A 72,089-nucleotide genomic window follows, 5' to 3' on the forward strand; every position below is an offset into this window, starting at 1 on the left:
GGTTGCCAACCTCATTTCCCAACTTTACCGCAAAGTTCAATAGGCTGTGGTCTGGTCACTGGCTGCTGGAGTGCGTCTGTGTTGTATCTTGGGTCACTCTACTCGTGTTTCCTTAGGTCTGGGCGGGTTGGGTGACCTAGTCAGCCAGGACGCTCACCCTCGGGACCTCTATAAGCTAAAGGTGAGGTGTTGTTGGTACTGCGTAATTACTGGTTGGCTACAGGTGGTCCATTACATGTACTATCAAGCTTCAAAGTATCGCAAGATTCTGTTCACAGAGTATATGTAATGTTATGAAATCCTCTGACATTTCTGCATGTTAGTACATTTTTTTGGATTTACATTTGTTTTATGCATTTGACCCATTCTTTACAACAGCTGGACTCTACTTGATTTTTTCTTGGTTTCAACTTTTTTCTTAACATCCTGTGGCCAAACTTATTCCACGTGTTTGCTGGAATTTGACTGAATTGAATAATTTAGGCTACGTTTATATGATGACGGTCTGAACAGAAGAAGCGTTTAGATGAGCGTTTTTGGGAGGAAATCTGGAGTGTATTTGAAAATACAAGTACAAACGATGGGAAAGATGAATATTTTAGATCGACATATAATCCTTACATAATTTTTCATTTATGTTGATTGTAAACTGTGAAATTTATCTGATTTGTAAGGATTTAAAGGTTCTATATTACAGAAAACTGACTCTTGTGTGCTTTGAGCTATGTGATAATATTAGGTTTCGACGGTCTGAACAGAAGATAAAAAAGTGCCATTGCAACTTCATTTTTTATTCTGCGTTTAGATGAGCATTTTCGGAAGGAAATCTGCATGTATACGGTGACGCAAAAGTGTGTGGAATTCGATTGGGTATGCATGCTGGGCGCCTAGGTGGTGACACAATTTGGTGATGTATGCAACATAAACGCATACAGAGTTTTGCGTCTTGGACAGTGTAGACGGAAACGCTACAGCGAAGCGTATTCAACTTTTCCACTCTGGAGGGTGGTTTCAGATTTTTGCATTTTTAAGCCCCAAAAACGCCATCAACGTCTAAACGAAAGGTCGTTTTTACCTGCAAGTGTCCTCGTGTAAACAGACACTTAACTGTATAATATAATTTAATGTAACATCTTTATTTTCTAAAATCATTATTTAAAAGTCCTGTATTACCTATTTTATTTTTTGTTTAGTAGAGACAGAGATTCCTGGGCTGAAATTATCCAAATGAGTCTAGTGAAGATGTATGGGGTTTAAAAACATAGTAGAACATTTCCTGTATTGCCACATGACATCACAAGTTGGGACAAAGTGTTTGCCGTTTGAGAGAAGAACTCAGCCTAAATAAGCAGGGAAACAAATTACAACTCCAGGTATGTTTGTTATGAGGAAACAACATTATAACACTGATCAGAAAATAGCGTAACATGGGCCCTTTAAAGGTTGTATAGAGGATTTTCCAAGGAACGAGAAATCCAGCGACTGTTTGTCCTTTTTCAAATGTTGCGCATGCGTGAAACCACCCCCCCTCCCCTACAGCTCCCTACGTAGAAACGCCTCCTCCCTCCTCCTCCTTACGCCAGAAAGTACTCATCGCTGCACATGACTTGTAAACAACTAACTACAGTGTTGGTTAGGCAAGGCGGAGAAGTGAGGAGCGGGGGGAGGGGTGCGCGGAAAAAAAGTGAGGAGCAGGGAGAAGAGCGGAACGGGGAGCGGAGAGAGGAGAGGGGAGCGGTGCGCGGAGATTCCGTGCACAGAAAAGATGTGATGAGCAGGGAGAAGAGTGGAACTGGGAGCGGGGAGAGGAGCAGTAAGATTCCGTGCGAATGAAGCTACTACTACAACACGCAGCAGCAAGTGGACTCTTTCTTTGCATTGAAAATTACGTTTTCAGACGTTTGACTAGCTCTTGGAAATAAAAAAAAAAGTATGTTTTCATAATAAGCAGAAGTGATCTGTCCAGAAATAATTTGGCGACCAGTGCATCAGTCTTTAGACCCTGCGTCTACTTCAGTCGCGCTATCGCTGGAATGAATCTCCAAGAATCACCTTAGTTTGGCTTCGCTGCTTTTCCCCTTGTCTTCTTCTTTCAGCGACCTCAAAAAACGGACTTTCTTTTGCGGCTAACTGCTCCTGGATTCTTGTCTGCCATTGCAACAAACTTTGTGCTAACTGCGAGGAAGATATAGGTCAAAAAAGCCGCTAAGAACTGTTGCGTTGGTGGAGTAAACAGCGTCTGTGCGTCTGTGGACTGCGTGACAGGCGTACGTAAACCACGTAACGGCAGCGCGCAGGCAAGTCAGTTACGCTAGAAACGTAGGGAGTTTGATTGACAGCCTGTCAGCTAACAGATAACGAGGCAGTGTCGTTATCTATTGGCAAATGTTTAGCCCCACCACGTCCAGAGTTGATGAATTTTTATTGTCTTTTTTTTGGTCATCATAATTACAAGGCTACTGCACCTCTATAATGCTATCATTGACAATTTGAAACAAAAAAAAATCCTCCATACAACCTTTAAGCTCTAAATTATTCCATGCGGCTGTATCTTTTCATTAAATTTTTTAATATAATTACTATCAGAAAAATTTGCTCCTTATGCACAAATTGTTTCTGCATTTTGTGTACTAATCATCGCAAATTTCTATAATTTTTTTGTCATCCTTTCTTCACAAAACTACAATCAGTATTTACCTCAGCAACTAACCCACCAAACAAAGTCATATACACTTAAAATGTGACGACATGTTCCTAGTGAACCTTTTCTATTCATTGCAGCCAGTTTGAAAGCAAAGTATTTGAATGAGAACAGGGCCGAGGTTGTAGCAGCTTGTATTCAGACTCATCTGGAGCAGGAGAATTTAACCCCCCACCTGTGACTCATTATACCCAAGCCGTGGTCTATGCTTTCTGCTCATTTTGATCCTCCTCCATGTGGTTTATACCTGAAAGAGAACAGCCCGTGTGTGTGTGTGTGTGTGTGTGTGCATGTGTGTGTGCATGTGTGTGTTAGGCCTACAGACACTTCCTCTGTCTACAAACAGAGTGGAGAAGATTAGAGACAGATTGGAGTTCAAAACCCGAAGACTTTTGACGGGAATGTGCTAATTTAATACACTTTTACTGTTGGTTTTACAGTCCACGCACAGAATCAACTAAAACTGTGAAGTAGCAGAACTGTTTTACACTGAGCTGTGATGTAAAACATGTTTCTATAAAAGCAGAGTTTAAGCCGTGTTGAAATCATGAGAAAACTGAAACATTGACCCAATTTTGCTGTAATATACTGTAAAGAACGGTCTCACCAATAAAAAAAAAAAAAAACTAACAAAAAAAGGATGTATATATATTTTAACGCCGTATAATGTATGTATTTCATCCATCAACATTTACTTTGACATTTTGGAAGTTGTATTTTAGTAGTTTATGTATAGTGGCTCAAATTAGAATAAATGATTAAGGGGCTCAGAAGTCCCGCCCACTTTGAAGTCCCCTTTGGTTCCCGAAAGTGCATTTTTCCTTCATTTTTCCCATTCAAACTTTTCAAAAAATCCAAATATCAAGAATTCATTGCAGAGGCTAACCAGCTATGTGGTAACTAGTATCCAAAATGCACATTTAAACACAAGACTCTGCAAAATGTTTTAGTATTTATATGGGTGTAACGATATCCAAGTCTCACGATAAAATATCGTCATGGTATCAACCTCACGGTACGATATTTATTGAGATATCATGGGAAAGCTCACAATAAGGGATGGAATAATTTAATAATTGGTATTGGTAATTGGTAATAATTACCAGTTCTCTTGGTATGATATTTTCATGATATACATCTCACTTTTTCCTCTTAAAATGCCTCGATAAGACTTAATCCAAATAACAAAGATTTAAAAGTGTTTAGAACTGTTATTTCTTCTTTTAGTCTGCACTGAAATGGAGCAAAGGATCATGGTCTATGTAGTTCCCTCTGTCTTTTTTTTTAGCTATTGTTGCACCATAACTTTTAATTTAAGCAAAAAGACTTGTAATTCGATATATTGTGATGGTCCACGATATTATTGTGCGAACTCTGATGATACGATATCACGATATTTCAGTTATTGTTACATCCCTAGTATTTCAGCAGTTTATAAAGTTTCAGAAACAGAGTTTAAATAAAATTATAGGTATCATTAATCACCACATAGATGATCGTGCTTGGGCAAGCTTTCAAACTTTTAATATATTTTTTGGAAAGTCTTTGGGAAAATGAATGAGAAATGTAATTCTGGAAGCGGGTTGTGAACGGTCACTGCTGAGCTCCATAAATAGAAAACAATAATACATGACAGATACTTGCAATAGCCTGTAGTGCAGTTAACATTTACAGTTAAAAATCAAGCTAACTTTTGATTACATTTTTCTAGCATATTCTTTGTGGAAAAGCGGTATGTTACAAATTTATGGAGACCCACAGTGGGGTTTCGGGTTTGGCTTTCCATGTCTGAGAGCTATAATGCTGACAACTTGGCACCAGAGTCCGGGCTGCAGTCCAGCTAAACCCATTACAAAAAAAAGTCAATTCTCGCTTTGGACACAACATTTAAAAAGCCAACTACAGCCCCTAGAGTCAATTGATTCATTTCATTACATTTGTTAATTGAGACATTTAGGAAGTTTTCTAAAATATAGCATTTTCTCACACGTTTTACCTGTAAGCTAAACCAGTACAATTCTTTATTCTGGCCAGTATCCAACCTCCTCACGGCAAGTCAATGTTTCTTCAGGTTTTGAGTCCAGCCAATCATATGTGTTCATGTTCACTGCATGATAAAATACAGACTACATCTCCTCTCAAATATCCCTGGATCATTCAGAGCAAACTTGACAACGTGTCTCACATTTTCAGCAGATCAGGGACGAGTGATCAAGTTTGAGAGATTTCTCTGTGTGTTTCAAGATTGAAGGTTTTACATTAAATTACAGAGGTGTCCAAACTTTTTTTTTCCAAGGGCCACATATAGAAACTTATTCATAATGGAGGGCCACAGACAGATGGTCAATACGGTGGGACCTTCAGATAGATGTATTTTATAAGTTAAGCAACAACACTATTAAAAAAGTTTTGGAACACATATTTTAGGTCTGTCACAATGGAATGCAATGAGATGCAATCACAGGGCATGTTATTGAATTTGCAGTTATAGAAATAGTTGAATTGAAGTAAAAACTACTGCCTATGTTTATTTGGACCAACTCAGCAGGAAGCTGAGGGCCAACAGAACTTGGTCTGAGGGCTGGCTTTGGACCGTGATCAATAGTTTTGTCACCCCGGGTTTAAAGTATCAAACAAACACTGCATAGGTTTGATGTAAAGTGAAGTACAAAAGGAGCAAGACCTCGTCCAATAATCTCACAAATAACCCCAGTGTAAACTAGGGCCCGACCAATATGGATTTTTTTTGCATCCGATATGATACCGATAAAATGGGAGTTGGAGGTGCCGATAGCCGATATATTTAGTGATGTAAAAATTCCCTGTAAATCTTCACTTGATTATAAAACTTAGGTCTGGCTCTACTGGATTTTAAATCAGGTTTATTTAGGCAACATTTATTGTTATTCTGACTCTTTACGTTATATTTAAAGACAGTAGGTTGACTTAATGGCAGTTTTGCATGACATTCTAGCCAGTAAAGTAGGTAAACTACTGCTATTAGTCTTTAGTGGTAAATGCCTGCTCCTCATGATAATTAATTATATACATAAATACTGATGATTCACACCTCTATTCACAGCTCATCTACATATCTATGCATGTCCAGTAACATGTATACAGCCACTATAGTCACTTTACACTAGGGCAATGTAAGAAAACAGACTTTTTATGTGTGGCAGCTTCAAAACCGACACATTTGCAACACTCACCACTCACACAGGCACCTCTCAGATCACAAGTTTTCACTAATAAGTGTCCTTTTAATCCTGACTCAAAATGATCGCACATAAAAAGAATATGATGCACCATGTTGGCAGCAGCTGCGTGTGTAAACAAACCCACATGCGTGACATGACTCTAGGGGTGCGTTCAGGAACAGTACGGTATCACAGGCAGAAAAATTACTCCTCTGATTAATACTGATGCAGTGCCATATCTTAGGACATTTAGGACAGTCTGTAAATTGGATAACATGGACATAATATCTAATGTAATGTCTAATCTAATGTCTAAGTTTTATAGCGAGGTATAACATGCCAATGTGGATACATCGGCCCATAATAGCAAGTGTAAGAGAATTTAAGTAATTTATCTTCCATGTACATCTCAGTTTAACATTGACTCACAAAAGCTATATTTACACCATGATCTTCTCTTGGCATACCATTGGCATACCACTATGTAAATTGTGGCATATTGCTGTCTAACCGATGCCTACTGGCCTTGATAGTCTCAACACACTTGCTTTATAAACCTCCTCCTTTGGAGCAGAGTCAAGGGGTTTGAACGCTCGAAGATCATACTATGTTCACTTTGAAATCATACTATGTTGACTTTTCAAGTACCTCCGGATAAATAAACTTCTTCTGCTTAAGACATCCAGTTGGTCTCCAGCCTTTTACTTCCACCCTTTCTTGGACAAACTGAAAATTTCTACAACAGCAAGATTCAGGCTGATGGCCGATATGTCTCCAAGGGCCCATATCAGCCGATAATATCAGCCAACCGATATATAGGTCAAGCCATAGTGTAAACATGATCACAATAAAGACATTAAGTGTAGGACAGATGTAATAAACAGTCTTAGCAGCAGCATTAAAGTACATCACAGAGACATACAGTCAGATACGTGGAGTTTTGTTGTCATTATGCAACAATACAAAGTCCAGTTCAAAGTTACTGTATTGGTGGATTATCCGTGGGAGGGGGGGCACTGTTTGGTCAGTCTGGTTGAATATACTTGCCATGTTTGTTTTGACACAGCACAGACAGCTGCTTTTCTCTGATTGGTTAATCCTCTTGTCAACCCCACCCATCGGAAAATGTGGAGGTGTTGAACGAATGACCCAGACTCACTGTAAAGATTAAGAAAAGAGTTTTGGCATGTCAGGCTGGAGATTATTTTGTACCGACGCTAATCTCAGCTGCTGTTAGTGCTTCCAAAATAAACTGCAACAGGTGTGTTTATCATAGCGTATATTCTTATCTGAACAGTAAATAGCTATTCACCTCTTTACGCAAAATTAGCTCTGGACCACAATTGATTTACAAAGTGGTAATTTAGGTCTAAACCGGTGCTTGGTGGGTGTGTTTTTGTCTCTCATCAGCACAATTAGACTCATTTATTTGCGATTGTATTTAGCTAAGCGGACATTTTCTTTCAGAGAGGCAATTTCATTTGTGTATGAGTACGTGGTTTCCTTGGTCCTAATAAATAGACAGAGAGCAAAACCCATTCGATAATATGTTTCTTTTGCTTTGGAAGGTCAGTCCAATACAAGAGGGAAAACGCGGCGCTTTCATTGTCAGGAAGTACAATTGCGGATTATTCAGTGCTGTACTGTAGGACCAGAGCTACTCACAGTGAAAGAAGAATTATACATATATTTTTACAATAATAGAACGTACAGGGTTTTCAAATTCTATTGAAAATTCAAATGAGTCGTTGAGGGTCACAGAACATTGCCATAGCCTGTATCTAAACTCAAATGTTTCTGAGGGTTTCATTTTGTATTGAGTGCACTTGTCTCGTGAATAGACCCAATGCTGCCCTGAGTTAAAGCATTATAGATATAGTCAGAAAATAATGGTAAATGGTCAAATTTTTCTATAGCACTTTTCCACCTTCAAGGCACTCAAAGCACTTTACAACCACTCACCCATTCACACACACCAGTGTACGCAGACACTGTGGGTTAAGTGTCTTGCCCAAGGACACAACAGCAGCATTCATCTGTGGGAGCTGGAATCACACCAGCCAACCTGTGGGTCAGTGGATCTGACCGCTCAACCTGTGATGTTTATGTTGAGAGCTGGATTCGAACCACCAACCTTCAGATCAGTGGGCAAATGCTCTACCAACTGAGCTACTGCCGCCCAATAATAAAGAACCTATTGTCATGTACTTTCATATATTGTAGAAACATTGCTCTTAACAATCTAATTTTATTTCAGATGCCCTTCCTGATTCGACTGACTGTAAAGTGGGTTTTTGGTTATTTTATGGAGGGAAAACACATTGCATTGCCATTTTTTGCACCTGTTGTGATTGTGTTATGTTATAATTCACTATAAATAACTAATAATTTGCATTTTTGTTACTTTTTTTTTTTGCTGTGTTTTTTTTTTGTTCGATTTGATTAATATAATTTTGTGGTAATAGTATAGTACTGAGTCTTATTGGTACTCAGCAAGTACCAAGTGTACAGTTGTACCTTATCTTCAGAGGTAAGTAGAGTATTCCAAAATTACTCATGTAAGTAATATTACTCAAGTGGTAGTATAGTATAGTAGAGTATAGTATAGTATAGTATAGTATAGTATAGTATAGTATAGTAAAGTATAGTAGAGTACAGTAGAGTACAGTAGAGGTCCAAGAATTTAATTTAAAAAGTACTTTGGGTGTAACTATCAGTACATAAAAGTTGTATTTAAAGTTAATGTAACAGAAATGACAAAACATAAAATCATGCACAAAATCTGCTATTTTCAAAGAATAGACACACAAATGAATCAAAATCAAATTATATTTGATGGAAACTCAAATGTTCAAATTATTTAATAATGTCAATATAAAGTAATTGACTATCTCATCTTAGTCTAAAAATGTTTGTGTTTGTTTGATATATTTGGACAGTTAAAATATAAATCAAAAATATAGATTTTTACAACCAAACTGAGCAAATATTTTTATCTTACAAGCACAAAGTACTATACTACTATGAATTACCAGTACAACTTTTAGGCCTACTTTTTGGTCTTGAAACTTCTGTCTACACCACCTTCCCTTTCCAACAAAACAACTCAACAATCTGTTTACTTCTCTGAGCCACCTGCCCAGAGCGCTGAAGCTGCTGACACTCACTTGTTACTCTGAACTAATACCCCACAGCCCCCACAGCCCCTGGCCCCAGTCCCCAGGCTCTGCTCTGTTTGTCCGAATGTGTCCGTGGGTGAGGGGTCTGCGAGGGGTCCTGCGCGGTACGACAGGTGGGCTCGGGCTGGAAGAGGCCTGGTTATCAGAGCATCATTGTTCTGCTCTATCTGAAACGTACTCTGCTTTGATACAGTTTCCTGGAGGAGTCCGTCCACCTGGAGCAGCATATGGTCCCAGCATGCATCTCTTCATGTGAGACATCGCTCTGCCAAATCCTTTCTTCTCTGGCTCTGAACCAACTTCCATAACACTTGGACGACTTCTGCTGGTTTTAAACACGAGGATTCAGCTGCAACTGTCCAAAATCACATACCTGAGTACAGTAGGCTACAGTCATATAGTGAAGTTGGTGCAGTGTCTTGATCAAGAGCACAAGGGCATAATGCTTTGTAATAGTTAAAATGTTATCTAAGAAATCAAAATTTTGTTGTTTAAAATAATTCATTATAGATTTGTGTCATATTCTTACTTAATAAAACTAAATGACTAAATTACAACTATCAGTATTACAACTATGAATACTACCACTATCAGTACTACAACTACCAGTACTACCACTACCACTACTACCAGTTAAAAGTTGTACACACTTTAGCATTCAGTGTTTTTTGACTACTCTTTACATTTTAGATGCATACAAAAGACACCAAATATATGAAATTATACAGTAAGGAAAAAATGTGAAATAGCTTAACTTAATATATTTTTATTATCTATATTCCAATTAGTCAAATTAGCCACCATTTGCTTTGTTGACAGAGCTGTAAACCCTTGGCCTTCTTTCACTAAGCTTCATGAAGAAGTCTCCTGAAATGGTTTTAACTTCCCAGCTGGGGCCTTGTCAGGGTCAAGAAATACCAATTGTCAAAAACAGTGATCAAAGCCAGGAGTAGCTGTTTTCGAAAATCTAAAATCCAAAACAGGTTTGGAGTTATTTTGAGTTTATTTATTGTTTGTTACATTCCATGTGTGTTCATTCATAGTTTTTATGCCTCCAGAGAGAATCCACAATCTTATATTCATTAAATCACAGCATTGTATTAAGACTGCTGGTATCCATTCTCTTCGGTGCTCTGTGTTGCCCCTCTGTCACATGCCTGGCACACTGCAGATGCCCATCTGTGCCCCTGTTCACACACATGTCCCCTGACCCCACAATGACCCCGCCCAGACCCCTTTTGTGACCCTTCATGAATCATGTATTCTAACAGCATCTTCATCCAACTGTTCTGGTCATAGAGTAAGATACACTTTTCACAAATTTACTATATTTACTTCTTATATCTAGTTATTTACTTTGTCAAACTGCAGTTCAGTAGATGCTTTGCTGTTTCTGTGTCACTGGGCAACCTCCTGTCAGGTTCATTTGGTCTGCCAATCATTTATTCCAACAGATTATTTTTCAGACCAATGTTTAGCTTGTTTTCTTACCTAACAGTTTCGACTGTTCACTCAGTCTTCCTCAGAGTGGTCATGTGATCACTGTCAGGAATGAAAACAAACTACATGTTGGTATAAATTGGGCAAGACAACTGAACCATCTGTATGAATGTTGGTGTATCTTGTGCTAGTGTTTTGATGGGAGCTGATTTAATAATGGACAAACTAAAGAAATTTTGAGTGCAGAAGAAGCACTTTTTAAAATTTGTATTACTTGTCCATCAAAACTAGCGAATCACCAATCCAACCTTTTCAGTTCTGATCTCGATATGATACGATAAGTGTCTGTCAATTTCCAATATCAACCGATACCAGTGAGAGACATTATATAAAACATTATAGAGACTTTAACAAACAGTAAGAGACTTTCTGGGCCCATTATCCCCAGTAAATGCTTTCATTACATCCATTTACATGCAAAATTAGAATATGGGCTGAACCAATATTCGGATATCCTATTCAGATCATTTTTCAATAACAACACCTAAATCAGGATCACTAATCAAAACTATTAGATTTTTTAATTTAAAGACTTTGCTGTTTTTGTAGAGAAGTTTTTGTTTCGACTGCAGCGCAATGCCCGGGGGACCCATCTCCATTTCTTGATCAGCCTTGAGTACCAAACTGTGGGATGATATAATGTGCATGATTTGAATTGTGAATTTCAATATTGGCTTTCTTGAAGCTATTACAAACAGATTATTGTCAAACATGTGGCACTTCAAAGCACTATCTTCATTTGCAACCCTTAATCACCCCTAACCAAAACATGTATTAACAGTTGAGGAGGGTCTAATCACTTCTCCAGGCGCGCTCAGCGAGCACACACTAGGTAGCTGTACACTGTGATTATAGCGGGGATGATAGATTGGTCTGTGCCTGTGAGTGACAGACAGGATATGGGCTAAGGTTACTCAGGCCAAACCCTGTGAGACCAGCCTGAAGAAGAACAGAAGCCTGAAGAAGAACAGAACCAGGCAGAGAGATGGATAAGAGCTGATGTTCTGACCACAGACGAATATGATACGCCACAGATGGACATTAGACATATTAAACTAATTGAATTCATGGACGTTTAAGTAATTCTTTTTGGTTACTTTTGATTAGAACTTTTTCAGAGCTTGAATTTTTCCCAAAACGTACTACCGTATGGCCACAGACTGTAAAGAACTGGAGTAAGGGAGTGTGGTGTCACCCACAGAACTCGACTGCAGTCAAACAAAAATACAGGGTCGAATGTGGAGTCAAGTCCATATTAGGAACAGGAATTTATTTACGGACATAATAACGAAATTAAACCACCGGGATCATGCAGAGTGGGTTAATACAAACATTTTAAGATCAACTCACTACAGCAGTTACAATAATCCAATATAAGTAAATTGTAGTCAGGGTCAGAAGCGCTCCCATGAACACTTCCTATCTAGATCATCAACTATTTCCATTTATATATACAGTCTATGAGTGTGGCCAAAGGGGTTACAGTGTATTCATTTAATTTATAACTTGTTTTAGTGTTCAGTTGATCTGAAACGTGATATTATTCTAACTCTTGTGCAGATTAAGGATGTGTTGCTTCATAGACTTATATCATTTGTCAGGTGACTTACTTTCTGAAAAGTTGACTCACAGGTTTTGTCCAGTAACGTGCTCCGATGAGTTTTTGGGTCAAGGGTACAGTACAGTTCTAAAAATGCAAAATAAACATAACAATTTCCAAGTATATTTTGCCAATAAAATTGCAAGTAGTTGAATAAACGAAAAAAGATACAAAAGCAGTGACAACAATGAAACCCTTGAATTTGCAGAACATGGCCCTGATCTCATGAAAGAGGCTAACATTTACACTTCTCAAATTCTCAGTTCATATTTGGTACATAGCGACCTCTTGTACGTTTTAGCACTGTACCTCCCTTTGGTCTTCTGTTTAATTTAGGACTTAATCGACTCTCATTCATCACAGAAGAATGGAGGCGTTATGTAACTAACCAAAGACACATTATCGCATTGCTCAGTAAAAGCTGTTTTGTGGTTCACTGTCAAAAGAGTCTTTAAAGGCATTTTCTTTGAAGCCATCTTTTATTAGAACATTACAGATGGAGCTCACACGGGCTGGGACTCTGCGGGGCTGGGCGGGGAGTAGTGAGCGACGGGGTCAAAGTTCAGGCCTACAGATGGGAACAGTGTGGACTACAAATGCACACACCTGTTGCACACGGCACGCTGCACACTGCCCGACCTCTGTCAAGCGGACGACTGCACCTCCCATCACGGTTTACACTAGACACTGGACAAGGGCTGGAGAGAGGGAGAAAGCATGGGTGACTTTGAGAGAGTTTTAAAGGATCTTTTTTGATCAGAAACTATCAGTTTGAAGCGTGTGGTCAGAGCGGCAGAGAAGATCACTGGATGTGACTTTACACCCATCAGTGACATTTATGAGGAGCGTTGTAGAAGACGGGCCTCCAGGATCATGGGGGACCCCTCGCACCCCTCCCACCATCTGTTTGTTCGTCTGCCCTCTGGGAGGAGGCTGAGGAGCATTAAAGCCAGAACATCTCGGCTGAAGTTCAGCTTCTTTCCTGAGGCTGTCAGACTTTGGAACAGTGCACACTGACTTCCTGCTTGGGCTGCCTCTCTATCTTGCCATGTTTTTTTTTACTTGTACTTGTTAATTGGAAGTGCGAAATGTTGTTGTATTGATGTATTTACTTTTTAACATTGCTTATTTATTATTGTTTTTATCACTTTCTGGATCACTGGGCCTCGGGGAGCACATTTCGTTCTGTCATGTGTTTCTCTCACATGCTTGAATGACAAATAAAGAACCTTGAACCTTGAAGTGTACCTGTGTTTTACTTTGAAATACGGAGGTGCCCTGTGTAACTCTTCTTGTAGGGGCTCCGTCACAAGCTTGTTCCATGAAGATTTTATTGCTTTACCTGAATAGCTTCACACTATGGCATTTACTGTTGCATTTATTCAATTACGAGTGTTTTTCTGCTCAAAAAGTCTGTGAAAATCATGCATTCCTACAGTGAATGAGCTTGCCTTGACCTGGAGGCATTACAGGCTTGTCTCTATAGAAATAGATGAGTTTATCCATCTGCCCATCCTCTATCAACTGGTCCTGAAAAAAATCTTGTTATTGTACCTGTCATCATTTAGTCTGAAAACTCTGAAAGTCTAGTGTGTGACATGATCCATCATATTACTGTAAGTCTGTAAGTCTATAAACACTCATACCTATCACTCATCAGCCCCATCATAACAGCTCCGAGCCTGGACTGTACTTGACCTATGAGGAGCTCTTCTGGATCTGGCAACAGCATGTTCTGAGCCCATCCTTTAAGGCCTGGAGCTGACATGGGGCTGTTGATACTTTGAAGCAGATGTCATCATTCCCTTGGGGTGTGACACTAACTGTAGGCACTGCTCTGTCTGGGACTAATTAGACCTTAATCTGAGTTTTATTTAAACACAATCTGACCAGAAAGAGAGGTTTAAATTGGGATTACCACATGTGAGCTCATTTGTGCTGTTAAACAAGTTTCTCTCAAATGAATTTACATGGTAGCTAGTGTTAGGAACAGTTTTTCAGTTCATCACTCTCATGTTTTTGATTGAAAAAACAAACAAACAAAAGCCTCCTAAACGGGACCATGAACACTCGTATTAATCAATCACATGTTAAAACTTTTTGACAGTGTTGCTAATGTGTATATTATAAGTAAGTTTTTATTTATAAAGCGCTTTTCACAGACGTCTGTCACAAAGAGGCTTTACAGATCATTATTCATTCACTCCATACCCAGTGCTGGTAAACTACAATTGTAGCCACAGCTCCCCTGGGGAAGACTGACAGAAGCGCGGCTGCCAAACTGCACCATCTGCCCCTGTGAACACCACCAACACTCACGCACACAGACCTTTCATACTAGGCAATGTGTGTGAAGTGTCTTGCCTAAGGACACAACAACAGTTTTTGCAACTGGCGCTCCACTGTAGCACCTGATTTTCCCAGTGGTCTCCCATCAAATACTACGCAGCCCTGGCCTTGCTTAGCTTTTCAGATCTGACGGGATCAGACTCTGACAAGCCGGTATGGCCACAGCTGGTTAAGTCACCATTGCACCTTCTGTACATTTCAACATAGCGATACATGCAACACCCCCAGCATTATTTCTTAATTGTTCTTAGTAGGGATGGGCATGATTAGTCGTTTAATCGATAATTGATCATTAAGAATTTCATCGATTACGTTCATTTTAATCGACAAACCGAATGTAGGTTGCTGTGACCAAACAGGGGTCTGTACATGTAGCTCTCTGCACTCAGAAGGAGCGAGCAGACACAAACAGTCGATGAGCCTGTAACGTGCCGAAGCACAAATGCGTATTTAACGATGTCGATGATGAGTCCCCACCTCCCACCTCCTGTACGGTGTCCTGGTTTTGACAAACGCAAATATGGTCACACTAACCTGTATTCCACTGAGTCATGCTGCATCAGCGCACAAGAGCTGTTTTTTTTCTTCGCTTAATTTATGCTGATTAGCCATGCGGTTTTAAGTTTCGTTTCTGTGAGACTTGAGCAGATCTGCATTAAACACATTATAATCTCAAACGGGCCGATGCGGCTCTAGAGTGGTTACGGTTTATATGCCGTAAAGTTGAATTTATTTATGCAGATTAGTAGTACAGATAGTAATAATAATGATGATACATTTTAATATAAAAAAAAGTTAATGATTAAACGATAATCAATCGTTAATTCTCTGGACAATCGATGAAGAAAATTTAATTGAATGCCCATCAATTAAAGGAGGCGAGGGACTTAGGAGGTCATTGGTTCTGCTGCTGCGATAGAATTTCAAGTTACACTTTGCAAATAATGCCCTATTCTCTGTACTATGTGAATGCAACCTTTTGTAAATCCAAATCCATGTACGTTCATTCAATACACAGTGTTTCTTTGCATCGGCCTTTTGATAAACTGCTCGTGTTATTTTGTGTTTACTCACTGACTGCCTCTGTAAAGTCACTGTTGGCTTGTTGCTGTGCTGTGCTGAATCGGCATTCTCTCGTCTGCTGCTGTTTTTGGCCCTATCTCTGTGTAACAAATGGATGTCTCTAGATTTCACTTTTTGCTGTTTACTGCACCATGATGTTCCTTACTATCTCTTTAACTGTCCATGCCGACGTTGGAGATGGCTTGTTAACACTGTTCTCATCCATATATGTGAAAATATGGTGGCAACATATGACAATGGATATTGAATAAAACATTTTGGTGATTCTGCATGAAAGCAGCTGGCACACAGTGTGAATAATGCACAGAGTTCTATGGAAAAGGTCATTGCATATTACCTTTCATTTTGAGCAATAATATGTGTGTGCGTGTGTTTTTGTGTGTGTGTGAGTGTGCGCGTTTGTGCGTATCTTTAAGGTGGTTTCTTTCAGAGGTACCAGAGCAGAACAGACTTAGAGGAATATAAAGAGATGACTTGCTTGCAAATAAAGGAGAGACCAAACTTTTATTTAGACGTTTCAATGAAAATGAATTACTTTGGGTATATGACAATGGTTAAATATGCTAAAAACAAGTGCGGTGATGATTTATGGACTTAAAAACTAAAAAAAAAAAAAGAAGACATGCAGATTCTGACCTATGATGTAAAAATCCAGGGAGAATTGAAATTAAATCATTAGTAATTCACTCCATATTCTGTTTGGTTTATTTGAATAGTATGAACAGCTGCCCAAAGGTAGACTGATAGAAGTGAGGTTGACAATCTTCAGGTAAGGTATGTGAAGGGTCTTGCTTAAGGACACAATGACAGGCCTTGCTCAGGTTGGAGTTTGAACCTTTGACCTTTATCATTGAATTGCTATTATTAGTTTTAAGTTATGTTTTAAGTTTTCTGATCTATGTTATAAAGTTGCTTCTTCATCAGAACAAACAGACCTGGAGTTTTGCTTTATTCACACAGGCTTAATACACAGTTCTTCTCTCTAACAGAAAACACTCTGTTCAGCCTTGTGATGCCATGTGGTAATATAGAAAGTGTTCCACTGTGTTTTTAAACTCCACATACTTTCACTAGAATCATTTGGATAATTTCAGAGCATTTTGAGCTTTGAAGATGTAGATAGACTAATAATAAATGATTATTCAAATGTGTGAATGAAACAAAACACAACTGCAGGTATGTTTTTGAGAAGGTAACACTTTCTAACCTGGTTTACAGTCAATTTTGCGTAATATATGACCTTTAAATACCAACTTCCTCCTTTTACAGTTTGAAGATGCCCCAGCTTGAATTCTTTTAACCTAAAAATACTGCTAGATCCCCGAGCTGTCAAACTCCCAGACATCCTAACTAATTCCTTTTTTTAAGTGTTACATCAAACACCAAAACCACTAAAACACACCTTCACTAGAATCATTTATCAAGTAAAACTTAAGCTGTCCACTCGAGAACTACCGCTTCATGACATTACAAGGTGGAACAGAGCATTTTGAGCTTTGGAGATGTAGACAGATAAATTAAAGGATTACTCAAACATGTGTGAATGAAAAAAAAACATCTGAAGAAGACTTGACCCAAAACATGACATTGTGGTGTCTTTAAAAAAAAAAAAAAAAAAGTTTTGAGGAACTGGAGCACGGATTTCTTTCTTCTTTTACACAATTTTTGTCTTTGGATCCACACACAGTTGCAATTTTTTTTGGATGTGCATGTCTCTGTCTACCAGTGAATGAAAGAAAACACCTTTCCAGGATTGTTTTTAATGAGGTAACAACATTTTAACATGACTTAAAGCTCAAAAGAGTTGCATAACATAGGACTTTTAAACAACAGTGTATTCATGTTAGCACAAAAGTTGTTCTCTGTACTTTTGATCATTCTGGAAAACAGTACATTTATATTGTGATATGATGAATAGAACAGCATTGCCATGTCATTACAGCCCTATAGTAGGATTCAATACTGGTACAGATCCTTAATAGAAACTCCGAAGCCAAAGACCAGACTTGCAGAGCTTAACTGTGCTTTGCTTTTGTTCCACATTGTTTTTATGCTAATAAGCTCAAAGCTGACTGCATCAAACGCATTTTATTTGAAGAGATATTCCACAGAGAAATCCCACCTACATATTCTGACTCCTCTGCACTATATTTCAACCTTTTAATACACTTTTTTCACTTCATTTCGCAGCTTCATTTCTCTCTCTCCACCATCTTTACAGTCCTGATTGGAAAAGGTGTTTGACGAGCTGTCTGTAGTGCGGCGTATGTATCTCACAGTGACATGATATGAGGTGATGGAGGATAATGTCCGATTTTAAATAAAACAGCAGCAACTTAAGGGTTCTTTTATTGAGGAATTATTACAATTGTCGAGGAAATCGCTTGGGGCAACGCACATCTCATCAATATTAACAGGCGATGATGGTGCCGTAAAAGGGTTAGATTCCAATCACATCTGCATAATTTGGATGCTTTTCACAAAACAGATCGAGGCAGAAGAGGAGTAAAGTACTGTTACATAAGGAAGTAACTTTTTGAAGAATTCACACCTCTGAGAGTAAAGAAATAGTGCTCAACTTTTTATTTGTACTTTCTAATAGTACTTGGAAGTTACAACAACTTTGAGAAAAGTTTGGCAATGCTTCTCACTATTTAGTATGCATACAATAGATTTTTTATGTTTTGTTTTTTTTTCCATTAAAAAAAAAAAGAAATCCCTTATTACTCAAAATTTACTCTTGTTAGCTTTAAAGGAACAGTCCGGAATTTTGGACATAGGGCCTCATTTCCTAATTAGCCAGAGTGTTGGAGACGCGTGGAGCCACTTTTTTAAATATTCCATCCAGTCCTTGTATTTGTCGAGGTCGCTGGTGCTAGGCTAGTGCATGTCAATGGCCATAGTTATCCTGTCTTACCCACTCCACAAAACACCTGAAGCAAAACTATTATAGACTGTCGATGTGAAATGTCTGTGTCAAAAGAATCATTTTAAAAGTAAAACCAACCTTGCATTTGAAGGATTTATGTCTGAATAGCAGCAGTGAGTTGTACTTCTGCTGCTGCTGAGAAAAAAGTCCCTCAACATACGACGATTCATGCAATACAAGGTTAGTTTTTTTTCAAACATTATTCTATCAACACAGACATTTACATCGACAGTCTGGTGTAATAACAGATTTGCTTCAGCTGCTTTGCGTGTGAGTGGGTAAGACTGTTTTGAGTGGCAGGATAACTATGGCCATTGACATGCACTAGCCTAGCACCAGTGACCTCTGCAAATACAAGGACTGGATGGAATATTTTAAAAAGTGTCTCCACACATCTTCAACACTCTGGCTCACTAGGAAATGAAGCCCTATGTCCACAATTCCGAAATGTCCCTTTAAGTTATGTTATAATATTGTTCCCTTATCAAAAACATACCTGGAGTTGTGTTTTGGTTCATTTACATGTTCGAGTAATCCTTCATGATTAGTCCGTCTACATTTCCAAAGCTTAAAATGTTGTGTTCCACCTTGTGATGTCACAAAGTGCTAGTATTCAAGTTAACAGGTACCTTTTACCTTTGTCTAGTAGAGATCGCAAGGCTGAAATGATCCCAATTATTCTTTTGAAAGTGTATGATGTTTAAAAAACAGTGGGGCACTTTCTGTATTACCTCATGACATCTCCAGGTGGAACAGAGCGTTTTCAATTTGAGAGCAGATGCATTGTCTTGTGTTTTAAACGTGTGAATGAAACAAAACACAAATCCAGGCATATTTTTGATGATGAAACATTATAACATAGATCAGAAAATAGCGTAATATCGGCTCTTTTATAAACTATTTGTTCATAATGAATTACGTTTGAATTAAAATATTAGCATAGAATTATTTAGAATTTCTAACTCAACACAATTCTCACTACTCTGCCCACCTCTTCAACCCAATCTCATCTCACCAAATTAAACAATCATCTCCAACTTCATAACAGGCTGCAATTAGTTAATTACACAAGCCAGAGCAATTATGAGGTGAGGCAAACAGCGCCGTGGTGACGAGGGAACAGCTACGGGGAGGGTCTCTGTTGTCAACAATGATTAATTCAGCTCGACGCCCAACTTATTTGTCCCGCTGAGAGTGCCGCCATGACAACCAGCGTCACTTGTAATTTATGTCAGCCGCGAGAGCCAATGATACGACGGGAGCTGGGACGGTGACAGGTTGTCTCAGAGCGAGTGGTGGTTAAGCAGAATTAGTCGGTCAAATGGAAAAGACCTGACAAGAGGTTTTTAGTGGTTTTGGTGTTTGATGTAAAACTTAAAAAAGGAATTAGTTAGGATGTCTGGGAGTTTGACAGCTCGGGGATCTAGTAGTATTTTTAGGTTAAAAGAATTCAAGCTGGGGCAACTTTAAAAGGAGGAAGCTGGTATTTAAAAGTCCTATATTACACAAAATTGACTGTAAGCCATGTTAGAAGGTTTTACCTCCTCAAAAACATACCTGGAGTTGTGCTTTGTTTCAGTCACGCATTTGAATAATCATTTATTATTGGTCTGTCTACGTCTTCAAAGGTCAAAATGCTCTGTTCCACCCTGTGAGGTCAGGTAGTAGTAGTTTTTAAGTTGACAGCTACCTTTTATGTTTAGTTTAGAACAGACAGGCAATTCTAGATCTGAAATTATCCAAATGATTCTAGTGAAGGTGTATGAGTATGAGGTACTCCATGAATGAACAAAACACAACTCCAGGTATATTTTTGATGAGGAAACATTATAACATACTGTAGATCAGAAAATAGCGCAATATGGGCTCTTCAAGTCTGTCTTACTTGTTCCAACCTCTAGCAAAGCCTTTGGCAGATATAGGAGGATTTTTGGCTTCATGCTCAGCTTTAGAGCAACTTTTTTAGACAGAAAAGTGAAGCTGGGTAGACCATCAAAGTACGGCCAATCAGATCTCATCCTAAACCACCATATAGTGGTATAGTCGAAACTCACATAGCTCTTTCTAACAAGTTTGCAAGAAAGTCTGTAATAGATGAAAACTGTGAGCAGCAGTTAGTAAGTAAAGTAAGACTGTTTTTTTATAACACAGAAAACCTATAATTGAATAAAGGCAAATAGATATTTTTATTGCCATACTGTGGAACATTCAAGGCACAGCACGCTAGTATCAGACCCCCCACTGTAAGTAATTTTTGTTTGGGCGTATTAATAAGGTCACTACTGTTGTTTTGCAAATGTCATGACATATTAAATTTTTCCTGTAATCTTTTAGTGACTAGTCTAATATAGAAATGCCAAAGTCATACCATGTCTCTGAGGTCAGCTGTACAACCTATAGTCATAGACTCTTCAGCAGGTTTATGACAGCTAAATTACTGATGGTGATTTGACTCATTCAATCATATGGCGGGATTTAAAGGTCATAGTTCAAGCCGGACATCCTGTAAGTGTCACTGAGGCGGACTGTCTTGGCGAGTTTTGCAGAAGAGACAAGAGGACAAGAGGACTGTGTTTGTACAAAGGAGAGGAGCCAATCCACAGAGCAGAAAAGACAGAGAAGAGGAGGCAGATGAGGAGAAGCGAGAGGAGGGACAGATGAGAGGGGGAGAGGAGAGGTGGAGTGAGGAGAGAGCCCTCAGGCCAGTCCAGACAGCCTCCAGCACCCACACCACCACCTGTCATCATGCTGCAGTAGTCAGATATACACTGTACCATGGTGCGAGTTCTGTCTTTGAGTTTTGTTGTAAAGTTGTAAAAACATATGAACATAATACAACATCAAAGTATATAATGGTACAAGCTCTTCAACAAAATATGTTACCAAATAATTCATAACACTAAGTAAAACTACATGAATAAATATTATAATGTGAATATTAAAGGATCAACTTCCATTTATTCATTACGGTGTTTCTATTGATCAAAAATACAATCATTCCTTCTGTGAATAAGGCGACTGTCCGCAGATCTGAATTGTAATGTAGCATAGTGATGTAATCTGCTTGTCTGCCACATGATAAATAGGGTTAATGTTATATAATATTTCCATGGAGACAAGCAGTTTGCGAACCCTCCACTAGAAATGTTAACTATGGCACCTTTGACTAGCAGAGACTTGCAAGTTGTGTCAAAAATCAAAATAGTGACTCAATCATTACTTGGATGAGTTGAGACTTGACCTTTATAAATGAAAAACTTTGACTTGAATGGCAGTGACTCAAATGTGACTTCGACTTGACCTAGCCTGATTCATCAACCGGTTTCACTTCGTGGAAACCATCTGACCTCGCAGCATTAGGATTTGTTCGCTCAGCGGTAGGTGAGTACTTTTTTATTTAACCAATCGTTGCTATTTTGTCGTGACGTTACTGTATGTAGTGGGCCAAATCTCGTAGGAAGAAGGGCAATAACGTCTTTTCCCTTGATAAAATTCACCAAACATTCCCCTTGTTCCGGCTTTAAATCCTCGATCTCTGGTAATGGTTGCTAACAAAGAACGTATGGCTTTCGTCTACATCCATCTCGACTTTGTTTACTGTTGTGCTGTACCACAAAAGGGACCCAGACACTCGCTTGAGTTTGATGTCTTGGCTTCACAGCCGGGGTTCTTGCAAATGATCTAGTGTATTCCAATTCCTGCCCTAGTCACTGGAGAGAAATGAAATTGAGCGGAGGCACTAGGCTAGACCCCTGTGACATGAGAAAAAAATATGACCCTCACCCTAGACTAGTTAACCCCATTTGTCCCCGTTTTGCTCTTGCTCTGCAGACTTTAACTCTATCTGCAAATAGATGAGTGTCAGTCTTGGACACCTGCAGCCTGTCTATGCATGGGAATGTGTCTCTGTCTTCTTCATGAGGTTTCTCTTTTTCCTCTGGATTTTTTCTTGCTGAGAAGGTGTCTACAGACAATTATCCATTTGCTTGTATCCTGTGAATATTGGTTCATACACTTGATTATTGGCTGTTTCATTGTCTGATTTTCTAACTTTGTGCTTGTTTATTCAACAGTTTGGTTCAAAGTTGCTGTTATGATTTTTGGGTTTGGGTGAACTTAAGGTTAAACGTGATTTGTGTGGGACTTGACTTAGACTTGCCCATCTTTGACTTTAGATTTGACACAGATTTCCAAAATAAGGACATTGTCAGCCTTCTGTTAAGCAGCTTTAATTTAAATCTCCAACAGGGCAGTCCCCTAATCATCTCTTTAGTAGTATAGTTATGGTTCCTGCACTTTCTCAAACTTCCCCGTGTCTCCTGTAGCCATCACATTGGAGCTGACTTCTTTGTATAACATTATCTTAACAGGGAGCAGGGTAAGGTGAATGGTGGTCCTCATTAATGCACGGTTCAATACACAGCAGTGACACAAGGACAGAGCACAGACACCTGTCGATAGCAGCCACGCAGAGCTCACTCAGGATCCTCTGATAACTGCAGGCTTAAGAATTCAGCTGGAATTAATGAAGGTTTAGGCCTATCCACTATCAAAGCTGCTTTAGGTTGAAGGAATGGAGCGTGTAAACATTGCATAGTATTGAGAAAGATCCTTTTCACTTTAATATTATGCAAAATTGACTCATGTGATCTTTAAGACAGGTTAGAATATTGTTATCTGCTCAAAAACATACTTGGAGATGTGTTTTGTTTCATTCACACATGTTTGAGTAACGCTGGTTTATTAATCTGCCTACGTCTGAAAAGCTCAAAATGCTCTGTTGCACCTCGTGATGTCATGAAGTGATAGTTTTTCCAGTTAACAGCTCATTTTAAGTTTTAGTTCAGTAGAAATGGGCAAATCCAGGGTTGAAATGATCCAAATGATTCAGGTGAAGGTGTATGGAGTTTAAAAACACAGCGGAGCACTTCCTGTACCACAGGACATCACAGGGTGGAATGACGTGTTTGCATTTTGAGAGAAGAACTCAGCCTAGATGTGCAGAGTTTGTGTGAATGAAACAAAACACAGCTCCAGGTATGTTTTGAAGAAGAAACAACATTATTACACAGGTCAGAAAATAGCGTAATATGAGCCCTTTAATATCCAAATTTAAATGGCTTTGTTTTTAATTGGTGTTGCGCAATAACTTAGATTTTTTTGGTGTCTTGGATACAGGCGTTTTTTTTAAATATAACCTCTATGCTGAATTGTGGATAATTGTAACTTATTCATATTTGGGGGACAAGTTGGGGACAGGAAGCAGATATTGTTCATATGGAGCTGTATTATGTGTGTCTGTGTAATGTCTGAATGTCTGTGATTGTGTGTGTTTTATATCATGCAGCTGAAGTGGCATTATAACCCAAGATAGATTTCCTCTCAGGGACAATAAAGTTAAACTTACTTACATTCTGACATTTAGACTACCATGTACTTTCTGCCTCTGACGGCTTGTTTCTATGGATAAGTCACTGCTCTGCCTGGAATGTTCCACAGTATGACATTAAACAGCTCTACTTTACATTTATCAAATTACTGGTGGTTTTATAGTTCAAAAATACCTAGAAAACCAGGCATTCTGACTGTGAGCGGGGTTGCCTCTCCACAGATCTGACCTGTAATTTGGTCTGGTTTGGTCTCCATAAAGATAGAAAGGTTTAATGCCATGCTGTGAAACATTCCAGACAAATAAATAACTCTAATCTCTATGGAGAAAAGCATCTGATGGACCCTCCTCCAGAAAAGTTACACAATGCACCTTTAAATAATGATTTCAAGTAAAAATCAAATCAAAACAGCATCATCTTTTCTATTTTGTAGCAGTAGCTTTTAGACTAACATACGCACTGAAAAACAAGCATTCACTTTTGCTGGATTATTTAATTTTGATATTCATTTTGGATTTTAATTTTAATCACACTGACAAAAACTATAGCTATGAGTATTACACAACAAACTGAAGCCTGAAGACGATCCTTTCTACTTTGAGAGAGAAACACCCTCACATGAAAACTGACATATTACTTTAAATGTAACTGATATTGTCTTGGTTCCACTTGACAAAACCTGTCTCTTCATTTAAAAATACAATAAAGATTAAATAACGCACAGTCTGCACTTTATTCATATTCCGACACCGCTCTAATAGAAGTGTCACTATCCATTTGTGACCTTCTATATTTGATTATAATTCAGACGTTTTACTTTGCATGTCACTCATTTACCCCATGTAGCATGATTTTAATGACTTAGCTTTAGCTTGTATTGAAGTTGTGCTCTCGGGCCAGCCATATTGATTCTTATTTTAAAGTGTGGATCGATCGCACCTCTTCTCCCATGGCTGGACCGCTGTCAGCTGTCGGTTTCCCCTCCACTGGTCTGTCCTGTCAGCTTTTAGCCAACCTCCATCAGCGTCATTATCTTTGCTTCTCCCCTTCGATATTCATCTGCGCTTTTCACGGCGCATAAGGCCGGGCGGGACGGGCCCTTTGCTTAACGGCCAATACAGAGCTTGTCTCCCGCAATTAGCATTGGATAAGGCTTCTCTTAGAGCACAGACAGCAGCACATCTGTCAGGCCCAGGATCAGATGAAAGAGTCACACATGCTCATAGTAAGAATCAAAGAGTTGTCTGCTGGTGTTTTAAGCAAGATTGAATTTGACAAAGTAAAACACATAATAATAATAATAATAATAATAATAATAATAATAATAATAATAATAATAATAATAATAATAAATAAAATTACTAAGCCCTGATGAAGACCAGTTAAGGTCGAAACATGTTGGCTTTGGCCATTCAAATAAAGGTCTTTTAACAAAATTTTTCCTCGTGTGATTTTTTTTTTAACTTTTTCTATTTCTTTGGAGTGCCTGGAGTCTGGAGTCCGTTGTGTTTTAGTTAAGATTTTTATTTCTTGACATTTAAATTTTTCTAGAATTTGGTGCATAATTTGTTGACTTCTCTGTCAGTGGGTCAAATGGAAACAAGCCTATTTTCGGTTTGTACTTCCAGCAGCAGTGCAGCTGAGATGACACATTCTTCCGTCAGGGATCTCCAATGTAAAATTGTATGTGCAACTCTTAATTAAAGTGTACATATGGACAAGACACACATTTCCACAGACTTTCTCAAACTTTCCACTTTCTTGTCTCTCTGAGCTCAGATTTTCTGCTGAATCTCCGAACACCCTGAAGCACAGAATTCAGAGTTTTGCCTCAGACTGCTCATAACAGTTTGTACATATATGGACTCTTTATAAATAAGACCCAACACAAGTCTGAGAGTTACCAAGTCTTAGCTTCCCTCACATCATTTGAATAATCTGAATAGCGTCAATTAACAAATTGAAACATGGAAATATTTAGTTCATATCTAGTTTTCTCTTCCAAATGTGAACAGATGCTGCTTCTGTGTTCATGTATCAGTTATTATTATTTGAGCCTACGCCTTGAAATATTTAAGATTATTTGATTTTAAAAACACACTACTCATCATATTTCTTGTCAGTATACAAAAAACACTATGACTTCTACAAAGAGCACTGGCGTAATGCCAAGGGTATTCTTTGTCACCTCCATAACTCCTCCTCCATAACATGCCCACAGCAGAAAGATCTAAATCAAACTACAAACACATTTCTTACTCTCTGACTCTTATACACAACACTCAGCTTCACTGCACATGTCTCAAAGCCTTAGTCATGTTTCTGCAGTAAATATATAAGGTCCTCAGTCTCCCAGCTGTGTCCCACTTGCACACAAACACACACACAAAGGCACACACTCTCTGCTGCAGTGAGCTGTATCTGGCCCGTGTTGGTGCTGCTCTGGGTGACTGACAGTGGGAGTCCATGGGCTGAAACCGTAGCCTGACGTTCCACAGCGGGCTCCTCCAATCAGGCCCTCCTCCTCTTTTGTCTTTATGGATCGAGGCTACCAGCTGTTAAGCACTTCCACTTGGGCTGCTCTCATTTCCTGTTGGAGCCGTGGAGGGCTGACGCTAAAGTTCACAGTGACCTCCAAGGAACATAAAGTGAAACTAAATCTCTCACTATTTTTGGTCATTAATCAAGAGAGCTGCCCTCAACAGCACAAGTCATTACAAGCAATTTATGTTTCGAATGGTAGAGGCTCAAAAAAAAAAAGTGAAGCAAAGAATAGGTTAGGGCTTTGCAGGTAATTGCTGAATCGTTACTTGTATGTTGAAGGAAGAATAAAATGAATGTGAGGTGAGCTATACTTTGTTGTATATTTATTGTGACATGCTTGACCAATCATTCAGTGGTAATTATATTGTTATAAATGATCAAATTCATCGCTGTACTGCTAAATGAATGTATCTTTTTTATTTGAAGTTTCACAAACTATTACTTATTTCTGTTCTCAGATAGGAGATGCGTTCAAATCAAATAGTGCTCTTACCAATAACAATTGTGTGCTGACCTGTGTGTAATCTCATCTGCAAGTTAAGGCTCTGGAATCCAATGTTCAGTTATGACTGTAGTACTTTTTCTTAGAAATGTAAGAACACAAGCTATATGCAGTCCCTTTAAGTGTACTTTAGTAAACTGTACACACTACACAGTTAAGTGATATTATCTTTAGTGCTGTCATGCGATTAAAAAAATTGAGAGATTAATTAATTATGATCTGTAATTAATTAATCTAATTTTAATCTCACCTAAAAATTGCTGAGAAAAGCTTCAATTTGAGGTATTTTCATTTAAATTCATTATTACATTATTGTGGCAGATCAAAAGACTAATATAGAATTTAAAAAAGTGACTTTATAAAGTCATTTATTGTTTAACAAATCTCTCCAATTTGGCTGTTGAGCCCAAGTCTCCATGAATAAGAAACTGTTTGCTGTAAAGTAGCAAAGATGAGGAAATCTGAACATAATAACTTTTGTCTACTTAAAGACAATAAAAAGTCCAGTCTTTCCTTAACCATATTAAAAATATTATTGATAGAGAAATGCTTTATATATGAGATCACTGGTTTTAGTCCTGGTTTAGACCTGGTTTAGACCTACTTTAGTCCTAGTTTAGTCCTGGAATGGATTAATCCTGGTGTTAGTCCTGGTGTTAGTCCTGGTTTAGTCCTGGTTTAGACCTGGTTTAGACCTGGTTTAGTCCTGGTTTATACCTGGTTTTAGTTCTGGTTTTAGTTCTGGTTTAGACCTGGTTTTAGTTCTGGTTTAGTCCTGGTTTAGACCTGGTTTAGACCTGGTTTTAGTCTTGGTGTTAGTTCTGGTTTAGAGGCGCACAGGAGGAAGCGCGGTTTACGCCGCGTACGGGAGAAAACACGATCCACACGCGGCTCACGGGAGCAGAGGACAGCGATGTCCGCGCAGTGTAACTACGGAAGGAAACGTGGTCCGCGCGTTCTCAGGTTAGGTTAATGACGATGATGAAGGTGTGTGTTTGTTTGTGTGTGTTTGTGTTTGTGTGTGTGTGTGTGTGTGTGTGTGTGTTTGTGTGCGTGTCCCCTCATGTGGCAGGTCACTATAGGACAGTAGTGCAGACATCATGAGCCTATGCAGGTTGTTTTCAGGCGATATTATACTTGTTATTTTCTTTTATATTTCACGTCGGGAGAATAATTTCCAAGACACGAATGTGTTTTTACCTGTGCGCTGCTGCCTCTGTTCTACTGGCTCTTTGACCTCGTCCATTGTGCGACTGATGCCGCCAACGTTAACATGACGTTTACTTACGCTGTTACTGCGCGCGTTTTGTGTGGGTTTCCGGCAATGAGTGGAATTACCGAAATAAAAAAAATGTATAAATGTGTTTTGTGTGTGTGTGTGTGTGTTGTTGTTGTCCCAACAACACATAAAAACAGGTTTTATAATAAAGAAACTCAGATACAGAAACACTAAAGTTAGAGATTAAAAATGAGATTAACGCGATTAAAAAACATAACGCGCTAAATATGACTGTAATTAATTAATCGCAATTAACGCGATAATTTGACACCCCTAGTTATCTTTCTAAGCTGTATTCACTTAGCGCTCATTTGTTTTGAGTAGGAGTATGTTATTGTATGATTACTCCTGCTATATATATTTTATTGTTACCAGTGGATACATATGGACATCTTCAGATACTTGTACTCCCATGAAATCAAGCTGAACTATTATACAAGTCATTACAATACACAGCTATTACAGGCTGCAGTAGATCTGAATTATTCTGTGGCTATCAGCTTCACTTTTAACCTTATTTGAAGACATTAATGGCAGTTTTGCTTTAGATTTCCAGAAAAAAGCAAGAGAAAGTGAAATATGTATTGGTGGAGTAAAAAGATGAAGTGAAATCTGACTGGTCTTTTTTCCTACTACACTACATTCTACAGCATTAAATATAGCATGTTACCAGTACATTTAAAATGTGCATGTCTAAAAATCCATTTCATCCCACTGTCTGAGTTATTAAAATCTTTTACAACATTTTTTCGACTTCAGTACTTTTGAAGGCGTCCTATGATTTTCCCCTGGTCCTGTAATTGATTTGTAAAAGATGTGATTAATACCACTCAGAGACAGTAGTCTGGCTGCTCAGGCTGGAGCCTGGATGTTGCTTGTGCCCATAGGCAACAGTGTGGAGCAGAGCCAGCTTCCTCCTGTCCAAAGCTCCTGCATTATGATTCAGCAGGTCCTTCAAATCAATGCTCCCTCTCATCTCCAGACACTAATCTCCAATTACAAAGAGCTCTTTTCATTTACGAGAGCTGTCTCCTATTTTCTATTATGATATTTACAATCATTAGCATAACGCACAGGGCAGAAAACATTTGCAAATCTAAATCTTAAATGATCTCGAGTACTCTGTGTCCCAACCTTGGACGTCCGCAAACAAATAAGTTGCAGGAGAATCATGCTTTTGATGGTGATTAGCATGCACTGAGCCCCCAGGTCGAGCAGGCCGTCCAAACAATGAAATGGAAACCTTGTGTTACGCCAAAAGGATTCTCGTTTTGTATTTCAAACAACGCTGCCATAATTGCTCAAAGTCTAAGCCTAAATACAGCGAAGAATGTAAGAGCTTAGTATGTGAAAGCCGCACACTAATTGTGCATTAATTCAACGTGAGGGCCTCAGGTGGTTTGAGAGAAGACGTTTTGATGGGTTTGTAAACTAATCAGACGAGATGTTTGAGAGTTCATGAGGGATGGCTCCATTTTTTTCCTTCGCCTTTGTTTTCTTTTAAGTTTAAGAGTAATTCCCCACTCACCCATCATGCAAAATAAGCAGATCATCTCTCTGCTATCAATCAAAAGTGTCTTATATTAAAATGTCTATACTGTGCTTTTAGTAACTCTGACTCCTAACCCTTTAATTAAGTAGTTACTAAGCATGAATCATCATCACTAATCACATTTTTACACAACGCTTTTCCACCTTCAAGGCACTCAAAGCTCTTTACATCAAGGAACCACTCACCCATTCACACACATTCATACAAACACAAATGTTTGTGAGGTGGGTTAAGTGTCTTGCCCAAGGACACAATGACAGCATTCATCTGTAGGAACTGTACCGTCAACCTGTGGGTCAGTGGATCTGGCTGCTCTACCAATGATGTTCATGCCGAGAGTGGGATTCGTACTGCCAACCTTTAGATCAGTGGACAAACACTACTGCTACTACTGCTACTACTACTACTACTACTGTCACCCCAAATCAATAGTTCCTTTTTTTTTTTTTTTTTTTTAATTGTTAATAAACTTTTTGTTCATTATGAATTAAGTCTTTGTTCATGCTTTATTAAGGCTAATTAAAGTGTAAATATAATCAAAAAGTTAAATATAATGAATTAGATGCCCAAGAAATTCTAAAATTCTTCACTATCACCCTCAGGCAAGATGATGTTGATGACTCTGTGTACAATTAAATGTGATTAAATTAAATGTATGTATTAAGTTTACATGTACATGGGCTCAGTTGGTAGAGCGTTCGTCCACTGATCTGAAGGTTGGCGGTTCAAATCCTGCTCTCGACATAAACATCTTGGATTGAGTGGTTAGATCCACTGACCCACACGTTGACTGGTGGTATTCCAGCTCATACAGACGAATGCTGTTGTTGGGTCCTTGGGCAAGACACTTAAACCACCTCGCCCTCAGCGTCTGCGTACACTGGTGTGTGTGTGAATGGGTGAGTGGTTCCATGATGTGAAGTGCTTTTAGTGTAAAAGCGCTATAGAAAAATGTGATGATTTACCATTTTATTATTATTATTATTATTATTATTATTATTATTTATTATATATATTTATTTATTTTTGGGGGGTGAATCAACCCCAGCTGGTCAAATAACCAAAGTATTCCATATGTATTGCTAGTACTGCACACATTAAAGCAAACCAGTAGCATGAACAAGTGGGTTAAGTCAGAAAATGGCCCCATAATGAGAAACCAATGAGCACGTAAATCTGCTCATAATGGGGTTTGGAAAATGCATTTTCATGATTCATGGTGGGCATTCCCCTGACCGCCTGTGAAGCATTAGAGCAGCACACAACATATCTCTGTGGTGAAAATGGCCGCTCAAACGTAAGGGGTGAAAAATGCAACTCTAGCCCAGTGTAAAGACGAGTGAGGATGAAGGGAGGGACCGAGAGTGACGCCTGCTTTCAGAGGAGGGGTCATGATTCAATCTGCTCTAAAATACAATTTAATGTAGGTAGGCCTGTTGTTTCCCGTAAAGCTTAATGGTTAGAGTAAAAACATTTCCGTGAACAAAGGTACATTTTCATAATCTATTCCTTTTCTCTGCCCTTGTACTATATTATGGTAATCAAAGCTATTACGGGACTGGATTTTGTTTTTTAAATTGTGGTTTTCATGTTTATTCTCATGTTTATTCATTCTTGCTTATACAGAGACTAAAACAAGAGAGACCCAACCTTTACAGTCTGGTTGAGCATCAAAACAAAGTATAAATATTTTTATACTTTAGAAAAATGTATTAAGTCTACATAATAAAATCCTGCAATCAGCAATGGGAATGAACATTGACAAAATAAAACAAATAAAGCCCCTGTAGTCCAGGCGAATTCTTGGCTAATAGAAGCTAATGTATTAGTTGTGCACACAGTTTTTCCAAGTTTGTATTTTTGCATATGATGCAACAATCCTGGCAAAATTCTAAATATTTTAGTGCTCAGAGAAGAAGACTTTCGATTAATGGATTAATGAAATAAGGTACAACTGCAGGTATGTTTTTTTTTTTATGAAGAGACAACAATATGAGATGGTTCAAATTTTAAAAATGTCAATTTATTTAGAATATATATTGTGTTAATGGGTTTAAGGATATGTTTATATGATGACGGTCTGAACAGAAGACGCAAAAGTGGCATCGTATCTTCTTTTTATTCTGCATTTAGATGAGTGTTTTCAGGAGGAAATCTGCGTGCCTACGGTGACGCAAAAGTGTGTGGAATTCGATTGGGTATGCACACGAGAAAACGTTGTGGCTGGTAGGCAAAAAGTCAGTGGGGCCGCTCGTTTGTGTCGACAGTTGCGTTGTGTATGTCTTTGTTATGAGATAACTCATCTTATTTTGAAGTAGGTTTTGCATTTAACATGACTTCGTCATCTTACTCTAAGTCATTGAATGTTGAGGATCAAAAACGTTACTTTGAAAAGTTGAAACTCGCCGATAACTGTTGACAATGTTGATGTTGACTGTTGATGTTGCCTTGTTGATACGGATGCTTTTTGCCTAGCAAAATGGCTTCCACCCTGGACGTGAGGTAGTGACGCTAGGTAGTGATGTATGTGACGTAAATACGTTCGCGACGTAAGCAGATCTGACCAGAGTTTTGCATCAGATCTGCTCAGTGTAGACGGAAACGCTACGGCAGAGTGTATTCAACTTTTCCACTCTGGAGGGTGGTTTCAGATTTTTGTGTTTTTAAGCTCCCAAAAAACACTGTCTGTCTAAATGAAAGGCACTGCTGATAAAATATTTTGTCGTTTTTACCCACAAGCGTTCTCGTGTAAACAGGCCCTAAGAGTTAGTGTTAGAGTTTTTACACTCACGCAATTTCTCAGAACTTGAAATGATCACTTAAAAATAACCCTTACCCAGCATTTCCAGCTCTTTTTAGTGTATAGTGTATTCATATTTGTAATAAATATACAATTTTACCCAACAGTGTTGAGCTTTATGTGTTTGCATCTTTGTCTTAGCATATCTAAGTTTAGTGAGTGGGAATTTCACATACAAACCTTCATATTTACTCTCCTCAAACACTACACACTGATCTGGGGGCCATACGTTCTAAATATTTCCTGGAGAATATTCCCACATGATTGCTGTCAGCCTGTAATAGCATGTAACCGTTGTATTCCAGGTGTGCATGTGTACATAGAGCTGTGTGCGGGCTTTGCTTTGGCTTAGCGTTTCCACAACAAGCTTTAGAACAAGTCCTCTGTTGAGAGCCAGGATTTGCCCGAGCTACAGCCCCAAACATCAGAGCTCGGACTGCGGTCGCCACGGTAATCCTGTCTCCCGGTGTTGCCACATCAGCACCATTTCATTCATTTTAGAAGTCTTAGCGACATTTCGAGATACAGGGATGGAAACCGCAGTGGTACGGGTGGCCACGAGCGCTGCGCATATTCCAACAGCCAAAGATTAGTGTGAACAGGACGCACTCGGAAAGAAATGGTAACGTGAGATGCCCAAATTGAGCTGCGAAATTGTGCCAAAAATCAACTCAAGTCTCTTATGGTTCTGCAGCCTATGTAAAGTACAGTGCACATACCAAGGGGGTTAGTTCTGTTCAAGATCATAAAGACCACATCTCAGTGATAAAAATGTGTCTGAAATCTACCAGAATACTAAACAAACCAAAAGATGTAAACAACAACTTTGTAATTCAATGAAATCTCATGGATTTCAGCTTCCTGTATTTTACCAACATGTTAAAACAATAGAAAAAGAACAAAATGTAGGACATACAGGTAAACAGTCATGCTTCAGCTTCCTGTTACGGGGTTGTTGAAGATGAGATATTTTATTTTAAATTGTTAATATCTATGTGTAGTGGGCCAAGCAGAAAAGCAAAGACAAGGTATAAAAAAATAAGTTTAAATTTAATGAAGTTAAAAAAAAGATGCAATTTAACAAAGGCTCAAATTAGGTAAATCACTAACAAAAAGCCGGGGTAACTGGGGTAACTTAAATCAGAATGAACTGAACAAAACTACCCGAGAGCCAACTAAAACTAAACACAAGACGGGAGAATTACACTCAAAGTAACAAAAAGGCAAATAAGTATAAAACTGAAAAATAATGTTCCTCTAAAAGTAAAGAATTAAATTAACTAAAATGTGTGCTGTAATTAACTTAATGTAAATGAAATGAAATAATAGTAACACTGTGGAGAAGTGCAGAGGAACTCCACGCTATGGAACCATCCGTAATGTTTGATCATTCTGACACCCGTGGGTTGTAAACAAAGACAATTCAATTACATTAGGGAGCTTTCTAAATCCGTGTATCATTCGTTCACTCGTTTTTCAATATAAAACCAAAAATAAGAAAACGAAAAAACAACAGTTTTCTTTGCTATTTGTCTCCAAAACCAAAATGAAAAAACGGATAACGATTCGTTTTTTTTCAGTTTTCGATTTTGTGTTTAAATGAAGAATGGAAAAAACGGATAACGGTTTCCCGTGTACGTGACTTCCGTGACTGCGATGCCAAACTTTTGCACCGGGTACGGACTGAACCGGGACTGATCCAGGTCCGAGACCAGACCGGGACTAGAGCGGGACCAGACCAGGACCAGAGCGGGCCTGGGGCGGACTTCAAACTTTGACTCTGAGCCTCCGTGGGGTCCAAGCCTCAGCTTCGAGCTCCGGCCCTGCTGTGGGCTCTGAGCCTCCGGTCTGGTCTCGATCTTGTTCTCGGTCTTGTCTCTGTCTCAGGCCCGCTCTGGTCCCGGTCTGGTCCCAGTCTCAGTAGCGCTCTGGTCCCGGTCTGGTCCCGGACCTGGTCCATTTGAACCAAAAGCTCTTGGTTCGGTTCGTTTTCGTTGGTGTGAAAGCGTCAGTTCGGATGCTTTGCACCACCTCGGAACCAGCCGCGGTTCTTGAACGCGGGGGAGGACCGGAGCAGACCCCGTCCGGACCTGTAGTCCACAGCGCATTCTCACTTTCCCTGCACGGAACCAGCGCGGAGACTATGACATGGAACCGCTCGGACCACTGGTCTCGGTCTCAGTTCCGTCTCTGGTCTCGGACCTGGATCAGTCCTGGTTCAGTCCGTACCCGGTGCAAAAGTTTCCGGCATCGCAGTCACGGAAGTCACGTAAACGGGAAACGGCCGTTATCCGTTTTTTCCATTCTTCATTTAAACACAAAATCGAAAACTGAAAAACGAATCGTTATCCGTTTTTTTCATTTTGGTTTTGGAGACAAATAACGAAGAAAACTGTTGTTTTTTCGTTTTCTTATTTTTGGTTTTATATTGAAAAACACGAATGAACGAATGATACACGGATTTTTCTACCATGTTATAATGTTGTTCCCTCATCAAAAACACACCTGACGTGGTTTACTTGTCATCCATGCATGTTTGAGTAATATAGAAATCTATGAGCATCAAAAACTAATCAGAAACATTTTCAGGGAATATAGCATTTTCAGAATCAGAATTTTATTTGTCTTTTCTGTATAAAACAATACACAGAAACGAAACACTGCACTCAGGTCCAGGTCAACAGCAGCACAAATAATAATAAGCATAAATAGTTTATATTGTATGTCAAAAACTGTCTCTAAAAACAGCCCACATTTTCTAAAGTGCGTTCCAAGTCAGTGCTATCTTGTAAGTTGCATTAGTGTCCGGACTTTCTGACAGAACTGATCTGCGTAACAGCATCAAGGTAAAATCTGTTCCGTAGTCTGGTGTTTCTGGCCTGTAGGTGGCGCAATCTTCTGTCTGATGGGAGAGCTGTAAAAAAAAAAAAGTACATAAAAGGTAAAAGTAAGTAAAAAACAATAAAAGTAAAAAAATCTGTCACACGCCCAGACTGGTGTTATGTGTCCTTTCTTTTTTTAAGCAGATGTTATGTATATACTTTAGCATTTTTTTAAGTTGTTACATATATTTTTTGTCACAATTTTGTTAGAATTTTATGGGGTTTTTTTTGTTTTTTGTTTTTTGCATGGACAATAATTTCAGAGATTGACACAGCAGCCCTGCCAGCCTGTAGAAAACTTGTTTATGTTTACAAGGACGCTTGACAAGAACAAGGTCCCTCTCGAGTACCAGCCAGCGCTCAGAGCAGACTCCTGGTGTACTCTGACAGCCTCGGAGCACCACAAATATTAAGGTTAATTGTTTTTTAGTAGGATTCCAGTTTATTCCACACATTTGCATATTTCATTAGGGCCTGTGGTTGTCCGGAGTAGTTTACATGACACTTGCAGAGAGCTCCTTATTAAACGGCTGGTCCCCATTGGTTGGACGATATTTGGGACATTTTTTTTCCTCGTGGCTGGGGTATAATTGAGCTGTGATTGCTCCCAGTGAGAAAAGAGAAGGCCAAGGTCAGAATGCTAAAAATGTAGTCTCATTCTAGCGACAAAGAGGAACATAAATCATACTTTCTTCAGACAAAAACACCGCAGTGAACTCGGAGAAGTTTGGTCAATGGGCTATTTTTAAATCTTGGCTTTTGTGTGGTACATGTTTGTTTGAGATCTGTTTAAACATGATCTGATCTTTACAGAGGAGGAGCTTACGGCACAGCAACTTTTTCTTTATTTTACATATTTTTTCATATATAAACAAATAAAAATAAACTTTCATTTTCGAATGTTGGGTGCAAGTAGTAAAGTTACATTAAAATACAACTCCAGGTATGTTTGCAATGAGGAAACAACATTGTAACAGATCAGAAAATAGTGTAATATGGGCCCTTTAACATGCAAAAATACATATAATATATCAAATTAAAAAAAATATATATATCCTCCTGGGACCTGAAGAAGAAAAGTGTTTTGCAATATATATATTTTTTGTGATTTTCTATCTATATGGAGGTAAATGAACATCTTAGCATTTAGATTTTGTTAATTTTATTTGTATTTTTAATTTTATAACATGTCCTCTGTAATAAATGCTGGCGACATTTTAGTGTTAAATCCACATGAAGTTAACAACCTAATAATACCAACTTTTTTGATGACCAACATTCCTGACAAGCTTCTTCAATCTTCTCAAAACCTTTTTAGACTTCCTTGTAATTTTTAATATTATTTTTATCATTGTGCATCCACAAATTAAGTTTTTTTTTTTTGTTTGTTTTTTTAAATCCTGGCCATAATAGTACCCTATAATCTCCCAGCCCCACCTTGCTGGTTTCATATTTAATTAAGTTGGGAGTATGTGAAAAAAATGTATTTAATCCCTTTTACTTTTCATATTTGTCTACTTGCCCAATGCACAAGAGTTCAAATAAGCAAATGTGAAAGACTGAAACATGTATTAAGGCCTTGTGTGCGTTACATTAATTTCTCACTATGAATCCATGTCACCAAACAGTAGGATATATTTTAAAAATCCCAAAACAGTTTCCCTATAGTTCCTCCTTAAACATATATGTTTTTAGGCGACTCCAACATTATAACACGGCTTAAAGCTCACAAGAATCAATATTGCACAGTACAGAACTTTTAAATGAAGCGTTGAAACCCAGTTAAAGGTTGGAAATACACTATGTAAATGTGGCTATTTACCTTTTTATAATTGTAGCTGTTCATAATGATTAAATATCTATGGTGTTGTGCCCTGATAGCAAAAACAAACAAACAAAAAAAACTCATCACCTACTACCTTTGTTTTCAGATTGTCACGCTAGTCTTTTTAAATCATGCCTTCATCTCTGTTATGATCGTGTTTAAAGGCTCAAAATACCCGGTGGGCATGTCCATCCATCCAAACAGCGGTCAGGCGTTCCATTTGTTCTATTGTAAAACCTACACTTAAATTCAAACGTATCCACTAATGCAAAGCTATAACGATCAGCAGACCATTCCCTGTGTCCCGCCTGAGGAGAAACAGCTTTATTCATTATATTGGTTTTATTAGAGCCAACACAGTGGAAGTCCAATTTACCTCAGAGGGAACATATTATGTAAAATGGACTTTTATGAACTTTTAACCATGTTATAATGGTGTTCATCATCCTTTGCATACTTACGAGTGGAGTTCATTTCGATTGATTCATACATGCCCTGCACTGTTTTGCATCCAAGGCTTGAGTGTTCAGAGCATCAGTTTTCATCTGCTGCCTCTCTCCGCCTACTTTTGTTACTTTCTCACTTTTTCAACTATAAAACAAGAATTAAAATATGTTGCTTGTTATTGTGAAGTGCCACTGTGTGATGGGGCCTCTCAGTTTTGGAGTTTTGAACAGAAAGTCAATAGACAGTTTCTTTTATTAAACCATTTTAGACCAATATTGAAGTTAAACATGAACAAAACTTAAAATTATGAGGTAGACTTTATAGTTTAATATAATATACTAACCAAAAATAATAATATGTCTTCATCAAAGGGGCTGTATCTGATTTTTGCTTAAAAATTTTGGAAAAAAAACAAACTAGTAAACACCTTAGTGGTCCAAAATTATTCCTAAACAATTATGAGCATCCTAATTATTCACTACGATGAATTTACAAGTGTTTTTCACCACTTTTCCGAGACCAGGTCAGCGTTTTGTTTACAACTAGCATGCTAACCTCACACTTGCTGATTTTCAGACAAGAAAACGCTTCATAATTAGATGCAGGCAGTACACAGAAGATTTATTTTAACGTAAAGGGCTGCTTCAATCTGTACTGTGACAAGATACTGGAGCTCAAAAACATGGAAGAAAATCATGATGAAGACGTATGAATTTCATGTTATAGTTTTTTTCTCTCCCTTTTTTTTTTTTTTTTAACATGACGTGTTCTGTACCTTATCATCCTATAGTGGAAATGTGAGGAGCACATGTGAAATGCGCAGTTACCATGAGAGACAATATCAAATGCCAAAATCAGCTCTCAAAGCAGCCTCACTGAATCAGTCACTGGGGCTCTGTTGGAAATGCTATCGTCTCATTTGTAGTGCTTTTGAGCTCAAATGAGTTCAGGGATTGTGGGATTAGAGGAGAATGGCTTGGATACGTGATTGTGGATGTTTGCATGCATAACAACGCGTGGAATACAAGGGGTAAGTTGTTTGTTGTGGATCATTTGAGCGCTATGCTTTTCGGATCTTATGCTTGGAAAAAGTGTGGTGGAGTGTTTAAAGCTCATGATGATTTTGCAAATGTTTTATTTTTTTATTTATTGTAAATCTGGCAAAACTGGGAATTTCTTGGTACTTACATTGTAGTACGCTGTACTATAACTGTACTTAGACTGTAAAAAGATGCAAAAGACCCAAGGCACTCACTGGTTAAAATAAAATGTGTTTATTAATTTATGGCATGTCTTAATGGAAATTTACAAAGTCCTGACATGTTTCAGCCAATGGCTTTCCTCAGGGGACAAACATGTTTTTTTTGGTTTTTTTTTTGTTTTTTTGCATCTTTTTACTGACTTCCCTTCCCAAAGAGCACCACTGAGTTTGATCTATTGTGTATTATCCTCTGGAGGTCCAGGAAGCGCTTCTTTTGAAACCTTTTTTTCTACTTAGACTGTATTTAGGCACTAATTAAAGGTCTTATGTTATGCAAAATTGACGCTTATGTGTGAGAGGCTTGCTAAACATCACAAATCATCTCAAATAGTAGTTTAAGCTAAAACAGTCCTCTTTGGTCAGACTGTGTTAAATCTAAGATTAATGCGCTTTGAGAAATGTGCTTTTCTGTTGTTTACAATGTACCGCATTTTTTGGACTATAAGGCGCACCCGATTATAAGGTGCAGTATCAATAATGTTGAATTCTCTTGTCTATTTTCATACATTTCGCATTAAGCAAAACAAACGCACGACACTTGAGACTGATCCCTTATCCCAGGCATCCATGATCCATTGGCAGATCATGGTGTAATTCGCCCGGCGTTGTGTCCCTGTTTTGGTGAATGTGTGTTATGAATGTGACTATGGGTTGATAATTTAACTTTGGATTTTTATTTCCTACGAGGAGGACTGAAATATACATTGAGTAATAATGTGTTTAATGCAGCTTGGTGCACATTTGTTTACATTTTACGGAAACAAAACTTAAAACCGCATGGCTAATTTGCATAAACTATAAATGCTGAAAAAACAGCTCTCTTCTTGTACGCTGATGCTTCTGTCAGACTCCACGAGGCTCCTGACTACAGTGGCCACAATGCTCTGACAATCCATCAAGCGGTCCAGCTTCGTAGCTTACCAAAGTCATACTAATATATTTTGACAGATTTTTGAGCTTCTTGTACCACATAAAATTGGTTCAAAGTCAGTAAGCACAACCAGAATTAATGCATAAGGCGCACCGGATTTTAAGGCGCACTGTCGATTTTTGTATGATTATGTATGATTATTTCTCTCTTGGCACAAACTTGAAATAAAAAAAATCATCAGTCAAAGTCTAACTTGAGTCACAGAGGTTCAGATTCAGTAGTACCCCCAGTTAGCATCACTCCCCCAGGGAATATTGATGACATCAGCTGCAACGTATGACTTTAGCTTGTGGTTTTCCCCCTTGCAGTGGTCTGATATTTGCAGATTTAAGCTTTTCCTGGTGGGCTTGTAGCTCAGGGGCTCGTGTGCATGTTTTGGCCGTTCTGCTTCACTTTTGCCTCCAGTTGCCTCCATTCCAGAGTTTAGATTGTTTTTATTTTTTAAAGGGTCTACTTCTCATTTTTGGAAGATCTCTCTCAATCCCTAAAACAACTTAAAGCGTTTCTACCTATTCAGCAACTGCAAAACACAGCGTTGTATTTCAAAAACACATAACTCACTTTTCATAAACCGGGGAATGATTCTAAACAAGAAGACATTTTGAAACTAGTTCTCACACCGCGACTGACAGGTCCAGTCATAACCACAAGCCCCTGAAGTAAAATGGGCAAGACAACTCCCAAGCGAGGCAGACGAAAATCACACAAATCACAGACACTGGCTATAAATCATTGTGCTGGTCTCTTAAGGTCACACAGCAGAACATTATAACTCTTAAACCTGTCTGTATCCAATCCAAAACAGAGGGAGTGAAATAACATTAAGTACTTTTGGCTATCTCCTCTGTGTTGAAATCTTAACATCTTGTATTTTCACCATCTGCGAGTGGTCCAGGGGAACGTTTCAGCACTCCGGAGACGTGTGGGGAGGTCAAAGGTCAAATTTCCCCCGTGCCAAAGAAAGTAGAGACCCGGGCCAAAAAGTGTGTGGTGAAACCTATATCCCGCAATGGAGTTCTGGAGCAGCGATCTTCACATGATATAGTTAATATGATGTGTGTGATTAATGCTGTAGCCAGTGTAGCGTAAGCTGTTAAATCAGCACCATAAGTTTAGGCTTTTAATGTAATGATTTTTGTATTAGAAAAGAAACTTGCTGCATAAGGAATCATATATTTTCCTGTGAGCTTCAGGATAGATTTTAAAGTTCTTTTATTGGTTTATAAAGCTCTTTAACAGTCTTAGTCGTATTTATTTATCTGATCTGCTTTTATCATATGAGCCCTCTCGGACTCTCAGGTCCTCAGGTACTCATCTTTTAAATGTCCCAAGAGGCCAAACTAAAACTGACAGTGAGGCGACATTCAGTTTTTATGGCTCCCATCTGTGGAATAGTCTACCTGAGGATCTGAAGTCACCTGCGAGTGTTCATATTTAAAAAAAACAAAACAAAACGCAAAATGTATCTTTTTAATTTAGCTTTTAACTGAAACTTTTACTTATTTTAAATTGAATTATTATTAGTAGTAGTATTAGTATTAGCATTAGTATTATATTTGTTTTAAATATAATAATAATTATTATTTTACTTTGTCTCCATCTAATTTTAGGTCTACATTTTTATTTTTGCTATAATATTTAAGAGATTTATGTCTTATGTTTCTGTCTAAACTGCTGTATATATTAGGGGTGTAACGATATCCAAGTCTCACAATGTGATATATTGTCATGGTATGAACCTCAGAGTATGATATTTATTGTGAGATTGAGGGAAAGCTCACGATATGGTGGGGAGGCTCACGATTAGGGATGTAACAATATCCAAATCTCACTCTACAATATTTTCCCGATATACATCTCACTGTACGATATTTAATGTGATATTTTGTGGAGGCAAACAAAACTTTTCTTCTTAAAATGCCTTGATAAGACTTAATCCAAAGAACTAAGACTTAAAAGTGCTTAGAACTGTTATTTCTTCTTGTAGTCTGCACTGAAATGGAGCAAAGGATCATGGTCTATGTAGTTCCCTCTGTCTTTTTTTAGTTATCGCTGCACCATAACTCTTAATTTAAGCAAAGAGGCTTGTAATTTGTTATATTGTGATGATCCACGATATAACTGTGAGAACTTTGATGATACGATATCATGATATTTTGGTTGTTACATCACTAGTATATATGAATGAAACAATGGGGGTGGGGTTACTGTAGTTTTTTTGAACATTGTATTTTTTCTGTTGGATGTGAAGTGCTCTGCGCTAGATTTCAAATGTATGAACAGTGCTATACAAATAAAGTTTGATTGACTGACTGATTAATTTTCGTCCAGGTATGTTAGAATATTGGCCATGGAAAACTACATTAACAAAAGTACCAGATTTCACCAGGTAACACCTATACATTTGAGGTTAAGATATGTTCTATCTGTTCGACTGGCCCCTGGAATGGTCAATGCACCCCCATAACTCCCCCAAAGATTTTTGCCCCATCTTCATAGGACATTCAGTCTATACATTCAGTTTATAATTCACTACAGGGGCTGATTGTGTTTAAATTTGGTTAAAACAGAAAAGCAAACATAGTTTAGGGGTTAAATGTGCATCCCCATTGACAAACTTAGCACCCCTACAGCTCAGACGCAAGGAGAACATGCAAACTCCCCATAGAAAGGCCCCATGCTTCCCAGAAATCAAATTGTGACCCAGACTTCTCACTATGAAGTGTAAGAACAAGCTACCCTGCTGCTTTAATATTACTTTATATCACAAAAACGACCCCACACTATAAATAGCATAATATCCTCCTTATAATATTACTATAATTATTGCACTATTCCAGATTAGGACCATGGCAGTTCTATCAAACCATATTTTCCCTTTCTCATTTACAATTTTGCATGAGATATAGTTGTATTTATCGCAGCACTCATCCAAACCTAAAAGTGGTGGAGGCTTAGACACTTTGGCAGGCGTCACTAGCACAAGCTGTAATTATATGTGAATGTGCTTATGGCCCAAATCACACAGTGGAGCGGAGCACTGGTTTTTAGCTCAGCGTGTTCTGGTCTACTGCGGTCCAATCTCAGGCTGGATTTTCAATGAAGTAAATCACCAAATATCATGGCAATGAGTAAACAAACTGCAAAAGAAAATACACCAATATGAATATGGCTCGAGAGGATGAGTTGGGATTGGTTGACGAGAAGAATTAGGCGTGTTCCTGGTTAATTGTGATTCTGTGTACTCAGATAAACCCAAGCTTGTTGCATATTAAAATTTTAAAATGAATCCAAAGTTGAATATTGCAGAAAACAACAAATGTTACTGAAATCGATGGAAATAGATATGAACAGAAATATGATAGCTATGAGCGATTTGAGCAATTCTAATTTTGACTAAGAACTGTGAACGAAAATGTAATTCCAGCACAGAAAGCACACTCAATAGTTATTAGGTAATATTTATGTTGGCTTCTCCACATTACAGAAAATCCTCAGTTTTGGAAAAGAGCTTTTGCAATTTAGAAACGGCATTCAGTCCCAGTTTGCGCATATGTTCAATGAAGGATTTTGATTACTTCATTTCCAATTATGATTCATATACTGTTCATGAATTACTTCCTAAGATTATCTGTACTTGGCAAGATATGTTAAAGGAGACATATTATGTAAAATGCAATCTTATGAGGTTATAAGTAATGGTTTTCTGTCATCCTCAGCTTACTTAAAGTTGTATTTTGATGATGATTAGGGATGTAACAATAATCGAAATATCGTGATATCGTATCGTGAAAAGTCTCTCAATAAAATCGTGGGCCATCACAATATATCAAATCTCAAGTTACTTATATGTATTGTTATGGTGCAGCAACAGCTCAAAGAAACAAAGAGTACTACATGTACAATAATTCCTTATTCTGTTTCAGTCCAGTTTACACAATGAAAAAATTTAAGCACTTTCAAATCTTAACTCTTTGGTTTATGCCAGAACCAAAGGCTTGTCAAGGCATTTTTAAAAGAAAAAAGTAGTATATTCACAATTTTGTTAGTCTCTACAAAATATCACAATAAATATATACTACTAGTACTAGTACTACTACCACCACCAACGCCATCAACAACAATAATAATACCATGAGATGCATATCGTGAAAATATCGTACCGACAAATTTGTGTTGTAGACGTTTTCAGCTTGTCCAAGAAAGGGTGGAAGTAAAAAAAAAAAATGTATTTACCATCAATAATCCGGGCCCAGGGGTCTTGAAAAGTCAACATAGTATGATGATTAGTCGTATGCTAGTAGATGATAGTATGATTTCTAAAGTGAACATAGTATGATCTTTGACTGTTCAAGCCCCTTCACTGTGCTTCCAAAGGAGGAGGTTTATTATTTATTAGTTTTATTTTATTTATTTAATGAGACAGGGACAGTGCACAATATACATTAACCTTAACAGGAGAGATGCATTGTACCAAGTTGTTTCCACCTGTACTCCCTGGACAGGTAAATTGATTGTATTTAATTGACCTTAGCTATCAGTTATTCTTCCTGGAGACCTATGTAGCATAATTTGAGCTGATGGGGAAACTGGAGCACCTGGAGGAAACCCATAGAGATACAGGGAGAAACATGCAAACTCCACACAGAAAGTATAACATAGTACCGTATTTTTTGGACTATTGAACACACCTGAATCTATGCTGCATCAACAAAATTTTTCAATTGTACATATATAGACTGCACCTGAATATAAGCCGCAGGTGTTACGTCTTCAAGAACATTTTCAAGTTCGGGCCGTCTGCTTTTATCGCCTCTGAAAGCTTTTGTCGTCTTTTTGCATTGAGTCAGTTGCGTCACGCTGCCGTCACCAAAATCTCACCATCGGCTCACTAATGCCGAGCTCACGTGCAGTAGCTTGATTTCCTTCTTCCACAGCCACATCAACTTGCTGCATCATATGTATTTCTTTGTGTGTTTTCCATGAGGAGGGTGTGTGCATGAAGCGCAAAATAACTCTTCAAAACACAATCAAACAGCATCTTCCTCAGCTCATCACCCCCATCTCTCCCCGCGCTCTACGCCGCATGACTCCTGCAAGAGCCGCTGTCCTGTCTGCATCATGTCAGTGTCTTGGAGGATTTCATCAGATTTCAGGCTCTGTCGGGGGTGGGGTTAGTTGTATCGATCAGGTATGAGTGGATGTCTGACTATTGAAATTTGAAACGTTTCTTTTCGTCATTTACTCATATGAGTAAGACATATCCTCCTCACTAATGTTAATTTAGCATCATAACACGGCGATAAACTGTTTGAGTGCAATGACAATATCGCTAGTTATATGGAAAGGACAATGTGCCAAACAAAGAATCCTTCCATATATTAACCGCATCATTTTATTAACTGCAGGGTTCAAAGTGTGAGAAAAAAGTAGTGGCTTATAGTCCAGAATTTACGGTAGTAAATACGGTAGTATGAAGTCAGTGTGGTGAGACTATAACGGCACCAGTTAGACCTCAGTATGCCAAGGGAAGATGATCATGTTTTTATAGCTTCTGTGAGTCAATGTTAAACTGACAGCTGTACATGGAGGATAAATTACTTAAATTCTCTTACAATTTGGATATTGTTACATCCCTAATTTAGATTTATTCATGCAAGTTGGAGTAATTCTTTCTCCTACATTTGAGGCTTGAATACTCAGAAATTGTCTGGTTTCACCTATGCCCTATCTCTGCCCACTTACTTGCGATAAGTACATTCAGACTGCAGGTTATACAGTACGTGGATGGTTTGAAAATGTCATGTAAAACTACATAATAATTAAAAACATACAAAAGAAAATGCACAGGTGGTTACAGTGAAATACGACTATGAAGAGTATCTGCAGAAGAAGTCAAGAACATCTAACATTATCTATCATTAAACCACTTTACATGGCCGTTTACAGTGAACAAAACAATCATAATCTACGGTTGTTATGGTTTAATACGAAATACTCAGAAAAAGCAATAGGTATTCTTTAAATTACTGCACTTTTCTATTCATACAAAGCTGTTTTAAAGCCTCTCAGAGAATCAGTGCAGCATTGAATTGGTGGTGTCCATGAATATTGAACACTTTACACAAACAACCTACTTTATGTCACATTTTAGCTGCAAGACTTTACTCAAACTCTCCATTTAAATTCCACCAAAACAAAAATGTGATTTAGTAGCATTTAGAGGCAAAAGTGGGCAGGCGGTATAAAATCAATTCCAATGTGGACAAACTCATTTACAACCAAAAACCAAAAAGTGTACAGTAGATGAATAGATGAATAAATATGCACAAGTCAAAAAGCTCGGAAACCCTGCCTTGCTCACACCGCATTCAATTTGGGAATTTGTGAGTCAAGAGTGCTGAGAGAGCTTTGCACCCAGTTTGAATTACCAGAAATCTTTTGGCAAACCTTAAATAGTTTACGTCAGGCCATTTCTTCTGCCTTTCCCTCGGCCTGGGAGGAAGACACAGCCCTCTCCTCAATGTTCCCCGTGTACTTCAAAGATATGAGATTAGACAGCTGCATGTCACTCTCATTGTCCTTTGTTAACAGCTCTAATTTGTGCCCCATTCTGTCCGACGGCTCTTCCAAGATTTTCCGACAATGCTTCTGGCTCCCACCGGAGAAGAATTGTAGAGCTGGCAGCCATCTTGGTACCATCTGTGACTGTGAGAGCTGTGTGCTTACGGACCGCTCACACAAACACGCACAGCAATGTAATGTCTATAGAAATAACAACATATACACTGACGCTGTGGAGGAATGAATGAAATCAGCTTGATACCGCTGTGTACAGTATTCTGAAACAGCGTGTTGCCATGGGAGCGATGTAAAGATGTATGTTTGAGAAGCGTGGAGTTGTACGAAGTAAATAGGCACAGACAAAAGCGTGGGGAGCGTTTACTATTTACATTTTAATGTTTGCAACCCACAGTATTTGCCAACATGTTTAGTGAGGTTGGAAAATGCAGAAAACAAAACAAATTCTTGTAAGTTTTAGCTATGTTATAATACTGTTATCTCAACAAAAACCTACCCAGAGTTGTGTTTTGTTTCATTCACACATGCTTATTATTAGTATGTCTACATCTCCAAAGCTCAAAATGTTTGTTCCACCTTGTGATGTGTGTAGTTTTCAAGTCAACAGCTCCTTTTACCTTTACTTCAGTAGAGTTTGGCAATTCCAAGACTGATATTATCCAGATGATTCTAGTGAAGGTGAATGGAGTTTAGAAACACAGTGGAGAACTTCCTGTAATACAACATGACAGAGACGTTTGAGAGTAGAACGCAGCCTAAATATACAGGGTTTGTGTGTTAAATGAAACAAAGCAAATCTGTAGGTATGTTTTTGATGAGGAAACAACATCACATACTGTAGAAGCAAATACTGGCACACAAGCCTAGAGCGCCCTCTCGCTGATGTCAGTGTGAAAATTTTAATACATAAGTCGCACCGGAGCATAAAGTCACAGGACCACCCAAACCATGAAAAAAAGTGCAACTTATAGTCTGAAAAATATGATGCTCTGTTATTACTATGTTTACAGTATGGCATTAAACTTGTAGACAAGCTGATCACACCACCAAGTCAAGTTACAGGTCAGTCACAGTGAAAAGGCATGTTTTTCAGGGAGGATTTCAGCAAATGCAAGATGTAGAAACATTATATAATGTATCTTTAAATTTGTTTAGCAATGTATTTCATAAAATCCAGGCTTAAATGCAGAGGGTGTTGTTAAAGGGCTCATATTATGCTGTTTTCTGATCTATGTTACAATGTTGTTTTCTTATCACAGACATACCTGGAGTTGTGTTTAGTTTCATTCCAAACCTTGCATATTTAGATTTGAGTTCTTGTCTCAAACGGAAAACACCGTGAAGTGCTCCGCTTTGTTTTTAAACTAAACACACACCTCCATGAGAATCATTTGGGTGTTTTCAGCCCTGGAATTTGCCAATTTCTACTGTACAAACGGTAAAAGTAGCTGTTGACTTGAAAACTACCGCTTCATGACATCACAAGATGGAACAGAGCATTTTGAGCTTTGGAGATATAGACTAATATATAGACTAATAATGATGGATTACTCAAACATGTGTAAATGAAACAAAACACATCTCCAGGTATGTTTCTGATGAGGTAACATTATAATATGACTTAAACCTGACATTTTCCATAATACAGGACTTTTGAGAGAGTGATATCAACTAAGATACGTGTGTTGTAAATACTTTTATCAGTACAATGGGCTTGTTTCTCCTTGATCACTTTTCTAATAAACCGGTCTTTCTTAACCAACTGAATACTTAATAAAATGAGTCAGATGCTTAACCATCGTTTACTCATCAGTGTCCCATTAGCCTTGGTTCTTGTTGCTACCACAAAATCCATGTAATTATCAGACTCCATTGTAGCACGTTTTAGGGCTCATTTTGATTTGTCATTAGCACTTCTGTTTTATTTCTCATGAAAATAGATGACTTCAAAATAATGGCTTATTGGGTCATAAATATCAGTGTGCATGGATTTGTCTTGGACTCACTGAAGGCCTGTGGCTGGGAGCTTGTTATTCCACATCTGTTGCGGCATATTTTGGAAAATGGGTGCACATGTTTTATTGCTTGGGAGTCGTGTGTGTGTTCTGTGTGTCCTGGGTATGTAGTATTCTGTGTATTAAGATTATGGATTTCATATCAGAGCAAATTTAAAGAGACCATATTATGCTTTTTTCTATGTTATTATAGTTATAGTATCCTCATCAAAAACATACCCGGAGTTGTGTTTTATTTCATTCACACATGTCTGACGCACAAATTCTGTATATTTAGGCTGAATTCTTCTCTCACACACCTTCACTAGAATCATTTGGATCATTTCAGCTCTGGAATTGCCAATATCTCTACTGAAAAAGAGGTAAAAAGTTGCTGTTGACATCCAAACTTTGAGCTTTGTGGATGCAGGCAGAATGATAATAATGCATTACTCAAACATGTGTGAATGAAACAAAACTCTGGGTGTGTTTTTGAGATGGTAACAACAAGGTTCTAACATTGCTAAAAGCTCTCAAGAGTCAGTTTTCTGTAATTTAGGACTTTTAATTGTATCACACGATAAGTTCTGTCAATGCTTTCTATCAACACGCTTTAAGGTCGTATAGATTCACCTTGAGCTTTCCTGATCTTGTCTGATCTCGAAAAGCTGGTCGGGCCTGATTGTTTCTGGACGGGAAACTGCTATGAATACCAGGTGGCAGCGGCGGGTCTAGCGCATACTGATATTGTGTCCTTCGGCAAGACACTTCGCCCACCCCGCCTCCCGTGTCCATGTACACGCTGTTGTATGAATAAGAGGTTGTTTGTGAGAGAGAACGCGGGACAACGGATGGAAATAAGCCCTAAGCTACAATCCGCTGTGTTTACTCAGTTAAGATGCGCTGTCCTTGCCAAATCATAATAAAAGACGTGGAACCTTGAAGATATACGGGCTAATAACAATAAGAACTTTTGTGGCGCAGGGAAATTTCAAAAGATTATTACGTTTTTTAAAGATTTAAAACAACGCGTGTATCACAAAAGCGTTCATGTGCTTCTATACAGTTAATAAGCAACTTCTGAAGCCGCTGACAGAAACATGGCAGCAAATCTATACCAAGCATCATCACATTTACGCAAAGTGTGAGTGAGGTGTCTTGCTCGGAGGCACAACAACAGCGCGCACTGGTTGGAACAGATCTAAAACCGCCGACCTTCTAATTATAAGATGACTTACCACTGAACCACACATGGGAACAAATGAAAGTCATGGTGTGTTTGAGTGGTAAATAATAATAAAATGGGGGCGGTTTAAACTTGCACACACACTAAATACAAATGAGGACCAAAGGATAAAAGAGTCTTGGCAACAGTGCAGTACATGAGGTAACCCCCAGGGACAGTAGTGAACACAACTCGATAGTTGAAGTTAACGTAAAAAACTGTGAAACAAATAAGTGCTTCTCTTCTTTCCCAACAGATACGATCTAAAAAACACTGTATACACCTCCATGTTTGTTAATTTAGTGCTCTCTTTTGTCTGTTTTAGTCAAATCTCAAAATGACTGTGTGTATGCCCTCTGGTGGTTGTTTAAAAGAATGCAGCCTTGACATTAGAAACGTTTGGAAGTATCAGTGTAGAGAGCTACTACATTTGGAACGCACAGATCCGTTTATGTACAAAAGTGGAGCATAAATGAGCCTTAAATCTGGACTAGACCAGAACTACACCAAGACATGAACAGGGCCAAACCAAGACTACATCAGGACTAAACTGGGATCAAATTATGAAAAGCATCCAAAGCTTTGGGCCACTGCTTCTAAGTGTGTGGTCCTCTTTCATAGAGAGAGATAATTCCCATAAAGTGAAAATGAGACACATCTTGTTCTTGTTGCATTTTTACTGGTGTTGTAATTATTGGCACTGAGTTTCACTTTCAAATACAATTTATGTTTTAGTACACTGTGACTTTTGTTGCACTTGGAAACCAGGCTAATAAAGATGTTTAGACAGGCAGGCCCTTCCTATTATTACTTAGGTGATGATAGCGTTAACCATCACCATGTAACCACTGTGTTGAGTAGGGACAATAGAATATAGTGTTCTCTAAGTACATCATCAGCACAGTCATTTTGTATGTCAAGTTACCTTAGAAATGTTGCAACAAAAGAATGACCTAGTATTATTCACAGCTGGTCCTGGTCTAAGCTGTTCTCTTGATCATCTGTGACAAGATAAAAGACCATTTTCAAATTTTGTGACCTCAACATCAAAGTTAATATTGTGTATTATATAAAGCCGCACAGACTTCAATGTGATATGGTGCATGGTTAGCCAGGCTGGCACCACCTACTGCCTGTGCTCAATTTAATTTCTCTTCAGCAACTTGGTCAGGAATCAGAATAGACTAGACGGTTTGCAAGAAGCCCAGAAGCGTGAGTCTGGGCACCAGCCAATCAGCAAAGAGCTGTACATTCTGTGTTGGCAACGATTCCTGAGATCGAGGACTTAAAGCAAGAACAAAGAGAATGTTTGGTGAATTTTATCAAGAGGAAAGACGTTATTGCCCTTCTTCCTATGGGATTTGGGACAAGCTTAATATATCAGTTAGCCCCATTAGCAGCACATTACCTACGCCATGACTAAATAGCAGCGATTGGTTAAATAAAAAAGTACCCGTCTACCGTCTAGTCAACGAATCCTAATGCTGTGAGGTCAGACGATTTCCATAAAGTGAAACCGTTTGATGAATCCAGCTAGTGCATGGTAGCATAGTGGTAAGAAGTCACACCTCACAGCAAGAAGGTCCTTGGTTTGAATAGTGAGTTGTGGGGACCTGTGTTGAGTTGTTGAGTTTGCTGTTACTGAAAAAGCTTAAGTGAAAACCACAGCTAAGTTGAGCATCCTACTGTTACTCATTGATACTTTGAAGTGGCATCGCTCTGGGGGTGTTCTGCTTGTATCTCTGTAGGTGGGATGTTTAGGAGTTACCATGGTGTCAATGCAAACAATGCACACTTTAAAAAAAAGTTTTAAGATTGTCTGGAAACCCAAGAGTAACATAATGCTACCTTGTGACTGTCCTTTTATTTGAGAGGGACTTGTGTAACACCACAAATCATCTTACATGTTGTAGTTCAAGCATAGTCAGGTCTTTATGGTCAGATTGTGTTAAGAATAAAGCACACATTAAAGTCTAATAAAGCCTCAGACAGAGCAGAGCCTACAGTTAGCATTACACCCGCAGGGAACGTTAATGACACCAGCTGCAAAGTATCAATAAGGAGACCCAGTTTGTGCAAGTGTGCTCTGTAGGTTTCAATAGTCACTGTACAAGAATGCATGATAACATCTACACTTACACAGCGCCCGTGTAACTGTACGCACACGTGTGTTTGGGTTTGTGGCCGATGTGGCTCAAACAATGGTCTTGGTTTCTAAATGGAATGTGGGTCAGTGTCTAATCTGGGCAGGTCTGTGTGCGGGTCAGGATCTGCTGCTTTTAATGAGACCTGCTTCTACTCCCGAGACTCTCTGACCCCGTGCCCTGGAAAGAGACGTGCTCAAGGTCAAAGTTGTTGACTTTTTTTGTGTGTATTTTTCTTTATTTATTCATTGTTTATTCATTTTATTTTTTTCTTCATAACTGTATTTATTTGTTTCTTTTTTTTAAAAGGTTCTAATACGATTTTTTTTAAAGAAAGTAAAAGCACATACACTGTAAAGTTGAACTTTATGAATAATAAAGTTCAACTGTTGGAGTCAAACACATTGCAAAAATAGTTCCTTGATCATCTCTTGTGACTGAGCTCATAATTACCACTACCTTGAATGCAACATTATTAACAACAACCAGTGAGGTGCACTAACTTTTCTAATAGAGTCACCACCACCTGCTTGTCTCCATGAAGATGCTTTGTCGGGAATGTTCTACTGGATCAGTCTTCCTGAACACGTAAGACAGGCCTCTACTCTGACGCTGTTTAAATCCAGACCCCAAATTATTCTGTTTAGCTGCATATGACTGAAAGGTTTTCATTTTTCATTCAGTACTATTCTCTCTCATTTAATGTCTTTCACTCTTTTTCATTTTATGATAATTATTTATGTTTTGATTTGTTTGTATTGTGATTTTAATGTATTTCTTATTCTGTAAAGCACTTTTTGTACTAATTGTGCTATGCAAATAAACTTGCCTTGCCTTGCTGTGTACAGAAATAAACTTATATATTGTGAATTAATTAATGAAATCATACTTTTAAAATTATTCAGAGCAATCTTACAGTGAGAGGGCTTGCATCTCCACAGATCTGACTAGTATGTGTTTCCATGGGGGTGTCAGCTGCTTGTCTCCATGGAGAATGAGATCTTCATTCACAGCAATAACATCACCATGAATATACGCACACTTCATCAGAAAAAATTCACAGTTTACTTGTATTGGGGGAAAAAAATCCAGTCTTTTTGCAGCCGGGGATCCACTGTCAGCGTTTAAAGCTCGACTTGGAAGTGTGTAGACATACTAACTTTTGAGTTGTACAGTGATCGTTTCCATAGTTCAAAAGTGCATATACTTAAACACTGTTGGAAGTTTTCAAATGAAGATATTAGATTAGATTATTGCATTGAGAGAGACAGCAGTCTGGGTTCGGCACCAACTGTTCCGTTTGGATCTAGATTGTGGTGAAACAATATTCAGCACATTTCCTCCTCGGCTAATATCTCCTGGACAGTGTCAGAGCCAGTAAAAATACACTCGTCTCCAGACTTGGGAGCTGGTTTACGTCCAATGCTCTTTGACAATTTATGGAAAATTCTAAGTGGAGGTAGAAGGAGACAAAATGGTTTGAGCTGTAGCGCAGGCTGATGTTATTTGACTGGCACAAAAGTGAATGTAGCTTTCAACTTTCCCTGTAATAAATCAAAGAGCAGAGGAGAAAGATGGGACCGCTCTGAAATCTTTCTCTTTTAACTGAGAGTAAGAGTTATATTTGTTCCAAAGTCTCGCTGTGGCTGTTGGCTCCATTTGAAGAGATGGTTTATTGCAGTTTTAAAGCAGTTTGTGAATCCTGCGTAGACAATAATACTTGACAGAGATGGTAAACAGCATGCAGACCTGTGGAGTCCTTATGAGTTTTTATCCCAGTGACAAGTTGACAATTTTCTTGAAGGTTGATCCGATTGCTTTCGACGATCAAAGCATGTGCAATATTTGAAGTCTGACAGCTGTTTTTAAAGCAGGACTATTATGCAACTTTTCCATGTCACCCGCTTGTTTTATTTTTACCTTTATTTAACCAGGAGGTCACTTGAGATTCAGAATGTCTTTTTAATGAGACCTGGCCAAGGGAGCAGCCAACAAAATCAATACAAAACAGTACGAACACAAAATATCACATTATAAAACCATTTACATCTCGCAATAAAAGCATACACAAGTCTCGGGCACCACACCTTTTGCAATTTGTTTGATCAGGGGTCTATGGAGGTACCAGTATCTCTCCACCCCCTCCCAAGTAGCTCACCAAGGGATTTGAGAATTATACATATTCTGATAAATGACTCAAATTTGATGCACTACCATTGTAAATGTAACTTTGTGCACTCACAAATGGATAAAGGTTTATGTTTTATCTGTATCTGTTCCCCCTGTAAGGCTTTCCTATGCTCAGTTTCTTGCGACTGCTAAAATTAGTAGCTCTTTGGCATTTTCTTTTTGTAAAGGTAGCTCACCGGGATAAAAAAAAAAAAGGTTGTAGACACCTGCCATAGATTCTAATTTAAAGGTGCACTGTGTAACTTTTCTCCATGGAGATATTGTTGTTTTTCCTTCCAATCCATTTTCTTCCGCTTATCCGGGGCCGGGTCGCAGGGGCAGCAGCCTGAGCAGGGCCTCCCAGACTTCCCTCGCCACACATGCTTCCTCCAGCTCCTCTGGGAGGATCCTGAGACGTTCCCAGGCCAGAGACATAGTCCCTCCAGTGTGTCCTAGGTCTTCCCCGGGGCCTCCTACCAGTGGAACATGCCTGAAACACCTCTTCAGGGAGGCATCCAGGAGACATCCGGAACAGATGCCCGAGCCACCTCAACTGGCTCCTCTCAATGTGGAGGAGCAGCAGACTCTACTCTGAGCTCCTCCCGTGTGACTGAGCTCCTCACCCTATCTCTAAGGGAGCACCCAGCCACCCTGCGGAGGAAACTCATTTCGACCGCTTGTATCTGTGATCTGACCTTTCGGTCAATAGTAATCACAATAGAGACAGATTAATGGTCAGATCTGTGGAGAAGCAATTCATGATTTTTAGGTTATTTTTGAGCTATAGAACACCTGTAATTGAACAAATGCAAGGGAGATATGTTTAATGCCCTACTGTGGAACATTCCAGGCAAAGAAATTACATCTCCACAGAGACAACAAAGTAATGGACCCTCCACCTTACAAGTTATGTAGTGTAGAACCTAGAAGTATTGAGCAATATTTTATAACAATACAAGAAAAACATTTGTCAACTAAGAAACATGTGTCATAAATATACAGGTTGTTGATGGGAGATATGGAAGAAGATACATTGGATAGTTTAGAGTTAAATGTAATTATTGAGGATAAGACATGGACGGATATGTTGTGATCAGCCACAAAGATGTCAACAGTAATCTATGGAAGGAATTTGATTGGTAGACAAAAAGAGATATTATTAGATATTTTAGAACCCCTTTAATCATCTCAAGTTTCTACAAAAACATGCCCACATTATGTTGGAGAAACTGTGGCATGGTGGCGGATCACTCACATATCTTCTGGGATTGCTAGTGTAATTATTGGCAGGATATTAAAATAGAAATAGAAAAGATACTGTGCTGTGGACTCCCTTTGGGTCCACTGGAGCATTGTCAGTTAATGTATGTGTAAAAGATCAACAGTATGTTATTTGTATTCTTTTGATGATTGCACGAAAAATGATAACTGTAAAGTGGCAGAAACACAGAGACTAAAACAAATCTATATCATGGAACGACTGACAGCCAAACTTCAAATGAAAATGGACTTATTCTTAGAACGATGGACTCTGGTGACTATGTACCTGAAAAATAACTAATATAATAACTCTTTGTCAAGGATTGTTCTAAATGTTCCTTTGCACTGCTGATCTTAATAAACTAAAGTTAAAAAAAAGAGAGAGATAAGAAGTTACGTAGTGTACCGTGTAAATAAAAATTAACTGCTGCTGTTTTCTGTGAATTGTCAGAAATATCCAGGGAGTTAAACCATAAAAACTGCAGAGCTGAGGGAAGGACTTCGCACTGGTGAACTTCAGTAATGCATGATACAGAGTCCAGTTTGTGCAGAGTGGAAGAGAAAGCATGCCTATACATGTTGTTTCCATGGAAATTGTCTGGAATGTTCTGCAGTATAGCATTATCAACCAAAACTAAAATGTTTTATTGCTCAAAAATGCAGATTTTTTGTTACAGTGACCAGGGTCTGTCTCCTGGTTTGGGGTCACCTACTTCTTTCCGTAGAGATCGCTGTAATGCAATACCATGAAATATTCTTTGCACCTCAATGATGATAAGCAAATGGCAGGCCCTACATCATGAAAATTACATAGTTCCTCTTTAACTTAATTTAAACTAAATAATCGTACCACAACACAACCCCTTATTTCCTAATATGAGCAAACCTGTAATCTACTCTCAACCATATATTTTTTACATTTTATAATCCTACTTTCCCCTGAACCAAAAATCACTGGATGAGTTCAAGTCTCCATTTTCCCCTTCCACCCCGTCAGATCTGGAGAGCTCCTTGTTTTTGGACGGGGGAGATGTCTACAAGGATAAGCCCTTTAAATACTAGTGTTCCCATTCCTCTGCTCATGATGTTTTGACATTAGAACTGCCATAAATGAAAGCACTCTCCTGCCTGGGCTCGGGCTCTGGGTGGATGTGTTGAGAGCCACGGTCCAGACCAGAGTCCCCACAGCCACTGCACAGCCTCCTCTCCTTACCTCCTGCTTCCTTGTTTCCTTTCCTTGTGTCCTCGCTGGGACTATTTTGCTGCTGGAAATCCCCGTATCTGTTGAAAGGCAGTCTTAAGCAGAGAACATGAGAGCCAGCAATGAAGAGAAACATCTCAATCTTTCAGAACTATTGAGTACAATCTGTTTTAACGGTGTGTAAAGTTACAACGGCAATGTACTTAAAGTAGCATTATAAAAGTTTCATAAGTAATCACATTTTCATGAGACAGGGGCCTGCTAAGTTACATAGTGCACCTTTGAAATGTCTTCATCTCAGAATGTTAATGTTTAGATAAACTTGATTAAATTATGGGCCATTATGCTAATTCACTGTGATAATTAGAAGAAAATTGTTCTTTCATTAAACTGGTACTTTATGAACAGAGAAAGATTTGAAGACTATTTCATGAAAGATTCACTCTTACTGGAAGATGATTTCTGAGCTCCTCACCCTGTGGAAAAAACTCATTTTGATCACTTGTATCTGCGATCTTGTCCTTTCGGTCATTAACCAAAGCTCATGACCATAGGTGGCTCAACCTCCACCCGAAAAGTTACATATGTCATAGCGTGCTGTGTCTTCTTTGTCTTAGTAAGTATCAAGTTGAAACAAAAATCTCAGGTATTATCACTTGTCAAACCTTTTCAAATAACAATAAATTTTGCAAATGAAGTCATTTGAACTTGTCTGCAGATATTTTTGCGGTATTTCTTGTGAAGTGGAGAAAGACTAGCACATTAAGAGCTATAACTCAGAGCTGGAGGAGACGAACTGTACAGAATCATGTTTGTGTATCTTGACAAAATGGCCGACGAGTGTTTTCTGTCCAAATACCCGGCACATGTGACCACTGCTGAACCCTGTGCTTTTGGGGCAGAGCACATTTCACTGGTGATGAAACAACACAGCCTCATTCTCCAAATGTGACGTCGTGACACTGTCAGTGGAGCAGATCTGTACATGTGGACAGAATGGGTTTGGACATGGTGAAAATAGGGTGTTTCAGTTTGGCTGATGTTTCTGTTTGAAGACAGCTTCTGGTTCAGGGGTAAATGCTCAACTGTTGGGAGTGAAATATACTCCCAGTCAAACGTTTGGGCACTCATCTCATTCTATTTTCTTTCTTTCTTTCTTCTTTTTTACTACTACACTGAAGACATAAAATATATGAAGTAAGATATATGGAATTAAAGAAAAAAAGTTAAATAACTCTACTAAATATTTTTTCGACAGAATAAAGGGTGGCTACTTTGAGGATCTTAATATTAAATAAATTTAAATATATATATATATATAAATTCAGTAGAATTATTTTCCTTTTTTTCTGCACAATTCCATATATTTGGCTTCATATATGTGTTGACTTCTGTATGCATATAAAAGAAAGCAGTAAAGGAAAAGTAGAAAAGGAAAGCAGTAAAAGTAAAGAAATATTGAATCAAAAGGTGTGTCAAAACGTTTGTTTGCTTTGTTTGTTTTTTAGAGTTGTTGCAGGGTTTTAGGAAAGTCTTTAAAACAATCATATTGCCATATAGTAGAAAAATATAGATATTACACTTGTGAAGATTTTTGAACATATATTTTATATTCATACATGGATTATAATTGTTTTAATCTGGATATAATATACCTCATTTACAAAAATAGTGCTGCAAGGTTCATGCTGCAAAGTTCATGGTCATTTAATTGAAATCAAAATTTGAATGGATGGAAATAGCGAATTGTACATGTTGCTTTTATTTCTAAAAATATGACAAAAAATATTCTGAATTACTTAACAAAATACCTTGTTATATTCTGCATACAAACTGCTAACCCTGTAGTTTAGATTTAGATGTTCTGAAATGTGATTCTTGCTTTAGTTTGTCAATTCATATTTCAGTATTTTTGTCAATACTTTTAGACGTGTTTAAAATGTGAACTTTGAAGAGAATCCTATTGCTTTTTAGAAAAATCATTTTGATATTTTCCCCAAACTGTTAACATCTTAGTAAATTATACATTAGACTTTGTACATCACCTCTGAAATGCACTTTTACCTTTAGTTTTACCACAGTAGAAAACAGCTAGTGACCAACTTTGTTCTGTCCAACTTTGAAACAGAGAAAAGTAAATAGCGTAGAAACCACTGTCTAATAAGAGGTCTGCGGCAGAGGAAGCAATGAAACCCTCGCATTTACTTTGGGAAATTATTAAAGACGAGAGTTGGGCCGAGGCCGGGTCAAGACTTCGCACAGGCAGCCGCTGTACACACATTACAATTACAGATTTATAAAGGACTGTTTGCATGTCCTTAGGTTTTTCACACTCCAATATCAAACTGTTCTTAATGGAAAACCTGGACTTTGTACCTCAAACTGTGTGACTTTTTAAAATAAATGTTACTTTTAAAGACATATGTTACTCTGTTTTCTGATCTATGTTAAAAGGTTTCCTCATCAAAAACATGTTTCATACACAAACCCTGCATATTTAGGCTGAGTTCTTCTCTCAGAAAAGCAGAAAACACTACACTAGCTTTTCCACATGAGTAATAAAAAGGAGTTTTGGATATTTTCCTCACCCTGCATAAGTCAAAACTGTTAATACCTGCATTTGTTTTACGATTAAATTTACAGTTTGTTCCTGTATACAGCATTTTCATCATTACATTTTTTCTGTGTGCGTATTTTACAAACTACTTTTTCGATAATATATCTTTCACATTTGTTTATTTAGCTTCTCCTTATTTATTTATTTATTTATTTTTTACTTAGGTCAAGGCTAAGTTTGCTTATAGAGCACATTTGAAATACAGTCACCACTGCCCAAGTTCTTGTTCAGATTTAGATTTACAAGAAAACACAGGATTATTTCAACCAACACTTACAAAATTCAATATTTACTAAACTTTAATTGCCCCTTTTACTTTTGGGGTAGTCATCAAAACACAATTTCATTTTGCATTTTGCCTATTCTGCTACTCACCTCTACCAGTAGTTATTAAAGGTCAGGTATTACACAAAGTGGATTCTCGTGAGCTTCAAGCCATGTTAGAATGTTGTTACCTCATTAAAAATATACCCGGAGTTGTGTTTTGTTTCATTTGCACATTTGAGCAACCCCTCTGTGCAATGCCATGTAGTGGAAGTTTTCAATTTAACAGCTACCTTTTACCTTTAGTTCAGTGGAGATTTGCAATTCCAGAGCTGAATGTTGATAGTCAGGCTGGCGCCACCTAGTGCCTCTGCCTGCCTCTGTCAGGAATTGGAATACACTAGAAGTAAGAATCAGCGAAGAGCGGTGAATCCATGACGTTAAACTCATGCACCTGTCTGGGTCCCTTTTGTTGAACGGCACAACAGTAAACAGAGTGGTCCAGATGAATGTAAATGAAGCCATACATTCTGTGTTGGCAACGATTCCCGAGATCGAGGATTTAAAGTCGGAACTGCACATAGACTCAAGGAATGTGCAATTGAAACTGCACATAGGTTTAGGAAGTGTGCAATCAAAACTGTACATAGGCTTGAGAATGTGCAATTATTAGTAGAATACAAGAATGCAAAGGGCTTGCCTGTTAAGAATAATGTAAAGGTCCTGTTGGTGCATCACTCGTGGTCATACTTGGTCTTGTATTTATTTTGTTCTATGGTGTTTATGTGGTGCTTTGTGTTGTGTTGTCTTGTTTTTTGATAAAGCATGTTACCCCCTGTCCCAAGACAAATTTCTCCCATGGGAGACAATAAAGGATTATCTTATCTTAACAAAGAGAATGTTTGGTGAATTTTTTCGAGGGGAAAGACATTATTGCCCTTTTTCTTACAAGATTTGGTGCATTACATATGTCATGACCAAATAGTAGCGATTGTTTAAATAAAAAAAGTACCCGCCTACTGTTGAGAGAATGAATCCTAATCAGACGGTCAGACGGTTTCCACAAAGTGAAACCGTCTGATGAATCAAAGTTATTCTAGTGAAGGTGTATGGAGTTTAAAAACACACTAGATCACTTCCTGTATCCTGTGTTGTCTGTTTGAGAGAAGAGGAAGATGAGATGTGAGAATAAAACAAAACACAATTCCAGGTATGTTTTTGGTGAGGAACGACATTATAACATATGTCAAAAATAAGCGTAACATAGGGCCTTTAAAACTGTTTCCACAGTATAAAAGTAAGGTATGTTAAACAATGTTGTGTCTATATTGATTCACTGTTCACTTTGTGCCCCATACCTGTCAGAATGGGGGATATGAGACTTCCCTGTAGTAAATCAAAGTTGTATGTTTTCCCTGTTCAACACATGTTTGACTTCTCCCAGGTTTACAGAGGTTATATGCCCTCAGTAGTAGGACTCTAACACGTACACACAGAGGCACATTGGTTTGTGTTATCAGAGCGATATGGTGTGGGAGCGTGGCAGTATCGAGGTGGCACCCCAGAGTGAGACTGTGAAATGTCATTATTTAGTTCCTTACCAGTGGTCTGTGACTGCAGTGTGAAGGACGAAGGGCAGAGAGAGGAGGAGGAGGAGGGGGGAGGGGGGCAGCGGTCTAAACATACTGATAAACATAAGCCCTGGTCAGATGCACTGCAGGGACTAGAAGGAAGTGGCACTAGCAGATTTTTATCTCAAGTTCAATGCAGATCTCCCAAAATAAAGCAATATACTGGAATGTTGCCCACTTTATAGACCTCTTATATATAGCAGAGATATATTTTGTTTTACTGCATTTCTATATTTTCTTTTCACTTGTATATATTGGCATAATTATGCCTTATTTTATACCAGATTCTTTGTATTTTTGCTGCTTATTTGATGGTTTTTGCCAACTTATCAGGCCCGACCTTCCTTAGTTTCTGAAATCTGCCGAGATCAGGCTTTGACAAGGAGGTTTGGCCAAGAAAGTACTGAAGCTTGAATGATGCATAATAGGACCTCATTTAAAGCTCCATTACCCAACTTTTCTCTTACAAATGAGCAAACCAATGAGCTGTGCACTACCCCAAACATCATGCATGTGAATACTTGTGATGCGCCAGATTTAGGGAGGAACTTGTAAGACTGATTTAAATATATGCTTTCTCTTTTCATGGTTTGAAATTCGGGTGTTTGTACGTTGTTTTAAAGCAGCTATCCATTGGAAGTGGCAAAGCTTCGTTGTGATGATTTTTACTGTGACACCAATTTCTAATGCAGAAATCAGCAGGCGTGTTTCTTTTATTGAGTAATTTTAGAGGAATATTACGATTTATACTGTCCACATTATAAAATAATGATCGACGGGTGTTATAGATTATACTTAAATAGCAGACACAAGCACAATAGGTCAAGCACTTTAAGATGTATGTCTGTATTTTTCAGACTATAAGTCATTCCGGAGTGTAAGTTGCACCTGCCAAAAAATGCATAATGAAGAAGAAAAAACATATATAAGTTGCACCGTTCTGAACAGTTATTCACATAACTATAGCAAAAACAACAGAACAGAACAAGTTTACCAAACTCTTCATCTCACTCCAAATCACTGAATCCATGGAATTTTTCATCCTCTGTGTCACTTCTGAGCAACTTCGCGACCTCCAGAGGTAAACTGAGCGCTGCTTCCTCTTCTATGTAGCTGTCTTCAGACTAATCATCAGATCCAGTTAAAATTATTCCGGTCTTTCTGAATCCCGACAGGATGGGCTTTGTGGATCCATCCAATGACTTCTAGGAAAGCTGCATAGTGCACCTTCCCGGTTTCGGTGAAGCTGTGTTCTCCATCCCCGCTTTCCGCCAGTCCCTCGCAAGTTTCTTGATCACTCCAAACTTTCTTTCTGCTGCTCAATTACTGTTTTCAGCTGCATGTTTTACTATTTGCAGCAGGAGATAAGCTGGAGACATGCACAGTAGAGCCAAGTGACAATGGTACACGAGTAATAGGAGCAGCAGATACTGACACACAAGCCTAGAGCCTCTGACAGCTGTCAGTGTGAAAACTGTAATAATATAAGTCGCACCGGAGTATAAGTCACAGGACCACCCAAACCACGAAAAAAGTGCAACTTATAGTCCGAAAAATACTTACTGTAAACAACTATTATGTATTAGTTTTAGTTTTATTAGTTTGCTGGTGCAGACAGTATTATAATAGATCAGAAAATACACATTCTGACAAAATTCTGACATTCTCACAAAGCTTTTTTTTTTTTTTTTTTTTTTTAATAATATAGGACTTTTAACTGACGTTTTAACACAACTTTTCCACATGAGTAATATATAACAGGGGTCTTGGATATTTTCCTCACTCTGCATAAGTCAAAACTGTTAATAATCTGTTAATAATCCTGTATACAGCATTTTATATGATTTAATTTGTTCTGTGTGCATATTTCACAAAGTACTTTTTCTATAAGATATCTCTCATATTTGTTTGTTTAGCTTCTTCTTATTTATTATTATTTTTGAGTAATTTTAGAGGAACATTGCGATTTATTTATTTATGTCCACATTATAACGTAATGATCCACGGGTATTATAGATTATAGTTATACAGAAAACACAAGCACCATAGGCCAAGAACTTCTTACTGTAAAGTGCAACTTATAGTCCAAAAAATATGGTAATCTTTACTGTAAACAACTAGGCTATGTTAGTTTCAATTTAGTAGCCAGTTCGACATGCATGTGGCAGTGACTTACCAATAACTTCTCAGAATTAAAGAAGCCGCTTGGATGAGTGGCAAAACAAACTCACACTTGCAAAGTTTAGTCCAGTTAGCAGAATCAAATTTTCTTTTGCGATAGCTTTAATAGCCAAGAAGAGCAGCTCAGTCGGGGTTCTGTCTAAAACTTGTGAACTGGCTAAAATAAAAGACAACACCTAGCTAGTTATGTTTTTTTTTTTTTTTTTTTTTTTCCTTTTTCTACCTAAATTGCTTGACAAAAACTTTTAACCACTCTTGAAACTCCTACTGGCTTTGTGCATATCATGTTTCCTGTAACCTCTGTGGTAATAGCTCCAATAATTCCCCATTAGCCACAAGTGTTTGCTCCAGTTCACGAGCCCTGACTAACTGTATTTGAAGGTGGAGTTTCAGTTTGAGGACAGATCTCGCCTAATGTCTGCGCCTATAAGCACACTGACACAATTACTTGAACCATTAGGGCTGGTATAGACTTACACTACAGCCTTGATTCAATTAATGCTTAGGGAGACAAGGCGAGCGAGGGAGGGGTGGGAGGGGTGGGCGTCTCCTAACAGCCAATTACGGCCCGTTCCAACCACTGGTGCGCGTTATCTAATGAGCACTTATTCGCAAATTACCAAACAAAAGAGAGGTGAGTGGTAGGCACGCTCTCCGCTAACTTTAACCCCCTGCTGCCTCCAGTTATGAGTCTGCGAAAAGAACTTGGAGAAACTTCAGGAAGACTAAGCACGGTAGCGGCGCTCTGAGAGTCAACAAGGGAAAAAACAACAAAAAAGACTAAATTAGGGACTAGAATATACGCAAGTAAAGCACTGCTTTGAGTTGTTTAATCTGCTTACACCATGGTTCCATAAACTGAACATATTTCACTTTTAAATCTGACAACTTTTTGGCTGTCTATGGATGTTTAAAGAGTTAGTTACTTTATTTTTCACACTATAAGGGGCACTGAATTATAAGGTGCAATATCAATAATGTTGAATTATCTCGTCTATTTTCATACATAAGGTGTATGTATGATGATAAGTTTATCCGAATGTTTCCATAAATAAAAATTGCATTATCATACAGTAAATGATAAATTATATTATTATGCAGTAATCAACAGATACATAAAGACAATTATTTTATATTGCTCATCACAACTATAATAACTATAACTAAGTAATAACTATTGTTATGGCTTCTAGTTTAACATGAGCTGTAACACATGTAAATAGCCTTAGGGCATCCGCTTCTTGACTCACACAAAATGTACAAAAACTCACGGAGTCCGTAGTTCGTTTGATTTCTTTTATTTGCAGATTTTCAGCGTTTGTGTATGCAGTTCAGTGCGGTGTGGTGCGGTCAAAGACCGTGTTGGTCGCCCTCCACAATGCCATAGTCCCCACACACCTGTCTCCCTATTTGACCTGATTCTTTGACCTAATTTCCCTAGGACCCACCGTCTTACGCTATAAACCAAAAGACTTAAATTGACTGAAGTAACTTAAATTGGGACTGAAAATAAATCATTTTAACATTTCTATAATTTTAAGAATAATATTTTAATAATTGGTTTTAAGGTATAATAAAATATGAATTTTTGGTAAATAAAAAATTACTTTTTAAATAAAATAAATTATGGCTCTAACAACTATTATAAGGCACATTAAGCAAAAAAAACTGACGATACTTGAGACTAATCCCTTAGCCCAGGCATCCACGATCCATTGCCAGATCGTGGCATAACTCGCCGTTTAATGTTTAATTTAAATTTACTTTAATTTATTTATTTTTTATGTGTTTAATGCAGCTTTGTTTACATTTTACAGAAACAAAACTTAAAGCCACATGGCTAATTTGCATAAACTAAAGTGCTGAATAAACTGCTCGCTCCTTGTGCACTGATGTAGCTTTCCTAAGTCGTACTAAAACATTTTGACAGATTTTTGAGTGCTGTGTACCACATAAAATTGGTTTGAGGTCAGTAAGCAAAACCAGAATTAATACATAAGGCGCTCTGGATTTTAAGGCGCATTGTCGATTTTTGAGCAAATTAAAGGATTTTAAGTGCACCTTCTAGTCCGAAAAATACAGTATTTTTTGTTTTAGTTGAAGCTAGTCCCTCCTAACAGTAGTTAATTGATTTACTCATTGTTATGGTGATTCTCACAGCGTAGTGATATAGAGCGGTGATTAACTGGTACTGGAAATTCTTGTGTGGTTATACAAATATAATGCACTGCAGTTGGCTCTAGCATTCTCACTGACCATGGTATAAAAATATAAAAAATAGCCTACGTTTTTCATGTGACTCCACCATCATAACACTCTACAGAGTCATTTCCGTGCTGAAATTGCATTCAATACGCTGCATGTCTTCTTAATGGACTTCTTAGCCTGCAAATTTCACATTCATTTTTCCCACAAACCATTTCCAAAAATTCAAATATTAAGTTTAAAGGCATGCCAGAGGACGGAGGTCAATAACAGGTTTTTCAGTCCAAATCCACATTTAAAATTCCACAAAGTGTTTTATAATTTCAACTGTGTATTAGTGTTTATAAAGTCTCAGAAACACATTTTAAATAAAATGATAGGTCCTGTGGTTATTAGTTACCACATTGCTGATTAGCCACGAGCACAGAGTTCAGACTTTTCATGGAAATTTACTTCTGGAACCTTGTGGTGGGCGGTTACTGTTGAGCTCCATAATTATTGTTTGTAGCTTTACGTTAGAGCAGACCTATTATGTAAAATCGACTTTTCAGAGCTTTTAGCCATGTTTTAGTTATTTTCTCATTTCACGTACTTTCTCAAAGTTGTATTTGGAGTGATTTGTGCATTTTTGAGCAATCTTTAAAACACTTATTTTCAAGGTCGATCAACGCCTGTTTTCACCGCCAATGGCAAAGGCCCTGCTCTGTGCTAACTTTGTTCTCCAGTTTTATTTTCTTAATTGGTGCTGCATGTAGGATTCGTCAACATCATGTAATAATTTAAGTGAAAATGAAAAAAAAAAAAAAAAAAGAAAAATCCATGGCGTGATATACAGCTATCCACTGGAGTTGCAGACTGATCGATGATGTTGTGATGACGTTTACTGCGACATCAGCTCCCACTGGGCACCGTGACTATAGTTTTCTAAGGCACAAGTCAGCGGATTTGTTTTGTCTTAGATGAATATTGTGATTTAAAATTTGCCAATTATAACATAATGATCCAAGGGTGTTCAAGCACAATGTGTCCTTTAACATACTACATCCTGACAATAAATTTGTGTGTAACAAAAAGTACAGCTGCATTTCTTGTGGCCATGTGTGTTCGAGGTCTGCACGGGACAGAATTTTCAGTCCCGCTCCAGCCTGCATCTGAAATCCGACAAGATCTGGATGTTAGCTTTCTTAAGCTCTATCAAGCATGGAAGAGCGGAAAGGAATTGTCTAAAATGTGCATGAGGATGTGTATGTGATTAGACCATATCTGCAAATTTAGGCTGCTTAAAATATTTTTATTAATGTCAAGTAAAATATCCAGCACAAATTATGTATGATAGACATACATGAACTATTTGTATATTTTACTTTACTCATATTAGTTTGCTTTCACCCGCAATGAGCTTTCAAAATATGTCCTATTCCGCACTATTTTGCATTGGGTGCGGGGCTCTAATGTGTGTATCTTCTATATAAAACATCCCATACTGAAGTGTCCCAAAGTATTTAGAAAAATCAGATTATCAGACTGGACTTTTGTGGTATTTATAATGAACTAGCTTTGAATAAGTAAAAGCACTTTCTGTATAGATCTCCTCTTTACGATTGCTTCCTGTGCATCTGTAGCCTGCTCCCCTTTCACACACACACACACACATGTACATAGAGTTTGTATAATTGATAAAATATGGTGTTCATTAGGCTGGTAGTTTCTGGTTGGAGCTGCACACATGATACGAGGAGGCAGAGCACTTCACCTGTGGGGCCCTGCGCACACAGCCAGGCTCAGGGTTCACAGTAATGGAAGCAGGTCAGTAGTTACAGGAGACATTTTAAGTGCACAATTTTAAAGACGTGAAACCGGATAGTGTAGACCAAAACACTCCAGACTGCAATGAGGTACTGACAAGGCCTGGTTTTAAGTTTTAAACAGATTTTTACTGAACAAATTATTAGTGATAATCTAGGTCATTGTTTAAAGTACTTACATTAAAAGATTGAGATGTCACATGTTTGAACTTATGCTGGAACAGAGTAAACTTAACTTCTGTGTCAAATATGTAACTTTTAGAGGGTTTGCCACTTGCTTGTCTCCATGGAGATGTGATTGCTTTGCTTGGAATGTTACACAGTAAGCATTAAACTTACCTGTATCCCCACGGAGACGAGCAAATGACGAAGAGATTTCTGAGCCAAGGAGACAGACAGAAAGGAAATGTAAACGTAAAAGTTGAGTAAAATGAACTTCTTTGTCAAATGTAACTGTGTATGTCTTTTCTGGTGGCGGGTCTGCTACTTGTCTCCATGGAGATATCATTACTTTGCCTGGAGTGTTCCACCATATGGCATTAAACCCATTTCCATGACAACAAGCAAGTGGCCAACTTGACAAGTGGGCAACGTCAGAAATGTGAAAAGTTTGGTCCACTTATTTACAGTCAGTTTTGGCAATAAAAACATCTCATCTAAATGTAAAATATGTTTAATGCTAAACTGTGGAACATTCCAAGCAAAGTAACAACATCACCATGGAAACAAGCAGGTCGCAGAAAAGAGTAAAATGAACTTCTGCGCCGAACATAACTTTGCAACCTTTCTGGTGGAGGGTCCGTCACCTGCTTGTCTCCATGGAGATGCTATTGCTTTGCCTGGAAAGTTACACAGTATGGCATTAAACCTGACCATTTCCATGAAGACAAGCAAGTGACATTTGGAGGCCAAAGTTACTTATCTGATCTGTGGAGAGTCGAATCCACTTATTTATAGTAATTTTGAACCATAAAAATATATCTAATTGAATAAATGCAAAGTATGTTTAATGCTATATTGTGGAACATTCCAGGCAAAGTAACAACATCACCAAGGAAACAAGTAGGTCACAGAAAACAATAAAATGAACTTGTGTGGTGAACATAACTATGTATCTTTTTCTGGTGAGGGAAATGGGAATATTATTATTATTATTACTTACAGAAAGAAATTTAAAAAGTAATGTATTTTTGAGAATAAAAACACATCAAATAGACTAAATGGAAAATATGTGTAATGCTATACTGTGGAACCTTCCAGGCAAAGCAACAACATCGCCAAGAAAGCAGCAGGTAGTGAGGAAATTGCATAGTCCACCTTTAAATATCGTGTAATCTAAATGTGAATAAAGTCTAGCGTAGTTAATCACAGCGCAGCAGATCTGAGCTGGAGGTCTGGATGGCTTGTTTCTTGTACTCAAGCCAAATTGGACCAGTACATTAGACCACACCAACGCTAATCCAGGGCACGCAGCTACTGAGGCTCATAGATGTGTGATGAATGGAATTAATTTATTCCTAATCGCTCACAGATCTGACTGGGGAGGGATAATGGGAAGTGATCGGGCGAGGCGTTCCACCCGACCACATCAGTAACACAGGGTTTGGCAGCTTTTGTACTCCGCACCAGTCTCTAATATCTCCTCTGGTTGGTGGTACCTCGCACAGATGAAGAAATATGGCCACGCATGTTTAATTAGAGGATTAGAGATCATGTCAAGAAAAAAAAAAACTAATGGAGAAGACTCTATTAATCATGCAGCAACTGATGATAGTGTCAACTGTATTCAGGACATTTGATTCAGTAATTTATCAGTAAATTTGAGAAGTGTATTTTGAGCCTACCATGATTCTAGATTTTAAGTTATGGTCTTCCTGAACATGTGTGCAAGGCCTCTACTTTGACACTGTTTAAATCCAGGCTCAAAACAGTTCTGTTCTGCTGGTCATATGACTGAAAGATTTAAATTTTTTTCATTCCGTTACTTTTTTCATTCTTTACTTTGTGTACAACTTGTGCTATACAATTAAACTTGCCTTGCAGTTTCTTCTTTATGTAACTTTTCTAGTGGAGGGTCTGCCACCTCTTTTTAATTAATTAATTAATCACTGCATTTATATAGCACCTTTCAAGATACCAAAAGTGCTTAACAGTTCATTGTTGATTCTCTCCACACTTAGTGGTGGTAAGGTACTATTGTAGCCACAGCTGCCCTGGAACAGACTGACGGGAGCTCGGCTGCCAATCTGCTCCATCAGCCCCTCCGACCACCACCACCACACATCACTTTCATACTAGGCAATGTGGGTGAAGTGTCTTGCCTCAAGATAGTTTTTTGCCATTGGCGCCCCACTTTTACAGCACTGATTTAGTGTTTTGTTTTGTTTTTTGTTTGTTTTGTTGTTGTTTTTTTGTCTGGAATGTTCCACACTAGGGCATTAAAAAGTTGTATTATGGAAACAAGCAGGTGATGCCACTAGGTTATTTCACTTTTCAGATCTGTGTGGAGATGGCCTGTGCTTACTGTTACTGTACTATAAAAACACTTTTCATTGAATAAATTCAAGATAGATGCATTTTATGATACTGTGGAACAGTCCCAATAAAGACGTCTGTGTAACTCCTTAGTCTTTTTTTTTTTTTTTTTTTTTTTTTACTTTTTAGACAGTGTTTGCCAATAGAAACATTGTGTTTATTGTAACTACTGAACAATCTCAAGATGTGTGTAAAATCCCTCCGTCGTCCAGGTAGAATCCATGCCAAAGAAGAAATTCAATTTGTCAACTGGACAAAAGTTTATTTTGGTTGAATATGTTTCGCAGCTCATCTAAGCTGCTTCTTCAGTTCTGGTCAAAATGCTGGAGAACACTTCCTTATATCTGTCTGCAGCGAGGAGCTAACTACACTGAAACTGCTCTGAAACTTACACATCTACATGTTTACAGTTTATGTTAGTTAGTTACAGAAAGTCGTTGACAAATGGAATTTCTCCTTTATAACTGAATAATCCACCATAGAGATTAATGTAGAACACCCCCAGTGTGATGGCACTGCAAAATAACAATAGCATAAAACAAAAAACATACATACATACATCTTTATCTCATGTACTGGACATTTAAATTTTTCTTTCACCTTTAAGCATATAACACACTGAAAATGGTGGTGGAAGTTTAGAAATTGTCTAGATTAATCTTAATACTAAATATAAAAATGGGAAATGTATAGTAGCATTTTAGGAAAGACAAAATCAGCAGTCCAATCAGACATACAGATATATTATTATGCCATGCTAGTGTATATTTGTGCTGAGTTTTCTACATATAAAACTTGCAGAAGTAAGAAAAGCGATTTGTCTTTTAAAGGCCAAACCACTACATGTTGTCAATAAAAGCTATCGGCAGTTTTTTATTGACAGGCTGAGACCACAGTATCCCATATCACAACAGTCTGTAGGGGAGGCACCTAATCTATTCATTGACGATAAAAATGCTCCACGCTTGACCTCATTTGAAAGCTAAAAGTTCAGGACACATAAAGGAGGGCATATACCGTAGTGTCTGCAAAAGAAGCACACATAAAAAACTCCTCTCATTTAAAGTTGATGTATTCAGCACAGTGATGTGATTAGAAAGTCCCATCTCGCGACTCCACAACCCTATAAATACGGACGTGTGACTGCCCGGCCCCAGGTGAATGTCCCAGAAAAGGCCCCAAAATAAACTCGTAGAGCGGGTCACGTGATTGGCTGTGAGCTGGAGACATTTGTCACAGTGAGGGACGGGAGGACACTGGGCAAACTGCTCTCCATCGTGGACACTAGAGGGACAGATAATACTCCCTACAACTGTACAACAACTCACCCGCTGCACCAGACTACAGAGGGTCAGAGGAGCTCATTTTCCAACAGGCTCCTACAGCTCCGCTCCTGTCATCATCATATCATATCATTTTTGCGCTGTTTCTCCTTACGACCTCTTGTATAGAGCTGAGATATATTTGTATTACTATATTTCTATATTTTATTTTTACTTCTGCATATACATTTTAATAATTATGCCTTATTTGACCCCAGTCTCTTGTTACTTTTGACTTATTTAGACTTAGACAAACTTTATTAATCCACAAGTTAAATTATTTGGACACAGAAGCTCACGAATCACAATAAACAGTATTAATAACAAAGAATAAAAATATAAATGTAGCAAAAATAACAAGAGACTGGGGTCAAATAAAGCGTAATGTACAAGTAAAATAATATAAATAATACAAATATATCTCAGCTATATACAAGAGGTCGTAAGGAGAAACAGCGCAAAGATGAAATAATGATTTACAGGACATAGGACAAATCTGCTACTTATTTTTAATTTATTGTTACCATTTTAATTGTTGCTCTTTGCTATTATAATATATTGTGATATATGAGCTACTGTGTCCAAATCATTCCCCTTGTGGATCAATAAAGTTTGTCTAAGTCTCAAGTACTGCAGATTCCGTGGGCTCCTGAATGCATCGCCTTCAGAATTCCACACATATTTCCCATGGTTTAGCCCAACAAAGGCAGAATCACATGGTATTGCTTGGCTGGAAATATAGAATAGCTTGATACTGACCTGTTGGCATGTCTCAAATAATCCTTTATGCCTCTGCTTTGTTTGAGTTTGATAGAATTTACCTCGGAGAAGACAGGACACCCACTAGGTAAAGAAAAAGAGAGTCAGCAGGAGTAATCCACAACAAAAGCTTCACTTGTTGACCCTGACATGGATATTACTTTAAACAGAAGGGAGAGAGAAGACGGAGAGGGGTCAAGGCGGGGTGAGGCCTCCTAATGCCTCACGGTCAGACGTCGGA

The sequence above is a fragment of the Boleophthalmus pectinirostris genome, unplaced genomic scaffold, assembly GCF_026225935.1.
Source record: "Boleophthalmus pectinirostris isolate CB_2022bp ecotype Guang Dong unplaced genomic scaffold, ASM2622593v1 HiC_scaffold_4, whole genome shotgun sequence".
Lineage (NCBI taxonomy): Eukaryota > Metazoa > Chordata > Actinopteri > Gobiiformes > Gobiidae > Boleophthalmus > Boleophthalmus pectinirostris.